At 34.4% G+C, this 72,089-nt stretch overlaps 5 protein-coding genes across 7 annotated transcripts; 1 reads left to right on the plus strand and 4 right to left on the minus strand.

Annotated features, from left to right (window-relative positions):
* The first annotated feature begins 14,405 nt into the window (after positions 1-14,405).
* On the plus strand, positions 14,406-16,527 carry LOC145004549 (4-hydroxy-tetrahydrodipicolinate synthase, chloroplastic-like). 2 transcript variants are annotated; one of them, XM_078963487.1, is made up of 4 exons: positions 14,406-14,923; positions 15,196-15,273; positions 15,369-15,603; positions 15,694-16,527. In XM_078963487.1, exons 1-4 carry the CDS (start codon positions 14,817-14,819, stop codon positions 16,384-16,386), a joined length of 1,113 nt encoding a protein of 370 aa, XP_078819613.1. In that variant the 5' UTR covers positions 14,406-14,816; the 3' UTR covers positions 16,387-16,527. The 2 variants fall into 2 exon arrangements, with proteins under 2 accessions (XP_078819613.1, XP_078819612.1); XM_078963486.1 differs by having other exon boundaries at positions 14,407-14,923; positions 15,193-15,273.
* LOC145004550 (uncharacterized) lies at positions 16,392-19,772 on the minus strand. The gene is made up of 16 exons (XM_078963488.1): positions 19,591-19,772; positions 19,273-19,346; positions 18,989-19,079; positions 18,787-18,888; positions 18,559-18,660; positions 18,380-18,463; positions 18,182-18,300; positions 18,017-18,118; positions 17,811-17,927; positions 17,620-17,685; positions 17,482-17,548; positions 17,364-17,417; positions 17,196-17,279; positions 17,086-17,112; positions 16,962-16,991; positions 16,392-16,857 (listed from the first exon to the last, which is right to left on the minus strand). The coding sequence occupies exons 3-16, from the start codon at positions 19,040-19,042 to the stop codon at positions 16,717-16,719; spliced, it is 1,149 nt and encodes a 382-aa protein (XP_078819614.1). The 5' UTR covers positions 19,043-19,079; positions 19,273-19,346; positions 19,591-19,772; the 3' UTR covers positions 16,392-16,716.
* Positions 19,773-25,162: 5,390 nt separating this feature from the next.
* On the minus strand, positions 25,163-31,131 carry LOC145007611 (katanin p80 WD40 repeat-containing subunit B1 homolog KTN80.1-like). Of its 2 annotated transcripts, none has more exons than XM_078966519.1 (17): positions 30,781-31,131; positions 30,043-30,173; positions 29,798-29,915; positions 29,493-29,719; positions 29,235-29,408; positions 29,009-29,083; positions 28,775-28,918; positions 28,516-28,678; positions 27,973-28,335; positions 27,825-27,881; positions 26,807-27,741; positions 26,576-26,707; positions 26,352-26,426; positions 26,138-26,250; positions 25,862-25,978; positions 25,706-25,774; positions 25,163-25,572 (listed from the first exon to the last, which is right to left on the minus strand). In XM_078966519.1, exons 1-17 carry the CDS (start codon positions 30,803-30,805, stop codon positions 25,512-25,514), a joined length of 2,979 nt encoding a protein of 992 aa, XP_078822645.1. In that variant the 5' UTR covers positions 30,806-31,131; the 3' UTR covers positions 25,163-25,511. The 2 variants fall into 2 exon arrangements, with proteins under 2 accessions (XP_078822645.1, XP_078822646.1); XM_078966520.1 differs by having other exon boundaries at positions 27,973-28,329; positions 30,781-31,130.
* Positions 31,132-55,698: 24,567 nt separating this feature from the next.
* LOC145004715 (JmjC domain protein JMJ24) lies at positions 55,699-60,874 on the minus strand. Its single transcript, XM_078963693.1, has 13 exons — positions 60,689-60,874; positions 59,691-60,254; positions 59,341-59,483; positions 59,152-59,251; positions 58,873-59,005; positions 58,712-58,766; positions 58,027-58,630; positions 57,258-57,848; positions 56,867-56,939; positions 56,695-56,780; positions 56,470-56,589; positions 56,305-56,375; positions 55,699-55,996 (listed from the first exon to the last, which is right to left on the minus strand). The coding sequence occupies exons 2-13, from the start codon at positions 60,189-60,191 to the stop codon at positions 55,897-55,899; spliced, it is 2,577 nt and encodes an 858-aa protein (XP_078819819.1). The 5' UTR covers positions 60,192-60,254; positions 60,689-60,874; the 3' UTR covers positions 55,699-55,896.
* A 3,710-nt stretch (positions 60,875-64,584) lies between these two features.
* Positions 64,585-69,927, minus strand: LOC145004875 (protein STRUBBELIG-RECEPTOR FAMILY 1-like). The gene is made up of 16 exons (XM_078963894.1): positions 69,260-69,927; positions 68,907-69,036; positions 68,743-68,814; positions 68,564-68,629; positions 68,408-68,479; positions 68,259-68,330; positions 68,077-68,148; positions 67,779-67,844; positions 67,621-67,686; positions 67,012-67,361; positions 66,549-66,883; positions 65,953-66,224; positions 65,602-65,740; positions 65,381-65,502; positions 65,085-65,241; positions 64,585-64,966 (listed from the first exon to the last, which is right to left on the minus strand). Exons 1-16 carry the CDS (start codon positions 69,357-69,359, stop codon positions 64,892-64,894), a joined length of 2,166 nt encoding a protein of 721 aa, XP_078820020.1. The 5' UTR covers positions 69,360-69,927; the 3' UTR covers positions 64,585-64,891.
* Positions 69,928-72,089: the final 2,162 nt, after the last annotated feature.

The raw sequence follows: 72,089 nt of genomic DNA on the forward strand, positions 1-72,089 counted from the left end.
AGGAGAATCATATAGATTACTGGGAATATTTACAAGTAAGAAAAAATGTGGAATTTCATATTCTAGGGCAAGTGGAGAGCCAGTTATGGTTGTGGCATGAGTCGGGGTTTATGTATGGAGTAATGTTCATTGTTCGGTTGTAATCAGGGAAGAAAATGCTGAAGGTTCAGGTTATCGTATCCGAGAACGTGAAGCATTGGTAGTGGCACATTATAGGCTTATGATCAGGTCCAGGTGGAGGGTTGTGTTAGATCCTATCTGTTTTTTTCTTTTCTGGTGAAGGCTTTAAGATTCAAAGCACAATCCCAACACCTGATTGGGGTTTAGCAAGATGGGGTTTTTTATTAGGTTTTCTAAGCATCAAATACATTCTAAACTAGGTAGCGGAAAAATCAAAACAACAATGATATACCTAAGTGTAGATGTAACCTATGGATCTATGGTTTCATAGTATTACATCTACCCTAAAAAACCGAAAACACAAAGAAGAATCACATACCTCTTTAGCAGCCAAAGATCTTTGCGCTTGACTCCTTGTGTGTGCCACATTTTTTGGGAGATAAGGACCCAAACCGCAATCCCTCTATTGGTTCACACCCAATAAACTCAAAAGATAGAATCAAAAATAACTAGGAGGGGATGAACTATAAGGAAAGTTCTTCCACGAGGAGGGAGAAAGAAGATAGCGAAAAATCAAGCCAATAATGAGCAAGGAGGAATGAATCCCCAAGTACCTATTTGTAGCCTTGGATACCTCCTAGGGTTTTATCCTCGGGAATCCCCTGGCACGAGGCGGAAGCCCCGAAGCACCCGACGGCTCCGATAATAAAAGCCTTAGGCTCAGAAACTCTGCTTTGGCGGAGCCCAGTTTTGAGAAAAATCTGTTGTAAGTAAGATACGCCTAACCTATCTTTAGTATAGCTTATGTTTTGATATAGTAACATTATTAGGAACTTAAAATAATTATTTAGGCTATTATTATGAGTTATATAAGAGTGTTGCTTAACGCTTATATAATAGTACTAATATCTAGACTATTAATTAGTCGCTTTTAACGTTAGACTAAACCCTAGTGGTATTGATACTATACTAGGTTTTGTCAAGGGAAAATTGTTTTGAGATAATGAAGTGTTGTCCAAGTACCGAGTCTCCACCTTTTCAAGTAAGTGCATAGTTACTTTCATCTTACACATAGATATGAAGTATTTTATATAAACTATGTGTTATGTGTGCATATTACTTGAATACTTGTTGTTTATGTTGGATGAATGAATTTATATATCTTTTAAATAATTTAAACTATATATGTATTTTATATCTACAAAATGTGTTGGATAGAACATGGGTCGATTAAAGATGAGATAAATGATGAGCAATGAGAGATGAGATGAATGATGAGCGATGATATATAAGTGGTAAAATATGGTGAGAAGCGATGAGCCAAAGAGATGAGCTAAAACGATGAGCCAAACGATGACCCAAGTGATGGCCCCGTCATCTAGCAGAGTATGGATGACAACCATGAACTATTCTAGACTGTCCAGTGGAACACTAGCAGGCTCGCAACCTATAGGTGTTTTGAACGATGTGTTCACCGATGTACTCTAAAAACCTATTGACATGTATTGCGAGTGGACTCTTGAATACGATACTGTCAATAAACGAGATAACCCTAGCAGCTGTGCTCAAAGGACAATACTGGCAGTTGCACATCATATAGAATGTCACAATTCTGGCAGTTGCGCCTAAGTGATAGAACTAGCAGCTGTGCTTAACAACTGTGTCATTGAAAACGATGGACTTCGTACCTATTCCTTAGGATAATCCTTAGGAATGAATGAATGAGAAATAGCTGGTTCTTAGGGTAGATCCTTAAGAGTAAAGAAGATAATGGGGATGTGTAATTGGGTTAACTGTTTGATGATTAAACATAATAATATTATTGTGGGTTGAAAACCCTATGTATTCACTAGGTTTCCCAACCTGACCCACTCAGTTTATTTATATCACAGGTGCTGATATGAAGTCACATTACACTGAGAGATTAAGGAGATATAAATCACTAGTGATAATGAATGTAAGTTCTATTTATGTTTATGTTTCTATATCGATGATGACATCCCAAATATTTTTAAATGAATAAAAAACTTTTCTTCGGAAATGCCTTGATAACGTATTTATCATGTTTTACTGTGAACAAATTTCACAACATTTTTATTAAAAGAGGTACTCTGATTTTTTTTTATAAAGCATAAACAAAATCGGTCTTTTCTGGCCGTGAAACGAGGGATGTCACAGTTGGTATCAGAGCATTAGTTTAAGCGAACTAGGAATATGGATTTATTTCTACACTTAAACTTATAACGCTAAGCGATGATCTTGAGGAGTGTGTCCAATATATTTTAGGTGGTACACCTGAATAGACACAAGCACTAGCTAATTTAGGGAAAATTCCTATCATGCTTTTATGTGTTAAATGATTTATGATATGCATTGTATGATCGGATCTATGGTCTGTTGCCAACCGGATAGGAATGGCAACGGGGCGGGTTCGGGGCGGGGCGGCATATCCCATACCCGAACCCGATATTTATATTTGTCCCCGAACCCGACCCGAAACCCAACGGGTTTCTTATCGGGGCGCCCCGTCGGGGCTAAAAATATCCCCGAAACCCGATATAGACTCGAAACCCGACCCGAAAATGGTGGCAGAAAAAATTAGGAAAACTACAATGAAACAATTGAGAAATTAAAACCTTACAAATGCTTAAAATACAAATAAGTTCTTAACATAAGTGAACCAAATAGAAATTACTAAAGTCTAATATCGTAACTAAATTCATCACAATAGTGAGAAACTGGGAATACGTGATGGGATTGAAGGTTAGAGTCTTCGGGTGGCTGAAATGGGTTAGAGGGATGAAATCTCATTTTATATATATATATATATATATATATATATAATTTTTCGGGTCGGGGCGGGTCGGGGCATGCATACCCCACTCCCTGACCCGAACCCGAACTAAAAACCCGATAATGACCCGAAACCCGACCCGAAACCCTATAAGAGTGACCCGACCCGCCCCAAAATCTTCGGGGTTCGGGTTTTCTTGTCGGGTTCGGGTTTTTTTGCCATCCCTACAACCGGATCTAGAAACTTTATGTGTTCACATTTCTAAACATTTAAATACGGTGTTAGAACTGGCATGTAAGTTTTCAGAGTAATAAGGAGGAATATGCATCTAAATCTTCCTTTATCTATATTCTCGTCTCGATACACCGAACGTCTGCTTTGGTGTGCAGAACATCATGGTGAAGACTCATAGTGAATTAAGTGAATGGAGGAAATGAGAAGGCTTACGATATTGAATGATACATATCGAAAGATATCGTAAGAGTGATATCTTGCCTTCAGAATGTGGCAAATAAATAATATGTCTAGTACGGGAGAAGTACATGTTCGATTAGTAGAAAGAAAGATTTTTGGCATAATCCATGAAGCTATCCCATCGTCTGACATTCCCATCACCAACCGAGTTGAAGCAGAATTGATGATTGAAGATATGCATCGAAAAAGTCCTAGTAGAGTCTAGGAAAAGTTATATGATTGTTTGGACACATTCGTATGTGTTAAAATTGTTTTTGTGATAATGACTTGGAGAACTACGAGACAATACTTGGGACGACTATGAGTAGGTGTGAATGCTAGTAGAGGCCTATACTACCGGAAGCCCATGAATCACACTTCGATCAGGGAAAGTCACAAGGTTACCAAGAAGCGAGTAATTGATATAGTTTTATTCAAATATGTTGTTACCATCGTTTCGGTAATGACTAAGAAGATGATTGTTATTTTGACCCTAGTGGTCATATCATATTGAGTCCGACTACGATGAGTATGTTACGTGGTTCAGAGAACCAAGTTTGATGTAACATCTGACTTAAGCTGGAAGATTGAATAAAAAGATCATCAAAGCGATCGGTAGAGGTATCGCGATAGTTACTTGTAGCTAGAAATACTACCTTTTAAGATGAGATTAGAACATGATAGGAAAGTATAGTCTGTTCTGGAAGACTCTAAGAGACCTGAGTCTAAGCATTGCAACATACGATGATAGGTCATTAGAATATGACACATCGTTCCATTGTAGTAATAAAAGAACTTATCTTAAGTTCGTATCCAGTGAGGATCGAGATTGTGACTTGAAGGTCATAATTTGGAGTCTAACATGAGATAGGGAACAAGTGCAAGATCGAGCACCGCCTGCAGTCATGGATTCCAAGAGTTAGATACTCGTTCGAAGAAACATCAAAGTTACAGTTATTACTTAGGATGAATAGATAACGTATGGAGTCATCATGTGAGCCCTGTTTTGTTGATGATTCTGGGACGTAATCATCCTAATGGGGAGATAATTGTAACGCCCGTAGATCCGGGCTAGTCAATTTAGAGATAATAGGGGTCGAAAATAACTTTTCGACAAAAGATTATTTAGAATAACTAATCTTAACCAAGTTGTCAAATATATCTCAAGGGTTCTGTACATATAAACAGCGCCAAAATCCAAGTTATAACGAAGAAGTTATGACCTATCGAAGTTTCGCAACGGAACCGGCACGACACTGGGAAGACGTAAATAGTGAATTTACGATAGAGCGACTTTTAGCCTTAGTGATCTAAATGAAAGTCATAGAATATGTTAACCTGAGAGCATCCATAAAAAGAACGCCCAAATCTGACTTCGTATGAGGAAGTTATGATTTTTCTAAGATTTGGCTTAGCAATGCACGGACCGAAACTTGAATTCTAGTTCGCGTGGTTTTTGGCCTACGCGACCTAAATGAGAGCTTAAAATCTCATTAATAGGAACTCAACGATAAAAGGACAGACGAAAACGGAGTCCATATGAAGGAGTTACGAATTCTTTGCGGTCATTTAACAGTCTAATCTCCTCCTACTGTTAAATTTAAAATCGGTTGAGAAGTAGCCGACGGAGTCTAAATGAAAGTTTTAGATCTTTTTTTTACCTACGCGTGGATATAAAGAACGGTGAAAATGAAGTTCGTATGCGAAAGTTATGAATTTATGAAAATCGGGTGATTTCCACCCTATGTGCGATGCCACGTGTCAGCACCAGGCGAAACTTTGGAGCCTACGCAACCCCACGACGTGGTGATGCCCTAGGTAGCCTATAAATAAAGGTGTCGGGTGAAGCTCATTCCTCACTCCTTCAATCCCTTCTTTCTCTCTCTAAAACCTCTCTAACCCCCCAAACCCCCAAAAAGCCTAGGGAATCCCCTAGCACGAGGCGGAAGCCCCGGAGTGCCCGACGGCTCCGAAAAGAAGAGCCTTCGGCTCAGAAACTCTACTTCGATGGAGCCCGGTTTTGAGAAAAATCCATTGTAAGTGAGCTACGCCTAACCTATCTTTAGTATAGCTTATGTTTTGATATAGTAACATTATTAGGACCTTAAATAATTATTTGGGTTATTATTATGAGTTATATAAGAGTGTTGCTTAACGCTTATATAATAGTAATAATAGCTAGATTATTAATTAGTTGCGTTTAACGTTAGACTAAACCCTAGTGGTATTGATACTAGGTTTTGTCAAGGTAAAATTGTTTTGAGATAACGAAGTGCTATCCGAGTACCGAGTCTCCACCTTTTCAAGTGAGTGCATAGTTACTTTCATCTTACAGATAGCTATGAAGTATTTTATATAAACTACGTGTTATGTGTGCATATTACTTGAGTACTTGTTGTTTATGCTGGATGAACGAATATATATATATATATATATATATATATATATATATATATTAAATGATTTAAATTATATATGTATTTTATATTTACAAAATGTGTTGGGTAGAACATGGGTCGATTAAAGATGAGATAAATGATGAGCGATGAGAGATGAGATGAATGATGAGCGATGATATATAAGTGGTAAAATATGGTGAGAAGCGATGAGCCAAAACGATGAGCCAAACGATGACCTAAGCGATGACTCAAGTGATGGCCCTGTCATCTAGCAGAGTATGGATGACAACCCTGGACTATTCTAGATAGTCCAGTGAAACACTAGCAGGCTCGCAACCTGTAGGTGTTGTGAACGATGTGTTCGCCAGTGTACTCTAAAAACCTATTGACATGTATTGTGAGTGGACTCTCAAAAATGATACTGTCAATAAACGAGATAACCCTAGCAGCTGTGCTCGAAGGACAATACTGGCAGTTGCACCTCATATAGAATGTCATAATTCTGGCAGTTGTGCCTAAGTGATAGAACTAGCAGTTGTGTCATTGACAACGATGGACTTCGTACCTATTCCTTAGGATAATCCTTAGGAATGAATGAATGAGAAATAATTGATTCTTAGGGTAGATCCTTAATAGTAAAGAAGATAATGGGGATGGGTAATTGAGTTAACTGTTTGATGATTAAACATAATAATATTATTGTGGGTTGAAAACTCTATGTACTCACCAGGTTTCCCAACCTGACCCACTCAGTTTATTTATATCATAGGTGCTGATATGAAGTCACATTACATTGAGAGATTAAGAAGATATATATCACTAGTGATAATGAATGTAAGTTCTGTTAATGCTTATGTTTCTGTATTGACGATGACATCCCAAATGTTTTAAAATGAATAAAAATATTTTTCTTCTGAAATTTCTTGATAACGTATTTATCATGTTTACTAGGAAAAAATTCCGCAATATTTTTATTAAAAGAGGTACTCTGATTTTTTTTATAAAGCATAAATAAAATCGGTCTTTTATGGTCGTGAAACGGGGGATGTCACATGGGTTGTCACAGAAAGCCACAGGGGTGGGGGCTGATCCATGAATGGATATAAGGACAGCTTCATGTCCCTCGGCTTGGGCAAACAAGTCATGAAAATTATAAGGAGCACACGCGGCACACATAGCCATAGAGAATGTTTCAACCGAAGAACCAAGGCCACATAGAAACCAATGAGTCTTGTCAGACTCATCAACTGCATGACCGATGGCTGCTACTTAGTCACAAATGTTCTTAAACTGTCAACCAAAAACTGCAATGGTTGAAGTGCCTTTGGTGAGATGACGAAGTTGATCACGTAAATTCTGAACACGCTCCAAAGAAGAATTTCCATAAGCGGCTTTGAGAGCAAGCCAAATACCACGGGCGGTGACAAGACCGATGACCTCCGAGAATGCCTCCTTTGTGAGTGATGCTTGGAGAAGGATAACCACACACTGATCGACAATAAACCACTTTACAAGAGTCGGATTCACAGTTATCAACCAAAATTTGGGATCTAAAGCGGAGCCATCGACATGATCAAGAAGTTGTTGATAATTAATTAAGGGAGAAATTTGATTCTTCCATAATAAATATTTTGAAGAGGAGAGACGCATAGTGATGATATGAAGTATGGTGTTCATGGGGAGGGTGGAGTTATGGGAAGAAGAGAGCCTGACAGTGTAGAAGATGAAGAAAGGAGAAGAAAAAGAAATGCGAGGCAGAGGAAGAGGAATAAAAGGGAGGGGAAGATGAAGGAGTTAGGTTCTTGATACCATGAGATAAATGATATTCATGCCAATGGTCATCGGAGTAATGAATTATAGAGAGAAAAATATTACAAGTACACCCCTTATAAAGAATAAAGAATACAAACATTTACATGTGTCTAATACTCATCCCAAAAATAAGAAAAATAAAATTACCAATTTTATTCTTACACTGAGTAAGAAGATGAACACATTAGTCACGTAAATAGACTACTCGAGAAAATGATGGATAAGTGTGTTTGTGTAGGATCTAGTGGTAGTTTATTCGGTGGTGAATCTAGGATTAAAATTCACAGGTGTCCCAACCCAAATAGAGTACACAAAAAACGAGTTAAAATTTATTTTTTATCGGGTCGAACTTTCAATAATACAATCTAAACCAAAATACTATTAAATTAATACCAAAGATCCACCGCAGTTCTAAAAATACTAGTTAATATCTTACAATTGTTCACGACGAGGTTTCATATTTCTTAAATAATCTATAATTGCATTGTTGCTAAAACTATCTAACACATGACACTAGACAATCATTCATAAATTGATCACTCATCTTATTGCGCAAATCGTTCTTTAGCAACTTCATTGCTGAAAATGCTCGTTCCCCGGTGGATGTTGCAACCGGTAAAATCAATGCTAATTTTAGTAGAAGATATATCATTGGATATATTGTATGCTTGTTTGTTTCAACCATCATCTTTGCCAAATTTCTAATTCCTTTCAAGTTATTGAACCTTGGATCTCCACGTACATCTATAATGTAATTTTGCAGGTTCGCTTTAAGTGCTCCAAGCTCATGTTCCGGGAACTCGCTAGGATAAAATTTAGCCATTTTGAGCAATTATTCCACGTTAAATGCTTTAAAAGACTTACTTTGACACAAAGAAGCCATAGAAACAAGTAATGTCGTGTTTACTTCATTAAACCGATTGTTGAACTCCTGAGATTGCATATCTATGACCGCAACAAATACGTCAACCTTGTAGTGGTGCAAGCAGATAATCTGTGAGTTAAATAGACAAAACATGTTAATAGCTAATTAGAAAGTTGTGGAAAATAAATAATGTTTGCAATTTCTTACTTTTGACTCTTTACGGCAACTTACTCCATCATAATATGGATCTTCCATATTCAAAGTTTCAACATCATGTTTTTTGCAGAACAAAGTAACATTGTTTAAAATGGTCCCCATCCTTCATTCCTCATTTCTTTGAGTCTATTCTTACATTACCTCACTTGATGCATTGCATTTACAATATCTTGGTCTTTCTTTTGTAATGTGGTGTTCAAATCATTTGTGACCCCTAAGATATCAACCATCAAGTTTAGGCAAAAAATAAAATCAAAAGTTTGTAACGACTTCAGTAGACGACGAGCTTCTGCTTTATGATCTTGAAAATTACTATCTTTCATGATGTATTTGAGTACTTCACAAATCGAAGTATATATTCTCTTTATATTGGAAAGTGAACCAAAATGAGAACCCCAACGCAGGTCGTTTAATACCAATTTCTTGATTCAAACCTATACCACTTGAAATGTCACCTGAAATTAACATTAAAAACTTTAGCTATAAAAAAACAATGTAAATTAAAGCAAAACAAAAAGAAAAAAAAAATAGAAGAACCGTGCAGCAAGTGCTTCCACCAATTTTGTTGCTTGAGTCACTCTTAACTTGTCTCGACCTTTATAAGAAGATTCAATCACGTTTAACAAACGAGAAATCAAATAAAAAAATCATTATTTTTCACAATAAACATAAGCGCTAATTGTAACTGGTGAGCAAAACAGTGAATATAATGTGTCGATTGCACTTCTTTCATAATCAAGGTCTTCAATCCGTTAAATGCATCTCTCATGTTACTAGCTCCATCATAGCCTTGTCATCGGATCCTATGTGGACTCAATCCATATTTTGACAAAAATGAATAAATGGTCTCCTTAAGTGACAAAGTTGATGTATCATTTACATGTTTTATGCCAACATATCTTTCTGTAACAACTCCTTGACTATTTACAAACATCAAAACCAATGTCATTTTCTCCTTACAAGACACGTTGCTTGACTCGTCTACTAAAATTGCAAAAAAATCATCTCTCATATCTTTCATAATAACTTTAATAGTCTCCTTCGTTGTAGCATGTACTATGTCTTTTTGAATAGAACTATTTTTCATTTGTGAATTCCGTGGAGCATTCTTTAAAGCAATACTTCCCACTTTATCATTTCGATCAGCATAAAATTGAAGAAGTTCAAGAAAGTTACATCTGTTACTCGAGTCTTCACTTTCATCGTGACTCCGAAAAGGTAATCCTTGTCGCAATAAAAATCTAACACGATCAATGGAAGCATTTAATCTAATATGATGCTCGTTTTCCATCAATTCGGTTTGCTTATCAAAAGCATTGGCTGTGGATTGTCTTTGATTCATCAAATTTTGACATTTTTGGACTGTCGTATTGTGTGGACTTCCATTATTATGAAGTTCTAGAGATGTTCTCTTGTTCCAAGTCTTAAATCAACTTTTACAAAATGATCTAAACCACCTTGATTTTTTATCTCATATTTGAACAAATAACAACATAAACAAAATGTCAGCTTCTAGTTTTACACTATATTCCAACCAATATTTATAATCATCAAACTAAGAGGGATTAAATCTACGAAGTTTACCTCCAATCTCTCTTTGTTCGAACGAATGTTTTCGAGGTTGATAATGTCCTTTTTGTAAATACGCTCTTCTAATTTCATCTCGTTGATTGACATGATAAACTTCCATACTTTGTCTTTCTCCTAGATCCGTGGGGAGTGTATTTAAATCAATTTATACATGCTTTGAGGTAAAGGTGCGTTCCTTGCTGTCTTTATGTAATGTTTCATGTTCATCAGATAAAGAACTTGAACTTGGATTATCAATCTTTTTAAAAAACTTTAACATTATCTCTAAAACAAAAAAAAATGTTAGTCCTTACTCCTTTGGCCAAAATAAATAAACTATATAAAAATAAACATATGATCTTTACATTAATTTAAAATTAATGAAGTAACATTACATCTAAAATAATCTATATTATAAAGGCTAGTAAATTGTTGGTTAAAATCAATAGTAAAATTAAACTAATAAGAGCAAATTATCAAACTGTTAATTACAATCAATGCAAAAAATAAATTAATAAAATCAAAACATTTTCAATTTAAAAGTACTTATGTACTACCAAATGAAAGGAGGAGCTATTGTATCTAAGCATCTATTCTTTTCCTGTATGTCATGTATGTTGACAAACTTTATTGACCATACTCTTTTACGTTAAAGGCTTTCTCTTCCAACTCCATTAATGAATTTATCTCTTTTTCCATTTACACGATTAAAATACTTGTTTTGTCTCATTTTTTTTTTCTTCAATCAAATATCACCAGGTTATCTAGAGAAAGAAACTAACCTGTTTTCCAGCTTTCAGCTTTGAAGATAAAGGCTACAAGTTGACAATATTGTTGTAGATGTGTGATAATCGGAGGATAATGATAATGAAAAAATGAGGCCAAAATAAGTAATAAAACTGGAGAAGAGGGTGGTAGGTGGCGGAATGTAGCAGCGACGATGGAAACCGGAGTGGAGTCGTGACGGTGATGGTCGCTAGTACGTGAGAATTCGAGAAACCCTAAGATATATCGAAAATCAAAGGTGTAATTCTCAGAAATCAGTATTTTGGTAAAAAAAAAATTATTACTTTTAGGTTTGCCCTTATGTTTGTCTTACTTTTTCTCACTTTCTATATTGTAATTTTTAGAATACGCTTTGTATTTTAGAATTATGTATGAATTCTTCTTTTTATTCATATACTAGGTGTGAGACCTCGTGTATTACACGGGTTAATTTAAAAAAAAAAGATTAAATATTAAATTAAAATGTAAACACAAAATATTTTTTAATGTACAACTTTAAAATAAGAAAGGAAGAAACGTATTTATTGCAATTTAATATCATATATATGATATTTAATCATCCCTAATAAATCAAAATAATTTTGTCACACGTTGCTTTCTCATTAACTTGGACACATGTCATTTTTTGGTATTTTCGAATAAATGTTTTTTCCATTTGTCATTTTCTCATTTTTTTTAAAATCTTTTCTTATTAACACATCATATTTACACCTCAATTAATAATCGACTTAATTAAAAATAACCAATAAATTACAATATTACTAATCATATAATATCTAATATGTTTTCATTTAAATTTAAATTTTAAATTTTAAATTTCAAATATGAAATTTCAAATTTAAATGAATTTTTGTTTAACCCTTCATATTTTTTTTTGTTTTATCAAATATGTATAAGATACGAGTCTTACAACTAGTACTTTAGATATACAAATATAACTTTAATTTTAAAAATTGAAACAAATCAAAATTGACAAGTGGATAATATTTATTTCAAAAATACCACAAAATGACAAGTATCAAAACTCATAAGAGATTGACATATGGCAAAAACAAACCTTCATTTATTAAGGAGGATTTGAAGGTATCCTCATAAAATTTTCAAGGGTGTCCTGTTACAAAAATTTATATACTCTCTAAAAAAATCAAAGTAAGGGGTGTCCATGGACACCCTTTATATTAAGGTAGTGTCGTCCCTCGTATTATTATGGTGTCCGTAGTGGCACCGACAAGCATGGTTTTTTGTACGCAGTGCTAAAAAATTTGAAATTTTTTTCTAGTATTGTGCATCTATTGAAAATTTACGTGTCATCCCTACTATGAAATCTTGTGTCCGCCCTGGTAGGATCACACATATACCTTTTAAAAAAACATAAAGATGATGAACAAATATTTGCTATGATGTTCTTAAATCGATTAGCAGCAAGGAAATTATGAACAAAAGTTCTCTCACATACAAAAATATACATATAATCCTCTGTTGATTGTCTTTATGTTTGCGAAAGATCTCCACATGTGTGTGACATCATAGTCATCCAAAAACATGTCAATATGTCTTCCAACAATATAGTGGTTACTAACTGTAAGATGTATTCCCTAACAAATCAAATTTAATTTAAAAAAAAAAAAAAAAAAAAAAACCAGAATGGAGAGCCCAAACTTTCAAAACAAAACATCAAAATCTTAAACTAATGTTTTAAAAATCAGTTTTTTAATTTAACCGGTCTGGTGACATGTTCAACCGGTTCGACCACCGATTCAACCAAGATTTTTCCTACATCAAGCGGTGGTGTGTGTCGGCATTCGAGTTGTATACACTCAGAAAATGTTTAATTTGATTTGGAAATTGATTGTTTTTTAACCGGCTAAGGGGATGTTTGACAAGATCCAAATTTTTAAGAGGTCTGAATTTCTAAGAGGGTCTGAAACTTTAAGATCTGAATTTTTAACATGTTGTTTGGTTGAAACATCTGAATTGTTATCTGAATGATAAAAATGTTCATTTTACCCTTGTATTGTTTTGTTTTATGCTAAATGATAACTTATAAAAGTTACTAATAATCATACAATAACCAAATTAAACATAAATTCTTCCAAATTCAATTCTTTCAATCAATGGAAACATAAACATCATACAATATAACCAAATTAAACATAAATTCTTTTTAAATTCATTTCTTTCAATCCATGGAAACATAAACATCGTACAATATAACCAAATTTAACATAAATTCTTCCAAATCCACTTCTTTCAATTTATGGGAGAAAAAAAACACCACCACCAATCTTATATGTATTTTACCCAATTTCTGAACCAAAGACCTACTTCCTGCACACCAAAACTACACATGTGCATTTATGATTTGATTAAAAAGCCTATGCGAAAAAGTATATCCATTGAAGCTCATAGAACTTTTCACAAACAGTTGGTGTGCATAAGAGCTTCAATGAGTGAACTGATGTACCTTCATATTTTCAAATTATACCTATAAAGATAAACTTGCACTAAAGAGTAGAAAACATATAAATCGGCTCTCCTAAGAAGTTGACTGTCTAGTATACAATTGATCAAATGGAAGGCGACACAGGCAAACCGGTGGTAGCAGACGGGACAAAAACTTACCACCATTGTACAGAATTGATGATTGAAAGTTCGTCTTCTTCAGGAACCAACACAAGCACTAGTACATCAGGATCCATAGGAACATCGTAATTTGGGGGGTAAAGAAGCAAGAAATAGAAGAGGAGCAACGAACACATTCTGATTTCGATTTTTGATTTTCAGAAGAAGAGAAACGAACCTGCTTTAGGGCACAATCCGAAAAAACGAGTTGGAGACGGAGCAGGTGCGTCGGCGTCGACGTTGCAGGGGTGCAGCGGCGTCGAAGTTGGGGTGGGCGGCGTCAGTTCAGACGACGTCGTCAGAGATTTGGTGATGAAGTGGAGCAAACGCGAAGGGAAGCAAACGCACGAACGAGAAGACGCACATAAGAGGAGAAGAGGAGGGCAGGAGGCGTGTTTTGATCTATCATGGTTTTGGGCAAAATTGGAAACGTGTTCTTTTTAAAATATTCAGACTATGTTCAATATCTAAAAAATTAAGAGACATTTATAATATTAAAAGACAAAAAATAATATGCAAACAAACAATCTGAATCTGAATTGTTAAGACATTGCCTTTTAATTTTGTAATTAAAAGGTAAACAAACAAGATATAAGTGAAATATAACAATACAATTCCAATAAACTGATTTTTTATCGATTCTGTCTATTAGTTCAACCCGATTTTTAAAAAAACAGTCTGCTCAATCTAATCTGAAAATTGACTTAAAGCAATCAATTGACATAAAAATAGTCTTTATTAAACCGCTTCTCATCGTGTATTCTCAATCCAACCACTTCGAACCCAAGATTTCCTTGAACACAACTTGCAATAGAAAACAGCAAAAGACCTGTTGTTTTGCAGCCATACAAAAAACGGAAAAACCCTTATTCAAATCCTAATTTTTACGCAGCCGTATAAAAACTCCTTATTCAAATCCTCTGTTTGTAAGCTTTTAGCCTTTACTTGTTAGGGTTTTACTCATTGTCTGTAAAGCGCCGCCATGCTCCACCACCTCACCGGGCAATTTCTCCGCAGCTACAACACCACCACAGCCAAAACAACGATCATTACAATTAACATTATTGCTACACCCAATCCAATTCGACGACAATAAAGTATCCAAATTACCATCATTCATCAACGTAAACGCCATTTCTGTTTCCGATTCTGTCCGTTTGTGTTTTGGATTTTTGGAAAGATGTCGGTTTCATTTCAGCAAATTTCTGCGTTTAAGAGCTATAGTTCATGGGCAAAGGACTCTGTATTCCAATTTGTACGCCCCAATTCTACAAATACTAACAATAGGTACGGCTCGAAACCCTTATTCGTTCATTTCTTGCTACCATTACAATCTATACCAACTAAAAGTTCCACAAATTGCTACTCATTCATCGATCCGTTAAAATCGATCAACTAAAGCAAGTAATTACAAGATACACAATCAGCTTATTCATTGATTGGTAAAAAATCGTCAATCAGACTTTCATCTGTAACTATTGTTCTAATATGATCTCTAATTGACAAATTCGAAATTTGGTTATTACTGATAAATTGATTTGTTGAATGTTGTTAAGAAGCGCAAGATGGACAACCCCATCCGCAGCTATAATTCCCAATTTTCACCTTCCAATGCGCAGTTATGAAGTTAAGAACAGGTATCTATCATTCTATCCTTTTGCACCTGTTGTTAAATCCTTGTAGAACATCTTGAATGTTTAGGACATTGATTTTATTGTTATGATGTTATCAGGACATCTACAGATGACATAAGGTCACTTCGGTTGATAACAGCCATTAAAACTCCATACTTACCTGATGGAAGGTTTGATTTGGAGGCTTATGATGCATTGGTCAACATGCAAATAGAAGATGGAGCTGATGGTGTGATTGTTGGTGGAACCACCGGTGAAGGCCAATTAATGAGTTGGGATGAACACATCATGCTTATTGGCCACACCATCAATTGCTTTGGCACATCAATTAAGGTACTTTTTTTTTTGTCTTGTTGCCATCAGTCTTAGTCCAATACATGTCAAATACAGTACAACTGTCTCATCTGAGGGCCTACGCATTAGGTAATTGGAAACACGGGAAGCAATTCAACACGAGAAGCAGTGCACGCGACAGAGCAAGGATTCGCGGTCGGAATGCACGCGGCTCTCCACATCAACCCATACTACGGTAAAACCTCGCTCGAAGGAATGGTGGCCCACTTCCAATCCGTCCTCCCAATGGGACCCACGATCATCTACAACGTCCCATCCCGCACCGGGCAAGACATTCCACCGCCAGTCATCCACACCATCGCCGCCAATGCCAACTTCGCCGGAATCAAAGAGTGCGTGGGACACGACCGAGTGAAAACATACACCGGAACCGGAATCACAGTGTGGAGTGGAAACGACGATGAATGCCATGATTCCAAATGGGATTATGGAGCCACCGGAGTTATATCGGTTACAAGCAATTTGGTTCCGGGGTTGATGCGGGAATTGCTTTTGAGAGGTAAGAATCCTTTGCTTAATGAGAAGCTTTTACCTTTGATTGAATGGTTGTTTTGTGAGCCGAACCCTATTGGGGTTAACACGGCTTTGGCTCAGTTGGGGGTGGTGAGACCTATCTTTCGGTTGCCATATGTCCCCCTTCCATTGGCTAAAAGGGTGGAGTTTGTCAACATAGTGAATGGGATTGGGAGGGAGAATTTTGTTGGGGAGAAAGATGTTAAGGTTCTTGAGGATGATGATTTTATGTTGGTGGGTCGTTATTAGTTATATAAGTTAATAAAACTTGTTTTTACCTCAAATCAATATTTTGTGTGTTACATTGTGTTATTAGGCGGAGAATAGAACCGAGTTATTGTTATTGTTATTATCTAAATCCAAAGCATCGATTGATGCGTCTTTCTCCCATTCTTTCTTATATGTCATGAACTTCTAATATAATTTGAAGTGAGTTACATTTTTGGTCCCCAATAGTTATATTTTGCAATGTTGGTCCTTGCTTTTTGTATTTGGGGACGTAAAAGGTAATTTTTTCTGTCTTATGAAAATTGCAATCTTTTGACATTTGTTTGAATGAAATTACATTATGATAAAAAATCATGAGTGAATGGTTGGGGGTGGTGCTTGTTGTTTTTGTTTGTGTTTGAAAAAAGTATCAACCCAATCCTTGTCCTCTTTGGTTGCCTTTTCCCATCGTTGTTTGAATACATCCAGCTCTAATGTCGATTGCCTCCTTATCTGCACCCATCCATCCATAATATATAATTAATTTACTTTTCATAAAACAAATTTCACAATATTCATAACTTAACGAAAAAGAATGAATGATATAATTGGCTTACCTCAGTACGCATATCAAAACCATGGTGCTTCTGAAGGATACAAAACAGATGCAAACATATAACTACATAAGCATAAAAACAAAGTTCCATAAATATATTTAAAATAAAGAGTTAGGAAGAATACCTTTGCCAAATTAACATCATTGGACCCCTGCCACAAGAATTTTATCTTTTAAGATTAACCAGTTTTAAATTATTTTAACCAGTAAATTTGAATGATGAATTTATAGAAACCTTTTTAGCAGCAGGCCCGCCTAATGTGGGTATTCCCTGATGCAAAATATATTCACTATCAACAATTCCAACATTTTTCAACCCCTGAAATATGCAAAATCATAAAAATATATACTATTAAAATATCTAATTATAAAACATTTGCCTTTATTTTTAATCAAAACTTACTTGTGCACAATACCCAAGTTTCATATCCATTCCCCATCCATGAACCAGGTCATTCTGAAGATACATTAATTTATTTATTTTTTTCAGAAAAAAAAATATATATGAAACATATTTTTACCTGAATAAGATGCCAAGCACAATGCCATGCAGTTCTGGAAAACACTGGAGCCATTCCTTCAACAAATCTGTAAATTATATTTTCACGACACGCATTTTATGAATTGCTTGTAATTTTGTATGTTCACTTACTACTTACCCAGTACATGGTGGGCCCTCACTATCACTTGTACATTTCACACTACCTTTAGGATCTATAACCCTTCTGTATGTATGTAAACAAATATACATATGGACATTAGCAATAAATAAAAAATAACAAATGAATTGAAGAAATTACCATAGGTTGTGGAAAAGACATGAATGCCCTTCTCAGTTCTATTCATTCACCTGTGGAATATATGTCTTCTTTTCCGTAATGTGATCCTGTGATGTATGTCTGATGATTTTGGATCTAAAGCTGGTTGAGATATCTCCAGTCCTGCTGCTTTAACAATATCCAAGTATCTGCACATATAATATAAATAATTGAAAATTAATACAAAGTATTGTAAAAAAAAGTGACAGATATATATATATAAAGATGTAAAAGGTGCCTTCTGGGGTTAAAATGTTGCACTCCAAGATCTTCATCCCATAGAAATACATAATCATAAACAGAAACAGCAGCTGGATGCAGAAACCTTTTTGCAAACCACCTGAAATTGTAAGAAACATTAAATTAACCTCAAAACATGTCATGTTGTAGAATTGAAGCTTACCATTTTGTTTGGTTCACAGCTACAATATGAACAGCTTTCTTACTCCATTTGAGATCCCACCATCCATCCATATGCCCATCATAATGGAACAAAATAATTGTAAAGTTCTCATGAAGAAACTGAAAACATTAATACTAATTCAATATTGTTTATATCAAAGATTGAGTTGTGAATATGGAGATACTATTTATTTTATACCTTTCGAACAATTGTATTAACATTATGCTTCATTTTCAATCCCACTGGCATTGCCAGCAAGTTATGAGGAATGGAAACATTAGCCTGACACGCGTAACAAAAAAGAAAAAGGTTAAATCAATTAAGAGCAAATAAAATGAGTTTAGAATGTTGTGATAAAATTAATTAATCACAATTACCTTTAATTTAGAACTACTTGATGCCCATATGCGCTTTAATTCCAAGTCAGATTTAGGTTCAATAATGCCATATGGTAGACCCTTTAATCCCGTGAAAGCTAACTAATAAAAAAAAAACAAGGAAGCATATTAGTTTCATGTTATATATGATAATATGAACACTGAACTTTAACAAACAGATAGATATGTATATGTGTATGTATACACATACATAGAGCAATTCCATACCTTTGTCTGTGAAAGCTGAAACTTTGTAGTTCTGTATGCAATATACAACAATATTGTACAAACAAATACCATGAATGTTTTGTTTTTGGATCGACAAAGTCCCTGAATTTATATGATTAGAATCCATTTAATAATCTCAATAATGTAGATGAACAAAATATGTGGAAGGAAAAAAATTACAGACACATAAACTTAAACTTACCCATTCATTTTGTTTTTTCCTTAAAAGATTCCTCCATGATCTAAATTTCCTCATAGACGACTCTTTTTCATGTATCCCTATTCATGCCAAACTGCAGCAATCAAAATTAAAGCAGCTACTAATCTCATATGAAGCTGATAAATGCCATCAACCATATCTTCTTAGTATTATCTTGATATATGTTTAAATAAAAAACAGGAAGATGCAAACTTGCCAAACAAATATAGTGATAATCAATGAAATTGGTATGAGAAAATTGAAGCAGAAGTAGTTGCAATGCTCACGTTGTTTGCCCTATATATCAATAAAAGGTATCCAAGTAATCTCCTGCCAATTTCTCTACTAGCTTCTCTTAAATCTGTTTAAATGTGGAAAAAAATCATTGAACACACACCAAAACAGGCAAACGTAAACTTGCCAAACAAGTGTAGTAGTAACTGATAATCAATGAAATTCGTATGAGAATTTAAAGCAAAATAAGCGACAATGTTCACGTTGTTTATCGTGTAATCAATAGATCTTAATTACGCTACAATTCGACACAAATAAACGATCGCACACTATTAATCATAAACTGAAAGGAAACCGGAAGAAACACCGACCTCTGAGATTTGCAGACGAATCTGTATGTAAAATTTCAGAAGCTGCGTTAAAGCAATCAGCCGAGAAACAACTCACCGGTGATTAGAATGCGAGTTTCCGGCCAGTGACTGTGAATGTTACGCGAAATTAGCTGCGTTTATTACACTTTCAGAGCGATCGAAATCGCCAAGAAATTTATTTGCATGTGTTATTCTCTTTTCCCTTTTTGCATTTGCATTTGTGTTTTTAAGGCTAAAAATGAGTGTTAGTAATATTATTATTATTATTATATCGTACATTTATTAGAATATTGGTTTGGGTATCTAACATTTAGAAGTTGTCGATATATAAAAAGTACACCAGTAAAAAGTCCAATAAATGTGAGATAAACACAAGTCGATTTTTTGTTAGGTTGGTGGGTGTGGCTTCGTCAAGGGATTCTGCATAGACTGCATGCTTGGTGAACACCGGGCCGAGCCTGCTGCCGAGCTCAAGCTCCCTCGGCTCCGCAACTTGGCATATACTTTTGAATTGAAAGTTTCAATATTGGTCTCTGAAAATTCTTTTTTGCTACATCTTTTATCCAAAACTTTAAAAAATATTATATTTACTCTTTTAACTTTGACATTTAGATTTATTCGTTTTCATATAATGTTTAATACCTTCTATTTAAGCTAATTATGTTTATATCCTAAAAGTATAAGTTAATTATTATAATACTCTTTAGTTTTAAAATAACTTTTTAAATTAATTATTTTTAATATAATTAATTTACAAAAAATTAAGAAAAAAAAATGACAAGCGTGACAACCCACACATTCTAAATGACAAATGTGGTAAATATGATGTGGCACGGATGTGGACCATGACAAGTGTGACACTACATCCACCAACCTTAAAAGATTTTTTTGACCGTTGAATACATAATATAGCTTCGTTTACAAAATTTAAAAATGTTACACATTTAGCGAAATAATGATACCTTTAAGTGTATTATCTAAATTTATGTTTAATAATATCACTGTTTATACAAAATTCGAAAATATTTTTATTTAACCATGTTTGTTTTTTCTAAAGACTGCAACCTTATTTTATTTAGAGAAAATGCTAAATTTTACTTGTTATAAAAAAACACATATTTCATAGGGCTACTGTGTAAAATACAAAGTTCAAAAACTGCTTCATATTTAGTTAAGCCAAAAAAGTTCGATGGCATCCCTCATGTGTAAATGCTTTCATTCCTTCCATTTCGTATAGAAGAACTTGAGAATGGCTCAAAAAAAAATGTGCCTAGTAAAGTTTTCTTCTTCCAACATGTCATCAAAAAGTTTCTTTTTTACTGAAAACAAGGAATCATGTTTTTTATAACGAAATAACAAATACACAAACTTTCTCTCTACTCTATGTCTAAACTGCACCTTTCATCCGATGCTAGACTAGAACTCCAAACCTATGTTTGAGAGTACCATTTTCATTAAATAAATGATACATATACCATTAGGCTACAAGTATTTTAATGGTGTTAAAGAATAATTTATGTGTATTAATATATATAGTTTACGGTCCTTTTTGTAATATGTTGGACTACATATATCGTGAGCAATGCACTATAACCTCCGCGGGGATTTCCATATTCCAACATGGTATCAAGCAATTAAGATAGCATATGTTTTTTGTTTTGTTTTGTTTTTTTTTTCCTAACAACCCTAGTGTAACATCCTAAAATCAAGATAAAATTTTCATTTTTCAGTTAAAGTAAAATCATTCTTTCAACCAAAATAAAAGTATCATAAAATCTCAAAACATGACACTGAAGGGTGTATACGATCATGCATTCGTTTTGTTCCGATCATCTAAAGTACTTGAAACATAACACTAAATTGTAAGTTAAAAGCTTAGTGTGTTCCCCCAAAGTATCATACACAACCAAACAGATAACAAAATGCATATATGAGCCTTCAGCATGACTGGACCGCCTCATAGGGCCTACAACCTATCTGGACCGCTCTCCAAGCCTTCGGTCTGACTGGACTGTCTTGCAGGGCCTACAGTTTATCCAAACCGCACTGGGTGTTTTTTCCTTCAACACAAAGCATGTTGCTTGCTTACCCGCTACGTCTATATAAAACTTTCTTCTTTATTTAAAATAAAAAATACATATAAAGTAACATTTAATAGCCAACAAATATAGGTAATTATACATCTCTACCAGTCTATCATATATCCAGTAAACACATGTAATCATACAGATCTACCATTCTAACATATAACCAACATTAGATCATCCAATATACTAGGATACATAATCCAGTGGTCCAGCATTGGTGCCTTCGACCCACAAGTATAGTGAGGAAAACTCACCTGACTGTCTGAATATAGTTGAACAGATCACTACTCTAAAAGTTGTCTTTACTGGTCACCCATAAAATAAATAGTGATCTTAACTCAAACTACTACTCAAATTACCCAAAATGCCCCTAGGTCAAACCACTAGTTAAAGGTTAAAAGTCAAAAAGTCAAAGGGGGTCAACACAAACTGAGTACACCTTGCGTACTCAGTTACTATGCTCAGCGTAGTAGATCCTTTCCTGGTTACGGGGCTGCAGCTAGATACACCGAACGTACTTGACTAGTTCCATTTTCCTCTTAACATCTCACATCCAAAGCTCATATCTAGTCCCAAATACCATCCTAAGTCATAAAGTTTCCAACTTTATGACATTCCATGGCTAGAAGGAGTCCAAAAACCAAAACGCTAACTTAATACACAAACCAAAGCATCATAACTATTTCATGGAGGGAAGAAAGGGACCGATATCATATTTTATGGTTCCTAGCACTCACAAACACCTGAAAGGGCAACTCTTATGGTTTAGAGTAAGCCATACTCATAAATACCAAGACTATGGGACCAAAATGCTTTAAAAAATTAAGATCTAGCAAGATCTAAGGAAACATTCATCAAGCTCATAACTTTATACCTTCTGGAGGTTACTTGCAAAGAGAACAACTCATATCTACAAGGCTTGAAGCTTTCTAAAAGCACTCCAAAAACCTTCTCGCTTCAAGGATGGACACCAAACACACAAATGGCGTAAAAACTCACAAATGAACACTAGGGTTTTCAATGGATCGATTTGGGAGGATGGAGGCTAGAGATGGAAAGGGTTTTGAAGGTTAAGGTTGCTTAAATAGTTCTCAAACCCTAAAAATTAGGGTTTGGTCACCTACTAAGTATGCCCAACGTACTCATGAGTACGCCCAACATACTCACATACACCCGTGACCCTTTTTAATGAGCTACCTCATGCGTACGCCCCAACATACCTAATGTTTGGGTGCTACACCTAGTCGTATCTCCGCCTCCACCGATAGAAGCCATCAACAACGACTTCTAGCTCGTCGATGCTATCATCACCAATCACAACTTCTGCCATCACAACCTCGATTCTTGTGTTGCTACTCGACTATTTCTATTGCCATCACAGTTTATTTACTGAGTAATGGCATCTAGTGCTACAATCCTTATACCCGCGATGAGCTCTTTTGATTATATTATGATTTTTTTTCTTAGTTTTTTTTTTTATTTTCTCCATGATGTCTACACTAGCCATTGATACCACAACCATGCCTTCATATCACATTAATTGGTTTAGGCTTTAACCAATGTGTAGTTTTAGTTTAATTTCAAACTTGCTATTTCTAAGTACAAACCATGGCGAAGCATTTTTCTTAACATGTGCAACAGTAAAACGTTACTAGGTCATATTGTTTTGGCAAGTCAAATCCCCATGATGATGATAAGTATTGTGAGCCTATCTACTCTAGAGTGAAATCTTGGTTCCATTCTGCTTGTGATCCAAACTTGGTACAAATGATTTCAAGTGATAATTATATTGCCAAAGACTCATAGGAAAAATCAACAATAAAATGTATCGCACGCCCCAACTTCAATATCAGTTTTGCAACACTAATAAAAGAGCATTATCAACAATTAAATGTTAGGATGACAACAAAACAAGTTAAAACTCCAGAAAAATGTCAAACAAACTTCAGTGAAACTTGCAGAATAAAACTTCTGAAAACTTAAATAAAAAACGAACACAATATTTAATGTGGTTTAGTCAAGGTGACCTACATGAACCTTAGTGGTGCATTATGTTCCGTGATGGTGCATCATCACTTCTTGATCATCAACAACTCCTCAATACTTTCAGAACACATCAATGCATACAAGGGAGGCGTACCTAGCACTAAAGTGGCGCACATAAATCATAGGTGGCACACCTTATGTAATAATGGTGCATCGTGATGCATGACCAAGGTTCTAAATGGCGTAAGGCGTGATGTGGTGGCAAGGCCAAGCCTCAAGCTTAACGAGTCATGACGAGTAATGACGTTTTTCAAGGCGTGATGTAAGGCGGGAATTTTGTATTAATTTAAAATTATATTACCACATAAATATAAATTTATATTAAATATAACTACTTTTAGCAATATTAGTTCAATAACTAATAACAAAAAGTTAACAAAAACCAAAATACTTATATCTCCGATTAGAAAAGACATAACAAATAGAAAAAAAACTATACCTCAAACGAAAAAACATGCACCATAACACGTCATGCATAACATCAATGTTATGAGGCTTTTCGTAACGGCGAATCCACGGGCACGCCTTTTAGAACATTGTGTATGACACATCATCGATGGTCCATTCTTCTACCTAATGCTCCACTCCAACTCAAGTGGTCCATGTTGATTCTTGATGCTCCATGTACCTCCAAGTATTTCATGTTGATTCCTGATGGTATATTCGTCCATGTACCTCAAAGTGCTCCATGTTTGGACACGACTTCATACCCCAACACTAAATTCCATCATGCACTCAAGAACGTTGCATATGATCTTGCAAATGTAGAATCTATAATCAACGTAGTCTAACTTGTTATGAAAATACTTCGTAACTTGCATGTTTACTATCATAATATTATGGACGTAGTTAACAACATCAAGCCTTCGTAACTTGCATGTTTACTATCATAATATTATGGACGTAGTTAGCAACATCAAGCCGTTTCCGTATTTTCTAGAAACAAAGAACATGTTATCACAAAATTCAGCACTTTAATCCACCACGAATCAACCCGGAAAATCAAAATATAGGTAAAATATAAATTAAAATAATGGTCGGGTACCGTACAATCTCGTATATGATTTTGGACGAGTGGACTAGGTATCAAAGTATTCATTATTAGTTTCATCTTCTTTATTTAATTAATTTTGATAAATTCACAATTTTTGCAAAATTAACCCAAACTAAATTTTTTTGTCTCTAATAATTGAGAATGATCATCAATTATCTTTTAGTTGGGGATTTGAATTTTAAATGTTGAGCGGTGCTCACTAAAAAAAATGAAACCATTCTTATAAAGGACATTCTCTTGAAACTTTCAAGAGACTAAAATAGCATCACAAATTTATTACCCCAACACGTGTAAACACAATAATATGTTCTTGTTTTCCCTTCCACATCACATAACAACGTTTTTTCCCATAAAGAAAGAAAATTACACTTTTGGTAAAGATAAATTAACAACAAAATCTTTTGTATAATAAATCAACAATAATTAGCCAATGGCATGATTGTTAAGGGTCCTAGGAAGTAGGAAACATGCTCCATTGTATCCTCATTGCTAAAAGAACCATCTACACATCTTTATTACTATTAATTAATAATTACACAAAAGATTACAAATATATAAATAATATGCCTATTTTTTTGGCAAGAGGTCGATTAGTGATTGATTATAAACGGGCTTCCTTCCTTCCTTCGATTATCTACATGCTGACTTCAAATTTTGCAGCCAAGATCCGAAAGAAGATATTTTAAAACAAGTGAGACAAAATTGTGGGGTGCTTCAAAGTTGAAAGGGGGATATCATGATTTTTGAAGAATAATGTTTAGTTCTTGAGCACATCTTGCTACCAAACCACCTCGCCTAAGAAAATAAAAGTTTTAGATGTCATTTGGTTTGAATGAACTGTCTGAATACAAGTAAATGACTAATTTACCCTTTTAAGCAGTGTTGTAAAATCATAATTTTGTTGTAACCATATAAAAAACATGCTTACTTTATAATAGAGGGGAGACATTTGTGAATCTTCTGGAGCTGTATATGGCATTGATTGCAGGATTCAAGTCTGTCATTGAGTTTTTGCACATTAGAAGTTTGTTATTATAATTCTTATGAAAATATATATATTAAAAAAAAAAAAAAAAAAAGCGACCTTTTTTCTGCATGAAGATCAACACCAACAGCTGGAGGAGCTGAAATTGTTGAGCTGACTACAGGCCCAAAGACAGCCACAAGCTTTAATAAAAGCTGTAATGATACACTTATATGCCTGCATAATAATTTTCAATTCCCACACTTTGTTTAGATAAAACAGCAACACACTTTCATGTTTTTTTTTTTTTTGTTTATTATAGGATCCTACATAACATTGGTAAAATTTAGTAGTTTTTTAAAAGTAGAATGCGATAATATAGATACGAATGATTACCTCTCTGTGTTACTGTCCAGTAAATCCAAAAGCACAGGTAACAAGCAAGAAAAGAGATCCAATGTGAGAGAATCCATTCTTTCCATAAGAACATTCACCACATCTGCTTGAACCTGATACAAAAACAATCATTTTTTTTTTTACAAAATTCAAGGTTAGTGGATTAGACTTTTAGTAATAAAACTAAAACTAAAAACATGCAATAAATACTCACAGCATGATCTGGCAATTTCCTCAAGGCATCTATAGCACCCTTTGTGTCATTGTGCTCCCAAAAGTGACGTACCACCTGTAAATATAAGCAATCCAAACTCTTTAAACATACATTGCTTCACATTATTCATAACTGAAACATCTTTATATGGATTGTTATGAAAAAGTCAACAAAAGAAACATAATATTGCAATTAAGTGATATAATAATAATGTTGATGCTTACCTGGAGCTTTGTGAGGCGGGATCGCAGACTACTCAAAAACACATCATGATTCGTCATCAAATCTTCCGCCACGTCATCGTCATCTTTCTTAGACACCAAACCTCTCCCTGTAGTCTGTGGGCCATTATCATCCTGCCACTTTCCAAAATTAGAAACAGAGTTTGTCTTACATTATTATATATCGTAAAACATTAGTAGAACCAAAGAAGAATCTTATTCTTAGTTTCTTACCATCAATGGAGAAGATTTAGGTTTTTGAGGTATCATTCGATTGATAGTATCATGCCTTGGGGACACCAATACAGATGAGATTCGAGTTCTTTCAGGCATCACACGAGAGGAAGCAGTAGATCTCCTTGCAACCACCATTGGAGATGGAGATGGAGACCTTCTAACTTTTTCAGGCATTAAACGCCGAGAACTTATAGATCTTGGCATGGGTGAGGCTTTACCTTTTTCAGGTAACATACCAGGGGCAGTTCTTGGTCTTTGAACATGTGCATCCTCAGATCTTATGTTTGGGCGTGAATCATGTTTTTCTACCCTTGTCGGTGATTTAGTAGCACTTGAGACCACCTCAGCTTCAGGTGCCTTTAGGGGTATTTTAGTCACATCAGCCATGTTAAAGGTTTCAGCTTCAGGTGCCTTTAGGGGCATTTTAGTCACATCGGGCATGGTAAAGGTTTCAGCTTCAGGTGTCTTTATGGGCATTTTAGTCACATCGGGCATGATAAAGGTTTCAGCTTCAGGTGCCTTTATGGGCATTTTGGTCACGTCAGGCATTGTAAAGGTTTCAGCTTCAGGTGCCTTTATGGGCATTTTGGTCACATGGGGTATCTTTTCAGGCATGGTGAAGGTTACAGCTTCATGTGTCTTTACGGGCATTTTGGTCACATCAGGTCTTTTTTCGGGGATGGTGAAGGTTTCAGATACAGAAGCCTTTATGGGTATTTTAGTCGGATCAGGTGTTTTTTCGGGCATGGTGAATGTTTTAGGTTCAGGTTCAGAGGGTAGGGATGTTTTAGCATCGGTTGTTGGGGCAGGTGTATCTGTGTTGGTTAATACCCGGGCAGATGGATCGGGCAGTTGTGATTCGTCAGTGTTCAACTTCTCTCTCTTTTCAAATCTCTCAACCAGGCTGCGAGTCCTTCCATGGACAACAGCCACTGTATAAACAAAAGAAATGGAGGGTTAAAACGGTAATTTTTCACTTGAGCACTGAACACAGATGATAAGATTTGATGGATACCTCCGTTTACATATTTAACAGATTTCAACTCTTTGTTTGAATCAACAAACTCATTGCCTGAAATGAAAAAAAACGAAGCTAATTAAATATTGTTATGTGAAGCAACAATTTATAAAAATAAAAAACAATGTAAATATAGTAGTAGTACTTGGAGATGAAGCTTTTTGAAACTCTTTTGTTTTCTCCTCAGAAGAATCTTTAGCAGCATCATGTGATAAAACCCTTCTTTGAAAGTTTGAAACTTTAGCAGCAGCATCTGGATCTGATCCAGATTTTAAACCAGATTCAACTGTTATTGATAGCCCTTCAATATCTAATTTGGTAGTTGATGGTTTTCGCCTATGAGATGGCTTAAGTGATGCAGCAGTGTTATCCTGTTCATTGATGAAGGGCTTACTGGTAATTTTGGCTGCTGCAGGAGGTAGTGTAGGGTTAGGGGCAACCAAATTATGAATTTCTTTGGGATTTTGTAAGTTGACAACTTTTGAAGAAACAGGAGTCATGCCTGCAGCTTGACATGAAAGAGCAGATTATAGTAAGTAATCATCAACTGTCTAGTATTTTACCTATTTGCCCCCTATCATCATGACTTCTTCTGTACACAAGATTCCAAAATTTTCACATTGCCAAAGGGCATTCAAGTCATTTAACTAATCAAGGTCATGATGAAAAAAGATAAATAACAACTTACTGTCCACATATATGTTCTTTATATCCTTTGTGTCATCATCAGAGGACATGGTGGATCTTCTGGGACTCCCTACTCTCTCTGTTAAATCTTGCTGGAGTTTAAATTTATGTGGCATACGAGTATTTTCCTCAGCTAAAATACTTGGCTCATTCTGTTCAATAAGCTTCACCCACCAAATCACACATAAATAATCAGGTTTTCCATTTATCCCAAAAAAAAATGTAGAAGCAATATAAAATTTAAATCACAGAATAATTACAGAAGTATCAGCCACCCAAACTGCAACAGAATTTTGATAATATGAGCATCCTACAAGCTTCCCATCATTAATGCAGAGGTCACCCAATGTTGACCATCCCATATCAAGAGAATCATGACAAATAATTGGCTCCCATGAATACACCTGAAATTTAATAACATATATAGATCATAAGGTGAACTGAATCTATTTAGAAAAAGAAAAAGATTTAATTTAATGTAAAAAAGTTAAAACCTTTAAACTGCTGTCTAACCCACAAAAGAGAGTTCTCCCATCTGGGTGAAAGGTTATTGATCTTACACCTGTAGCCTGAACAATTACAAAAGAGAAGTTTCGTGAATAAAATATATATATATATATATATATATATATATATATATATATATATATATATATATATATCCAGAATACTAAGATTAAAAAAAAATGGGATTTTTTTTTTTTTCTAGAAAAATGGTACCTCTGGTCGAGTTGTTCCAATTAATTCAAAGGTCTCCAAGTCCCAAAATTTTACAGTTTTGTCTGAAGAACCTGTTGCTAGAAGAAACTCAAGAGGATGAAAATCCATTGACTTAATGTGCCCTTCATGAAACTTAAACTCATGTAAAAGCTTTCCAGCTGTTAAGTCCCATATCTGTCACACAGGTTAAAACTTAACTTAACCACAATGATGAGTCATTAATTCTTGATGTGCTGACGTGGCAGAAAAAGATTGTACCTTTATAACATTATCAAGTCCCCCAGACACCACCCAACGACCATCAGGACTAAATCTAATAGTACTAACAGCTCGCCTGTGTCCTTTATATGTGTGAATGCACCCTTTCTTTCTAATATCCCATATCTTCAAATTAGTATCCATGGAACCCGATGCAAAAAACTCACCAAATGGATGAAACTCAACAGCAGTGCAATAGGATCTGTGTCCATTAAGTGTTCGAACAACTGCATTTGAGTTAGGAATCGATCAGAGATTCAGATTTTTATATAACTGATTGCAATTAATGATATTAGTTATCTTACCTTTTGTCTCTTCCAGATCCCAAAGTTTTATCACGCCTGAAGAAGCTCCAGCAGCCACTAAGACTTCTGTTGAATCAAAAGCTACAGATTCAATAGGGCTTGTATGACCACTTAGACTCTGCATTACACACCATGAAGGAATTAGGTTGTTTTAGGGAAACCATATGTAAAATTTGTTTGAAAGCCATGGAAATGAAACTAGTAAGGTTGTATATTCGTAATAATTACACAGTTAATTTACTGACCGTTATAGCAGTGGGTTTCCCAATTGACCAAAGATTTACTTTTTCATCGTCACCACCTGTAATGAAGTTTCTACGTGTCTTCTTCCCGATTTTCAAACAGTTCACATTTGCCGAATGAGCCACAAATTCCTCTATATTCAGTTTCGTTAAAGAAATTGCAAAGACTTGAGTATAATGAACAAAGTTTAAGCCATCATTGAACATATCCATTCACATTTAAGCCAATCCTTGATTAGCGAAACAAAATTAGCACACATCAATCAAATTAAACTTGCAGTTCCACCAAAAATAGCAGGTTCAAGTATTTCCCTTGCATCAGGACATAACTCTGTGCAAACAAACCTTACACCTGAAGAAATCAAATACTATTGCAATCAATTTTGAACTTGTATTTAGCCCCAATCTTCTCAAAACTTATTGACTGACAATTCAAACACAGAAACGTATAAAAAAAATTATCTATCTTTAGAATGATATAAAAAACTACTAGAATCCAAAAAAAAAAATTAGGAAAAGAAGAAGATAGCCATTAAACAACCAAATTGAGCTATCAGCTTCAGTTCAGCTGGAGATTTATTTGTTGAACTAAAAGGAAGCAGCAGAAGGAGGAGAGAGAAAAAGGCTAAACCATCCCTACTACTACTTCTCTAGACAAGATTTGACCATAGAACAAACACCCAAAAGAAGCTTCAGCCAAAATATAATCTCAAATTCGCAATAAAAGGCAAAAAAGGATACGTAATTTATATCCTCGTTTCGCCATCTGAAGTTAGACTGGATCGAAAAAGAGCTTTTCCGGTGTCGGTGACCAGCTGATGTTGCTGACGTTTGAAGCAATCAATAAAATAAATACGATTGAAGACGAAGACCATGGAGGTACATACATACACTAAATGTCCGTATATGCATACAGATTTGCAGAATTCTTCGTATAATCTACAATCAATCACTGCGAAATTATGAATCAGAGAACTCGTGTACAAAATTTGACGGGAGAAAAAGATTGAATTGTTGCTGTTTGGAGAGCTGAGCCGCGTTTTGTTTGTTACATGACGTGCTCACTGTGTGTGGTGTGTGAGAGAGAAAGCCTTTAAAGAGTCTTTCACACTATGATTGTCCATCAAGGGTAATTTACTTGTGCTCGGACGAAATTGCCCTTGGAGCTGTTATATCTTGTTTGAATTCTTGAGGTGTGAAATTACGGAAAAGGACAGGGGAACATGTGACCTTGTCTTGCAGGGATTTTTCCTTGGCCAAGAGAATCTTTGTTAAGAAGAATTATAATTTCAACTTATTTTTAAATTATATTTTAGAAAAAAGAATAATAATGATGTACATAAAGCCATTGAATTTTGTATAAAATCATTATAAAATACATATAATGATTAAGTATCTCTTTAATTTCTTAAACCCAAAAAACTAGTCAACCAGCGATAAAAAGCTAACAATGTCATTGTCTTGTAGTGCATGTTTTTTTTTTGTACATGTGAATGTTATCTTCTCACAATATCTATAATATGTGTTGTTGGTGCATGAGACCCTCTTGGATCACATCTAGACCAATAGAAGGAGGTCAACAATCAATGACACCAAATGCATATATATAAGTTCGTATCTTTTCAGATAAACTAGTTATAGCAGATGTTTAGAAATATTTATGGATTCAAGTAAAAGCTCTCCCAATAACCCTAACAGGAAGTATCATTCTCTTTTATTCTCTCACATTGTGTTCACTCCTACCATTGTAAGTTTGTGACACGGACTCCAAAAAGCTTGTCTCCCCCTCGCCCGTTCTATTCCCCTTTTTTGCTCACCGAAGAAACTGTCAGCTACAATCTTATGACTACCAAAGGATCTTTGGCCTAGCGGTAAGGAATGATTCTCTCTAATAAGAGGTCATAGGTTCAAGTCTCACTAGGAGATATAAGTGGTGTTTAGGATTTAATTAGGAGTAGAATAGTTTGCCGTTCATAAAAAACAATCTTATGACTATATCTTTATGTTATTGTAACCATTAAAATTCTTTTTTTTTGTTGACCAAGTAATCACATGAGTAACTTTGTCATTTCTTTTTGCAAGATATGGTATCTGGGATACCAAATTGAAAGTCGAGTGACATCACTTGATGTTTTATAGTTGGATGCCTTTTTTCTTTTTATTTTTCTTTTTTACTTTTTGCTTACTTTTTAGTATATTTTCTATATTATCCCAAGAACATATTGCACTTTATCTTATGTTATTTAGTAAAACAACATTTTTAGTAAGAAGTATAATTAGGTTGTGCATTTTGAAGTGGTTGCTATAAACATTTGTGATAAAAAAAAAGTGACAACCCGCACATACTCTAATCAACTCATAAATTACTCTTAGATGTTGGAAATATATATTTCTTAAAATAGAGATATGATAATAAGAAAATATAAAATGCATGTCGATAAGAACACAAAATAAAACATTGAAGTCAATACCTTAAAAAGGAAACATGAAAAACCAAAAAAACAAAGATAGAATACAGTTTTGGCCTATTTGTTGTAACCACAAAATCTAGTGGCAAATATTTGTTCCACATAATTTACGTTAGTGGCCATGATAAATTATCATGGATATCATTTTCATGATTATATTTGATTACAACATGTTATAATCATATTTGATCGTTACATGATTTATTATAATATTAGTCTGTTTTAATGGATCTTCTGTTTATATAAGTTGCAAGGAAAATTATATATGTTTGTATGTGTGTCGTGTGCATTATAAGGGAGTGTGTTTGTGTTGGGGACATGAGTTAATAATTACACAAGCTACCGAAAAATGTTAGTATAAGATCATAAATTAAATAATTATTGTCTTTCCTTTGGAAAAAAAATTTTAACAATCAGTATTAATTAAAGGGAGAAAGTATATAACAATGAGATAGTTATTAACGGGAGCTGATTTAGATTATGTTTGACTTGCGCAACAGTTCTATTATTTTTTAAGTTTCTTTTTGTCATGTTTGACAAAAAAAAAAACTTATAAACTCGTTTTTTTAAAGCTACTTGGCAAACCAAACAATGTCTAAGGCCATATATGACAAACTAAGCTAGTTTTGTTGTAATTTAGCGTTGATAAAACCATAAAAGTAATTTATCGTAATTTATAACGTAACTTATAAGCTAACTTATTGATAAGCTAACTTAGTTAAAAGTTAGTTTTTCAACTATTTTGTTAAACATGTTACAAAACGTTTCAACAAACTTATTGAATTTTTTTTAAAATTCTCCAAAACACTCTTTATTAATTATAAAAAAGTTCAAACTTTTATATATTTTTATGTTATTTTACATATTTCTACTAGCTTATCAGTTAGTTTTATCTAACGTTATTATTTATCAGCTAACAGTTAATTTTTCAGTTATCAGTTAACTTTTCAACTAGTCAGTAAAACAAAATCCGAAAGATGTTATGTAACTACTTTATCATATTTATCATCCTATCTACTATTTATCATATTTATCATCCTATCAAGTAGATTTAAGTCATGGTACACTTGATTGAATAACTAAATTTTAGTTTATAAATTAATTTATCAATAAATTATTTCATATTGTTAATAAAAAGAAAAATTATCTTCTAAGCTTTGAATGGTCTCGTCAAATAGAAAATCAAAATAAATAAATTTGCTTATACACAACAAATAAAGACTTGGCCTTCTACTTTTAAATGTAACTTCTAAAATGTATACATCATATATATAATTTAGATCCAAAACATTTATAAACAAAGATCCAAACTCTACTCATGGGGGCGACCTTTAAAGGCTAACTAGGAGTGGTGTTAAGATATCTAATATATTTCTTACCTTTTATCATTAATATACGAAAACCCATGTGCAACTGTCTTCCCCATATATCCAAATAAGAGTGTTCAAGATTTTACGATTTTCTTTCCAAATTTGGGTAACCTAATTCAAAAAATTGAAGGGTGTAAACTTTAAACATGACATACTCATATTTTTATTCTACCTAATAAATGAAAATAATTTTACCACTTATCATCTTTTTATATACTGTGTTATATGATATTTTATGGTAAATTTAGATTAAATTATATCTATGTATTATTTTGAGATTTTTTTTTTCCATTTTATTAAATTTTATATAATATTTAAATATAATAATAAATGTATATCCAATTCATTAATACAATTTTCCTTATAATTTTTAAATTTCTAAATTGAATCTATTTATTTTAGTTGTTTATTTATTTAAATTATTAGTTTAAATTTAAAAAATAAATAAGCACTTCAATTTTAATAATTAAATATTTTTCCTTTTTTCCTTATAAATTTAAATTTTCTAAATTGTTATATGTTCATGTTTGTTTATTTTTTTGGATAAACTTATCTAATACTTTAATGTAATAAATATAATAATAAATGTATATTCAATTCATTAATGTAATTTTCTTTATAATTTCTCAATTTCTAAATTGAATCCAATTATTTTAGTTGTTTATTTATTTGAATTATTAGTTTAAATTTAAAAGATAAATAAGCACTTCAATTTTAATAATTAAGTATTTTTCTTTTTTCCTTATAAATTTAAATTTTCTAAATTGTTAGATCTTCATGTTTGTTTTTTTTTTTTTTTTTGGATAAAATCATTTAATACATGAGTCTCACAACTTGATAAAAAACAAAAAACATGAAAATTAATAAGGGTAACTCCGTCCATATACAGTAAGTTGTTTTACAAAATGGTTAAACATGTGAACTTTCTTGTTTATTAGAATCATAGGTCTTTTTCTTACTATAATAATAGTGAAAATACACAAAAGGTCGTGTTGATCCTAAATAAGAAATATAATCATATTTGAAATTTTGATTTTAACTAATCTAATTTTCAGTAGCTAAAATATAAAACTATAAAATTGGTCTTTGTGGTTTGAAAAAAAAAAAAAAAAAAAAAAAAAAAAAAAAAACAAACAAACTTATGAATAGGATCCAAAAGTTTCCGATTCACATGAAAGGTCCAAAATCTGAATTTTTTCATGATTTTGGTCTCTGATAAATTTGAAATGATATTTTTGTTTTTATTTTAATACGTTATTAATCTAAAAATAAAAAGGGCCCACCCACCCTAATGCTCTATATATATATATATATATATATATATATATATATATAATGATGTGTTTAATACTTTGTTTTCTAATTTCCTTTTTAAATTACTATAATATGCTACATGATTCACTAGATTTAATGAATAAATTGTATATTAGGATTGATTCCTCCTCAAGATCATACGTTGCAAAGCAGTAGCAATCAGCCAACGTGAAACATTGTCGACTCCTCTTCCATTGCTATGAACCACCATTGACGAAACCCTAAACGTCGTTTATAATATTGATTCCTTACCATCACTCGACTGAGTGATTTCATCCATTCCAATCGCTATCTCTCGCTACTACCGCCGAAACCTGATATGTACCACCGTCGGAGAATGATAGATATGAAGCTCGAGGTCGACTCCATCTTCAGATATGGAAAGAAGAAGCTTCATTTTTTCAGACCTACAAACACTATAAACTTATCTGCAAGCAATACCCAACAAAGAAAGCAAAACATTCGTCTTCATCTTTTCCATCAAAGTATCAAAGATTTGGTGATGCTTGACAGTTTCTATTTTGATTTTCTAGGTTTTGAGTTTTTTGGGTTTAGAGGTTCTTAAAAGCTTCGATGAACACACAGTCAAAGATTGGAGGTTCTTAAAGCTTCAATTTTTTTCATTTATTGACTGGATTTAGTTCAAAGTTGGGTTTAATTTGAGTTTAGTTCATAGGTTCAAAGCTAGGTAATTGAGTTTAGTTCAAAGGTTGATTTCTGAGATTTTCACCCTCGATTTGCAGGTGTATGTATTAATAATTGTATGTGTGTATATGTTGAAGAATATGAATGTAGAAAGCATTCTTTTTATTGGGAGTTTTACTGATCGATTCAAAAGATGGAAAACTTGATTTCTTTAGGAACAAAAGGATTTCCAGGAACTTGATTTTTAAAAATTGTTTTTCAAATTTCTAGAAACAAAATGAGGTTGAATGGGTGGTGTTGCCCGATGGGAAGGAGAAGTGTAAGAGAGAGGGGGTGTGTGTGTATGTGTAACACCCGTTTTCCAAAACATATGAAAACATATGAGTTAAAGACCTGAAGGGGTCAAAGTTATGATTTTTTGGAGAAATTCATATGCCACGATGTGGTGTATGGATGACCACGACATGGCATGACATGTATTGAATGTGTGTCATGATGGACATCACGACGTGGCAAAAAGGTTGCCACAACGTGGCAAGGGCTGCAGCCCAAGCCCATGATTTTTTGTGGTTTCTCTCATATATATAAGCATTTTTAACTCTTGGATTAGGGCATCTCCTTCAGCCTTCCTCTCCCAATTTCGAAACTCTAGCCTTCTTTCCATGAAAATGATTTTGGTAGCTTGATATTGAGATTGTTTACTTGATTTGGTGATGTTGGTTAAGAATGGGACTTCTTCTTGGTACAAGGAAGCAAAGAACAAGTCTATATCCATCATCTTCTTCAAGTTTCTAAGTCTTTGGAGGTATAAAGCTTGCACCTTAACGTTGTTCTTGTGAGTTCCGTGTTTATGACCTTTGTTAGTTGGTTTTAGTCCCATTATTGGATGTTATTGGAGTTTGAGGAACTCTAGGGCTTGATATGACCTTAATATGGTCATGGATTTATGTTAAGTGAGAAAGGGGGTCTTAGTTTATGTGTTCTTGACCCCATGTGCAAGATTTTGTCATATTAAGTGCTAAATGGACTTAAGGTTATAGATTTTGCTTTGGGATGAGGTCCTAATGGATAAAGTTGGAAATTTTATCCATTAAGTCATTGAGATAAAGTAGATCTAAAGTTTTGGACCTTGATCTGTATGGATTAAGTTCTTAATGGAGTTTTGGGACAAACTGCAAATTCCCAAAACGTGGACAAGGAGGTCCCACGATGTGGAGAGGCCCAAATTCGTGATTGTCTTGGTCATGACATTCCCATGATGTGGCCAATAGGGGCCCACATCGTGGTGATATCCTGCATGTTGACTGTTTTGCTTGTGCATGCCCACGACGTGGCCAAGAGGTCCCCACGTCATGGTGGCCATTGACTCGCTTGACCGTTGACTTTTGTTGACCATTGAGCATTGACTTTTGACCAGTTGGACTTGAGTCAAATTTGGAGGATTTGGATTGTTGATCGAATATTGATATCTTTTGGTGTTAGAAGGTCCACAAAATTAAGCTGTACAAGGTGTAAGAATGTTGCTATGCTTCTCCGGTTCTTCAGTCCAGGTGATTTTCTCGCTATACCATGTATCCCATTGTATATCCTTTGCATGTTAGGATAGTTATACTATTAGAGTGCAAGTATACTAGTTGGCTAGGATAACTCCTTGTTATGTATGTGCGGTTTAAGACTCTTGGTGTCTTGGTATGCTAGACTAGTAGGGTCTTGCCTGTTGAGCGTATGATACTGTTATGGGTTATGTTGACATGGTAACTGGAGAAGGCCAGTTATTAGGATTATGTATGAATGGATAACGAAGGACTTAACTGAGAAGTGGTCAATGACAGGATAACTAGGGGATTCTAGTTGCTAAGGATATGGACATGCTAGTATCTGTTTTGTGTTTATGTTACATGATTATATTGTAATGATATCTTGGGTTCTATGTAGTTTAAGTTGGATAGACTGGAAACTCTTGATTTAATGTTTGATTATGATGTTCTTGTCTGATTGTTCGCTCTTGGGTAGGTCATCTGTTCGACTATATATCTGATCTGTGACTCCGTATTACTTTATGTATTGTATGGAAGACTAGGATATGGCCCTGGGCAATTATATGAAAGACCGGGATATGGCCACTAGCAATTATATGAAAGACCATGATCTGGTCCCTAAAAATTGTATGGAAGACCATGATATAGCCCTATAAATTATATGAAAGGTCGGGATCTTGCAACTGGCAGATGTATGGAAGACCAAGATCTGGCCCTTGGCAATCATATGTAAGACCAAGACTTAGCCACCAGCATTGCAAGGAAAGACCATGATTTGGCCCACAGCAAGATGTGAATGTAAGACTATGATGTGGCATATAGCATTCACCTGTGATTGGAGCAAGCCCATTATTTCATGTATGGTTGTTCCATATGTTTATGTAGATAGGATATTTGGTTGGTCGGTGCTAGGGACGAACATTTTAAGTGAATGCATTGTATGTATGATGAAATATGTGGTATACTGGGGAACCCATTAAGCTTTATGCTTACATTTGTGGATTAAACATTTTGTAGGTCGTTCGTGAGAAGAGCTCGACAAGACTGTATACATGCATCGAGGATATTCGTTTCAGTGGTTTTGTAAATTTAACTTTGATAATATATGGTTTCAATCAAACAAATGTTACTCTATATTTTTTAAAGAAAATGTTTAATTGGTTAATTTATTTAAAAAATGAAAAATCTTTTTGTAATTCTTTGAAACGTTTGCAAAGAGAGTCAAAGAGAAGAAGAAAGTAAAAAAGAGAGAGAGGGGGAGTTGGGGGAGGGAGGTACTAGTGGGGGAGGGGTGGGTAGATTTTTTTTTAATTGGAAAGGTATTAATATAGATTAAAAATGGAAAAAAGATATGAAAATGGTAAAACAGTCTTTTCAAGTTGTTCAGGGACCAAAACCACAAAAAATTTCTAATTTTGGCCTTCCATGCAACTTGAAAACTTTCCATGCAAGTTGAAAACTTTTCGAACAAAGACCAATTTTCAGCTTTGTCCGGCTAGAATAATCAAATTTTCAAAATTAATATACTATATTAATCCATAACATTCTGAATAGTTAACTTTAGACTTTAGGATTTGGCCACAATAGTTTTAAGTGTTGACAATTTTAGTCTAAAGTTTAGACCCTTTAGGTTTTAGCCACATTAATTTATGGGTTTGACAGTTTTAGTCCCTAGATTGGAGTTTGACACTCTAAGCCATAAAGGTCTTTAGGTTTTAGCCACAATAATTTAAGGGTTTGACAGTTTTAGTCCCTAGATTGGAGTTTGACACTCTAAGCCATAAAGGTTTGAAGAATTTGGCACTTTTGGTCCATGACATTTACCAAATGTGGCACTTCAAGTTTTTACCACATTAGTTTGTTGAGTTGACACTTTTCGTCCTCCCTACCGTTGATAATCTACTACACGATCTTACTTTTCTCAAAACATTATATACACAAGATAGAAGCAACAAACGAGAAAAAAAATCAAAGAAACACCGAAACATGTAATGATGAAAAAAAAATGTGAACCGCCGCGAAGCGCGGATCACCTTCTAGTTAAATATAAAATTATGTTTTATATAACAATTATATATATATATATATATATATATATATATATATATATATATATATATATATATATATATATATATATATATATATATATATATATATATGAGATTGAACCCATGACATCATTGTTAGAAACACAATGTTAGACACTTTATTAGGTAAATAGGCTAACTCCAACTTGTAAATATAAAATTATGTTATGAGAAATTAAATATCCTTCTACTTTTCTTCCTAATTGTCTCTTATCTATATAAAATTATGACAAGTGTCCTAAAATATCATTAATTTTATCTAAATATTACATTTATCACCATTTCATGTGGGTAAGTAGGAAAAAAAAGGTAAAGAGGATATTTAATTTCTTTATCTTATTACCTTTAATCGTAGTCAAATAGCTAATCGAATATTAATTATTTGATTAAATCTATTTTTAAATCGTAATAATTAATAAGTGAAAGCACACATCAAAACACTTTTTACATAACATATCAATTAGTATAATCCTTTTAGTAAAGAGTTATTATTATATAAAAATACTTTTAAATAATTAATTTAAATTCTTTAAAAAGGAAATGTAATCCATATAGAATTATAAAATCTAGGAGCATGTTACTTTCTTGTTTTTATTCTTTTCTTGTCTATAGTAGGAACCTCCTTCTTTTCTTATATTATAAGTAAATTTAATAGTATTAATTATTTATTAATATTAAATTTAATTTTAAATTTTAATATAATAATTTTGATTTTGTTGGTTTTTCTAGAAAGGGATCATGGAAACTACAACCTGTTTATTTGTCCTCGTTTGCATCCTCTCTCTCTTTATTCTTTTTTAGCATCAAAATTTTGAAATACAAAAAATGTAAACGATAATATAAATTTGCCCACATTTGACGTAAACATTTTAAAAGACTTGCATTTTTAATGCAGTTTGTATTTTAAGACATCATTTTTGTATGGTAAACACATTTAATATAGCATTGTTGTCTTTGCTTGTAATATTTAATTTAAAAAAAAAAAAAAAAAAAACAAAAACAAAAAAACAAAAATTCTGAAGCGTATTTAAAAATGAGCCAAAAAAATAAAAAGATCTAGATAATCATCAATTTTACTTGCAAACTTGTTAAAAAGATGTGTTTTACCATTTTCGCAAGGGTTTTTTTTTTTTTGCAATGATAGATCCAATGTACAGTCTGAGGTAGCCCGAGATGCCTCTAAATTTTTTTTTCAATAGTGTAATTTTTTTTCCGGAAAATTTGATTTTATGTAATGTGTATGTCTATATATATATATATATATATATATATATATATATATATATATATATATATATATATATATATATATATATATATATATATATATATATATATATATATATATATATATATATATACAGGGACGGACGCAAAAATACATGATAGGTGTTGTCGGGATGATTAGGTGTTGCCGATACATAAAAAGTAGGTAGACAAAATTGAAAAATCGAAAAAAAATTCACTGCGGCCAGAAAAGTTACGGGTTGCTGGTGCCACATCAGGAACCCCTTAGAACCGTCCTTGTATATATATGGGAAAAATGAATATACCTTTAAGGGTATATAAGCTTAGGTACTCAAACTTACAATATTACTTCGTTTTGTATCATATATGCATATTGTAATTGTCCAATGTTCTTTTAATTCAACTTCTAACTTGATTTAATTCCAAGATTTATATAAATTTTATATTTATCTTCCTTTTACATAATTTCAGTTTTTAACTATAATATATAAAGTCTAGTAGGTGTCCGACATAAAGATGTGATGTAAGAGTAAGATAATAGTAAAATTTCGAAAATCTTGAAAGTAAATCAAGTCAGGGTTGAAGTTTAAGAACATTGTAATAAATATATCAAACAAAACAATGTATTATGGTGGGTTAGGGTACCTATCCTTATATACCCTTAAGGGTATATTCATTTTTTCATATATATATATATATATATATATATATATATATATATATATATATATATATATATATATATATATATATATATATATATATATATATATATATATATATAGATTTTGTGAAATAATAACAAAAGATGTAGTCAATTCAGGTGTTTATGACGTTAGGGAATTCTTTTGGATATTGCAAGTTCGAATCTTATTTCTAACATTTATTTTCTTAGTTACATAAAAGGATTTTATATAGCATTATACGAATTTTATACTTATTATATTATAATGTTGTGAAAATTATACACAAGTACTGAATTGTCCAAGTGGTAAGTGTTGAACTTTTAATTTGGATGTCTCTATTTTGAATCTCGGCCTTGAAACGGATGAACTTTATTTTATTTTTATCAGTTTTTATCCTATATCCCTTTAACTTGTTTCTTATTATTCTAAAATTGTCCCACATCGGCCATAACATGAAATGTAACTCATATACATCTGTTATATAAGCAACACAAGCTTCATAAATCTCAGCAAGTTAAACTTTCAAATGGGTTTGGGTTTAAACCCCAAACCGAGTTTGAAAAATCGAGAAACTGTGACACACGGAATCTTGAGGAATAATTGTTGGGAATAAATCCCCTTTATAGGGTTGGACACACCGTGTTGGAGGAACCAACACGGTGTGTCTAGATTTAAAGAAATGCGACTTTCATTAAGGTCAACACAGCGTGTTATGCCTTTACGCGACATATTGGCGGCTAGTGGAGAAAACCCTAACTTTTAGGGTGTTGCACCCTATATAAAGACCTTAAGTCCTCATGGTTGGCCTCCTTACCAGCCTCCGTTGCCACTAAAATACTAAAACGATCTTTAAGTCTCTTGGTGGTGTTCTTGAGCTAGTAAGAAGTTCTTGGTGCTCATTTTTGGTCTTTGTGAAGGAAGAGGAAACCTTAAAGTTGCTTTGCTTGGTGAAAAGGCTTTGGATCCAGAATCATCATCTTACGGGAAAGCTTTCTGAGGTATCAAGTTTGCATCTTGTCTTATAGATGTTTAGACCTCTTCATATTGTGCTTTGTTGTGCTTTTGGTCCCTTTTTAGGTTGATGAGAGAGTGAAGTCGTTTAAGGGCTTGTTATTCCAGATCTGAGTTTATATTGGACTCATTGAGCATAAAGGTGCAAGCTTTATGAGATCATTGGTTACATGCATGCATTAAGTCACTTATTAAGTCTTTTTTAAGCTTAAGAGCTTCATTTAGACATGCATGAACGTAAAATTGGCAACTTTACGTGGTTTTCCAGCTCAAGGAAGTCAGATCTATGTTTTGGGCCTATGTCTTTATGGATTAAGTGTTTATTGGTTAAGCCCTTGCACTATTAAGCTTTATGGATGAGTTTTGAACCTTTTGGGTGGTCCCAATGGATAAAGTTGGAAACTTTATATTTATGGACCACATGAGGGGCTAGATCTGAGCTTTGGAGCTCTTGGTATCGGAGAAAACAACTTAATGTGTCAAGTTGTTGAATCTCGGGAGAACACGACGTGTTCAAGGGGCAACATGGTGTGTGGCCGAGATTTTTCCCAACTATCTGGATGTTGGCAGAACACGGCGTGTCCAAGGGGAAACACAGCGTGTTTGGTCAACATGGGTTGTTGACTTTGACTTTGACTAGAAGTTTGATCAGGGTTGACCATGGGATATTTTGGGTTATGTTTGGGCCTTAGTCTTAAGCCAAGCTAGATAAGGGGTAAATTGGTCTTTTTACCCTAAGTATGGATTGAAGGATATAGTTTCGATTCTAATTGTTAATTAAGTGTTATTTAATATAGATAGTTCGGAGGATTAGCGGTCCAGCTGTCAGGGGTTATCAATGTGATTCAGCAGTGCGAGGTGAGTCTCCTCACAATTCTATGGGTCGAAAGCACCAATGTCAGTCCTATTGGAACACCAGGAGGTGGCACCTAGAACTTGTCAGTTAAGTAAATAAGTAGTTGTAGATTATATGCTAGTTGTAGGTGGCACCTAGAACTTGTCTGTAAGACCTAGAGTTTTGGTCCCCGACTTTGCAAGGAAAGACCATGTTATGGCTCGTGACATAATGACAAGACTATGGTTAGCACATAGCACTTCGTATTGCATGTTTGATATGTATGATTTGTATGTTATGTATGGTATGTGGTATTCAGGGGACTCATTAAGATTTGTGCTTACAGTTGTTGTTTATGGTTTCAGGTACTTCCGGTTCGAAAGGAAAAGGTCTGACTTGATCGTAGCGCATACACCTATATTTTCCGCAACTTTGAGATTTTAGGATTGTACTCTGATAACTGTTTTTATTATAAAATATCTTTAAGGATTTGTTTAAATGATAAATGGATGTTTTCATTAATTTAAAATAAAAATTTTACCCTCGTATTTCGAGATGTTACGACAACCGAATCCATCGATTTGGGATACCCATTTACTTTAACATTGGCTCCACCACTCTTTTATGGAAATTCGTAAATCCCAACTAAATGACCCCAATGAGGCAAACTTTTGGTTTTTTGTTCTCCTTTTGTATACTCTCCGCATCTATGAAATCAATTTCGCATAATGACCTGGGATCATTAATTTTCCGTTGAAAATGTGGTATGGTTTAATCTTGATCTCTTCATTACAAAATCTGACTTTTACACTATAAATATGACATCTATATTGGAGAAATGAGCATATAGACGATTTTTTTCTAATTTTTTTTATAAAGTATTCTTACATGGATTCATAGATAGTAGTGTTAGGCGAGATTTGGTTGAATTTTTTATAAAAGTATGAGGTGGATTATTAAGTAAAAAAAATAGAAATAAATTATCATCATAAATTAAAATTATACATTACAATTTAATTTATGGAATTCCACATTTTACATAAGACAACATCTTTTTATCTAAAAAACACATGAATAGTCAACAAAAACTCATGTAAAAAATTAGTCTACGAGACACGTTTACCTAAGTTATTAGCAAACAAAAATGTAACTACTTATCCTAATATCCATACATTATGGTATTGTAATACCCGTCTCCCATAATGGATCATTATATGGCATAAAGGAATCAAAGGCATGTTTTTTTTGGGAAAAACCATATGTCACAACGTGACCATATGGAGGTCACGATGTGACGTTCCAAAGTATGGACACGTTTCTGTATGGATTTCACGACGTGACAAGGGTATGGTCACTACGTGACATTAGATGCAGTCCAAGCCCACAATCTTTTAGGGTTTTCTCTGTATTTAAACCTCTAATCTCAGATTTAGGGCTTCATTTCCATCCTTCATCACCCTCTAGAACCTTAAAGCAAACCCTAATACCCTCTTCTTGACTTGTGAGCTTACCCTTGGTATTTTGGTGCAATTGAAAGGAAGAAAAATTCCCTTGTGGTATAGAGAACCTCTTAGCTAGTTTAGAGTTTGTGTTTGAGCTATTTATGGACCATTGTAAGTGTTCAAGATCCAAACTTTATGTTGATAGCTTCTAGATCTAGACTTCTTGTCATTTTTTCTTCTTGTTGTGGAAGTTTGGATGAAAGAATTCCATAAATGTGGCAACTTTATGGGTCCTTGAGGTCCCTGAGGGTTGTATATGTTGGATTTGAAGTTTGGTGTAACGATCCAATTTTCACGTCCAAAAATTTCGTTTTTAAAACATTACTTTAGAAAATGTTAATAGATAAAAACATTGTTTGACCAGACTACATCACAACATAACCATGTTCAAAAGTCAAGTCATACAACCAATCGAAACATCAGAGTATAAATCCCAAGGAAATCTAATAAATGCGGAACCCAATGTGTGTGCATGATGTGCCGCTACCGAGCCAGCTTCTTCCCCTTCGATGAAGAGGTACCTGAAACCAAAACTATAAACTGTAAGCACAAAGCTTAGTGAGTTCCCCTATTGTACCACAAACCATACAATCACATAACATACATAAACTGTCAGGCTTATCTGGGTGCCCGGCCTACCCCTTCGGTCCTCTCAACCGGATACTGCCTAACATATATGGGTGCTGGCCTCCCCTTCGGTCCTCTCGACCGGATACCGCCTAGCATATCTGGGTGCTGGCCCCCCTTCGGTCCTTTCGACCGGGTACCGGGGACTATTTCACCCCCCTTACTACTACCACATAGCACATATATCACATATCATACAACCACATAAACATAACACAGGTAGTAGCAACCCTAGATGAATATCACAGAGACAATCATCTAATCATACATCTCCTACTGGTGGGCCGACATTGTGGCCTTAGACCCACCGTTACTGGAAGGTAACTCACCTCGGAGTAGCTACTGATATTCGTGGGAATAGTCTGACTGCGGCTGCTGCTGTTCCGGAAATCCTTCGGCTATATTCCCACCAAACTCTTAGTCAAAAACTGCTAACTGACTGGGTAAAATGACCATTTTACCCCTAATCATGCCCTAAGTCAAAGTCAGAGTCAACTTCCAGTTGACCCGACTCGCCGAGTTGGCTCGCCAACTCCCCGAGTCCATGTCCAAACGACTGACCTGAATTCTGTTTCTACTCGTCGAGTTAGGCGTCTACCTGATGAGTTCTCCTTCTAAACTGATGTTCAAGTCCTTCATCCCACTCGCCGAGTTGTATGAACAACTCGCCGAGTTCATCTTCATCCGATGAACAAGTTATACTGTGACTCGCCGAGTTGTATGAACAACTCGCCGAGTCTGATCTTGATCTAAGGAGATTTCCTTGAACTCGCCGAGTCTGGGCATCGACTCGCCGAGTTCCACTATGGGTGAATTTTGGCTTCCAACTCACCGAGTCCCTCCTGGACTCACCACACGACTCGACATAACAAAAAGTGGACAAACCTGGAGACTCGCGATTGGACTCGCTGAGTCAGATGAGCGACTCGCCGAGTCCGCTCCATGCAAGAGCTAAAAATGCGATTTTGCTCAAATCCAATCCATGTCATTCGTAGATCTGGGCTCCTAGAGCATGAATAACACATAAAGTTTCCAACTTTACGTGTAGATATCCATCTATGGCGTTTTTAGGGTTCAAAATGCACCAAAAGAGTAGATCTAAGGTTTATATGCAATATGGGCTCATAAAGGTAGTGGATCTGAGCTCTTGGAGCTTAACTATGCTTGGATCTAGGGACCAATCAACTGATTTCGAAATATTATGCACATACAAGCTTGGAAATGAGCCATGATGGACTTTAATGGGGCCATAACCATGGAGACAAGGGGGAAAAACGAGCCATACCTTAGATATCACTCAGAAATTGCTCCCAAGTGCTTGACCTCCTCTTCTTCTTCTTGATCTCCTTCCCTACACACTCCAATCTCCAAGAGGACACACCAAAAGGCTTCAAATCCACAAAACAAAGCTTAGAACGAGGTATATGGCTCTTAGGGTGAATGGGGGCTAGCTTGGGGGCGGAAAGGGGGATTAAATAGGGTGCAAACCCCTGAAACTAGGGTTTCATCCAACAGCGGTGACTCGCCGAGTCCAGGATATGGACTCACCGAGTCGCCAACTTAAACGTGTCCCGGGTCCCGTCCCTACTCGGCGAGTCGGACCTATGACTCGCCGAGTCCAAGGCTTAAAAAGGAAAAATACTCAATCAAGATTTACATACCAGGAACCAGGTGCTACATTTGGTTAAGTTTAGAAGATATTCATGTGATTATAGTTCCATTTTTCATCATTTTGACCTAATCTGAGATCAAGACATGTAGTGGACATGCTTGTCTAAAAAGCATCGATTTTTAGAATGATTTTTGGGGTAAGAAGGGCCCCTGGAAAGTTGGGATGGATGGCTTAAAGGGTTAAGGGATGAATGCATTAAGTTGTCCCAAATGGCAGCAGTCACGACGTGACCATATGAATATTATATATATATATATATATATATATATATATATATATATATATATATATATATAATATTCCTTTTTGGTTTGGGTTATTTGAACGCTAATTTGATGTATCTTGTTTTTATTGATTTTTGGAGGTTTGACTTGAGTAAGGTAGATTGTTATCGTTCTTACTCTAAATGAATCAACCTATAGTATTCTAATAGGTAATTGTATTGTCTAACTTAGTGTGACGTGTGCTCATATTGAAGACTTAGGGGCAGGGTAAGAAGTATCATGGGCTTTTGAGAAAGTCATGTCATGTGTGGTTGTTTAACCTATGTTATGATATTATATAGTCACATCCTTGCTATTTAAACTTTTCAACTTGTTTTAAACTCTCAAATCAGATATTTTCAGCAAATTAAAAACTTTGAAATCACATTATTAAAATTGGTGGTATTAAAAAGGTAATTTAAATACGTTTGGGAGGGGGTGTTTAAATTTGGTAGCAGAGCATAAGTTTAAGTGAACTAGGAATTAGGAATCATGCTTAAAATGAAATTATAGGCTATTGGTGTAACATCCCAAAAATACAATCCAAAAGTTTCATTTTTATATAATAAAACCATAGTAATCCAATCATCTCATAAAAAACTAAGTCGTATATCTCAAAATATCATAAATATCTGTCAAACATATCAGAGTATAAACATCCTGGTCTAAACAAATGGTATGTGCACTGCAGTCATCCCGAGCTCTTCCCTTTGCTACCGGAAGTACCTGAAACCAAAACAGAAAACCGTAAGCACGAAGATTAGTGAGTTTCCCTAAACTACCACATACCATACACATAAGGAGATACGGGCCCCCGCCCACACTCAAGGAGATACGGGCCCCCGCCCACACTCGGCTAACTATGAGATACAGGCCTTGCCCACACTAATCTATCTCAAAGATACGAGCCTCAACCACACTCTACTAACTAGGAGATACGGGCCTCACCCACACTCAGCTGGCTAGGAGGTACGGGCCTCGCCCACGCTCCGCTATCTGGGAGATAAGACCCCGCCCACACTCTGCTAATTAAACATACATATAAGTATCACGCAGACAATAAGTATAACCATAATCTACCAATTCATATTCATACTCAGATAATAATAAGATACGGGCCCTGCCCACACTTAACTACTAATAATAAATAAGGCTTAGATACGGGCCATGACCCCACACTCAGGTACTAATCATCACAAATATCGGGCCTCGCCCACACTCTATGAGATACGGGCCCTACCCACACCTAACTAATGATGAGATACGGGTCTCGCCCACACTCACATTCCTAACAAAACATACAGGTATCACACAGATAACAAGTATAGCAATTCAACAATCTGAAGGATATCTATACTCAGGTAATAATGAGATATCGGCCCCGACCACACTCCGTGTTCCTATCAAGAACATACAAACTACATGGACCAGCATTGGTGCCTTTGACCCGTTCAAACTAGGAGGAAACTCACCTCGCACTGCTGAAGTCTCGCGGATAATTCTCTGGTTGTTGGCTGACAAGTCCCCGAACTATCAATCGTCAAAACAAACCCAATTAACCATTTGGGTTTAAATGCATAACCATAAATACACACTTGGGGTAAAAGGATCATTTACCCCTAACATAGTTTGGTCCAAAACTAAGGCCCAACTCATACTCTGAAGGCCTAAAAGTCAAATAATCAACCAAGGACCAATATATGGCCTAATCTTCCAAATTGAGCCCAATCCTTTCCATTGGGCCTTATCCTAATGCCTAATCCAAATATTCTAGTCCAGATATTTGTTCTTGGATGACCCATCAATAGCCCAATCACCAAAGCCCAACAGAAAGGCCCAACTCAAGGCCCAAACAAAATTAGGGTTTCTTACATAAAATGACAATAAGGGTTAAGTGTTCTTACTTAACCCATTAAGGACTTAATCCATTAATGCCATCATTCCACTATGCCATTCGTACAATGTAGTCGGGCATAATTCAAATTTCGAATCTGACAGTCCAAACGCAGGTCCCGACAAACCAAAACTAACATCTCACAAAATTAGGGTTTTCTAAACCCTAATTAGGGTCTCCAACCCAATCACAAGCCCACTAAGTCCAAGATTATTCTATTGGGCCGATTAGGTTTTCAGTATGTTAAGCACCACCCACTGCCACCTCGATCGGTGGTGGTCGACAGCGGCAGCCACCACCTCACAGTGGTGGTGGGGGACTTTCCTTGATTTTCTAACCAATATTGATCCTACAACCTCACACAAATTACACCAAAACTTTCACACACAGCCACCTCCCACGGTGGCTGGTGGCGGAAAGAAGTGGCAGCCAACATGGTTGGCTGCCATGGTGGTTGTTTGCGATTTTCGGCCACCTACACACACACTCAACTGGATACGCACTCCCTCGCCGCTCTAAGATGAATACACATCATACACATACAGTGACACACACAACACCGTTACCCACTCGGTGACGGACGGTACCGGAGTGAACTGAAATGGCGGCCAAGGTCGGCAGTGGCAGCAATGACATAACCCACGTCACGCACACCGGAATGAACGAAGGAAAAATGAGAAGTTGTGTTGAAGATAACTTACCAAGAGCTTCTGTTTGCTCGTGACCCAGGCATCGACACCCACAGCTCGTTCCACGATCTTTGGCAATTCTCCCGGCATCTCACGATGGTTGCAGCTTCGTTCTCGACTTCGCTGGCGATAGGAGTGACAGTGGTGGTGCTCGGCAGCCATGTGTGACTAAGAGGTGGACGAATGGAGTGTGGGGGCACAAGGGTGGCGGCGGCTGGCCTTAAATTAGGTTTAGGGTTTAGATGAAGGATGTGACGGGTTATGCCCGCTCATATGAAGCCTTTACCCATAATTACATTATTAACCCCTCCTCCACAAGACCTTTTCAACTTAAGTCCAGTATTTACCAAACAACCCCCATCTTTAATAATTCATTACAATTTAAGTCTGACAGTTACCATTTAATCCTCAATAATAAAAATGAAGCTTTTAACACTCCAATGTGTACACCCCGTTAACTAGTACGACTTAGGGCTAAACTACATAAAAATACGTCTCGGGGTTCTAAGGTTTATTATTTATTTATTTACTTTTAAAACAGAATGTTACATCATTAATAATTCATATGAAACCTTTACCCATTATTACATTATCGGACTCTAATGTTTAGTTATTATATTAGAGCTAACATATAAATGTCTCAAAATAGTTAGCATGTGAAGTCGTGTTCCAACACTAGAGACCTGTAACGACCCAAATTTTAAAAATAAAATTTTCCTTTTTAATTAATAAACACACTTGCATAAACCATGAAATTCCAACATATTTGTTTTCAAATCCACATTCATTTTTGTTTAAATCATCAGAGTGTCCCAAAACATATTAGTGAAAAATAGAGATAAAGTGCACGCCGCACCATCACGCCTTGCCCTTACCCTCAGGCTCAGATGTACCTGAAACAAATACACAAATGGTAAGCTTGAAAGCTTAGTGAATTCCCCAGAGCATACCCACACACAAACACGTACAACATATCATGCTAGTTATCAGCTATACAAACAACACATAAGGAAGCCCTGGAAACCCTCCAGGCTCTTACTCTAGGTGCCGTGGGAACCCCCACATGGTCATGGCCCAATGCTTCGGGAACCCCCCGAGGTCTTTGACTTAGGATGCCAAGGAAACCCTCCAAGGTCTTACACCTAAGTGCCTCGGGAACCCCATGAGGTCTTTGACCTAGGATGCCAAGGAAACCCTCCAAGGTCTTACACCTACGTGCCTCGGGAACCCCCCGAGGTCTTCCATACACAATACACAGAAACAACTAGCACATTACATATCAAATAATCCAAGTAGCATATACGTAACAACTAATGGGCCATCCTTGGTGCCTTCGACTCATTGGTATGGTGAGGAGACTTACCTCTGTCTGCTGAATACCAAAGCTGATCTCCTAACAGTCTGAATCTCCCATGCTGAATAATAATATTAATTAATGTTAGGACCTTAGATTAGTCAAAGGAAAAACCCAAACTCCAAACCCATCCATGAGGCCTATTTATCCTTCCCTTGTTGATGGGCCCAGAATCCAGGTCCAAAATTATTAATGGGCCTCTTGTCCCAATAAGGCCCAACCAAAGTATACATGGCCCATAACAGATGATATAGCCCATAAGTCACAGAATGCAATCAATCCAATAACCAAAATGAAGCCCAATAGCTCAAAGGCACAAAACAGATCCGGCCCAATCTGTAGCGCGTACGCTCGGCGTACCATTATGGTAACAATTAATCCAAGTAGCACGTTACATATCAAATAATCCAAGTAGCATATATGTAACAATTAATGGGCCGTCCTTGGTGCGTTCGACTCATTGGTATGGTGAGGAGACTCACCTCTGTCTGCTAAATACCAAAGTTGCTCTCCTAACAGTTCGAATCTCCAGTGTTGAATAATAATATTAATCAATGTTAGGACCTTATATTAGTCAAAGGAAAAACCTAAACTCCAAACCCATCCATGAGGCCTTTTATCCTTCCCTTGTTGACGGGCCCAAAATCCAGGTCCAAAAATTATTAATGGGCCTCTTGGCGCAATAAGGCCCAACCAAAGTATCCATGGCCCATAACATATGACATAGCCCATAAGTCACAGAATGCAATCAATCCAATAACCAAAATGAAGCCCAAAAGCTCAAAGGCCCAAAACAGATCCGACCCAATCTGTAGCGCGTACGCTCGGCGTACCATTATGGTAACAATTAATCCAAGTAGCACATTACATATCAAATAATCCAAGTAACATATACGTAACAATTAATGGGTCGTCCTTGGTGCCTTCGACTCATTGGTATGGTGAGGAGACTCACCTCTGTCTATTGAATACCAAAGCTGCTCTCCTAACAGTCCGAATCTCCTGTGCTGAATAATAATATGAATCAATGTTAGGACCTTAGATTAGTCAAAGGAAAAACCCAAACTCCAAACCAATCCATGAGGCCTATTTATCCTTCCCTTGTTGATGGGCCCAAAATCCAGGTCTAAAAATTATTAATGGGCCTCTTGGCCCAATAAGGCCCAACCAAAGTATCCATGGCCCATAACAAATGACATAGACCATAAGTCATAGAATGCAATCAATCCAATAACCAAAATGAATCCCAAAAGCTCAAAGGCCCAAAACAGATCCGGCCCAATCTGTCGCGCGTATGCTCGGCGTACCATGATGGTACGCGCAGTGTACTTGGGTCTCAAGCACTTTCTCTATGAAGTGCTTAATACCCGATTCCTTTACGTCCAAAAGCCAGATCTGAGTTGTTTAATACATTCTAAGGCATAAAGTTGCCAACTTTACGCCTTTGCATGCCTTACATACACCCAAAACCTTCATTAAGACCTCTCCAAGGTCTTTAACCCATGCATTAGACCAATACTTCCACCAAGGCTCCATTTTTATGCTTCAAAACGACCAAGAGACCTCAGATCTGCCATTCTCCTATCATGGAGTTGCTTAACTCGTCAAAAGAGGTCCAGAATCCAACAAAGGGACAAAACTAGAAACCCTAGCTAGATCAAAAGATTTAAATGGAAAGGTGCAAGCTTTTTACCTCCAGAAGCCTTGCAAGATGACCCCAATGCAGATTCTTGAAGCACCAAACTGATCTAAGCTTTCTTACCAACTCTCCTTCTTGAAAGAACTCCAAAATGGCCACCAAAACCTTCTTCTTAGGCTCCAACTCTCACTGACACACTAACTCAGTTGTAGGAAGACGAAATGGGTATAAAGAGACTGATAGGGTTTGGTCAAAGAGGCTAAGAGATATTTAAATAGGGGACAAGTATAGGATTTAGGGTTTTGGCCCTCTGATGCGTACGCCCGGCGTATTCTCACGTACGCCCAGCGTACGTGAGGCTCCTCCGCGAGTACACTAAGCGTACTAATAGGTACGTCCAGCGTATTTAAGTGACCAATTATGCTAAAACGTAACTCTTGAGGGTTTCAAGACGTACCAAGTTTAGGGTGTTACAAGACCAATGAAATGGAAGAGAATGAGGAAGTTGATTATGAACCAACCATCATAGATAAGATCCAAGCATTCACGATCGACATGATGGCTAAGCAAGAAGATTGAATGATACATAAGGTGCAAGTAGAAATGCTTGAAAGATAAAGAGTCTTAAGTTCGAGATAAAGCGAGGACGGTGTATGGAGAACCTCACAATAACGAAGCAAGTGATGATAACTATGATCGATCATTCAGAAGTATGGGAAATGAACCTCCTACCGAGAGTACATCGAGGGGTAAAGGAGTAGCAAAGGGGAATCATATCTACGAAGACTCCAACATGTGTAGACTACCAAAATATAAGGAACCCTGGACCCGATGGTGTTGCATAATTGGATAATTGAGATGACTTCATATGCTTGTCAGTGCTTGGAAAGTCAGAATGTGAATTTCGCAATAATTGCACTCAAGAAAGATGCTTTAGATTGGTGATTGGAACTCAATGGGAGCATGGAACTTAAAGTTTTAGAAATGATGATATGGGATAAATTATTCGAAAGGATGAATGAGAGTTTTTGTACCAAAGAAGAGATATGTGAGCGTGAAAGGAACTTCATGGATTAATTAAAAGATTGTCGTAACAGAATAATTCAATATTTTCCCAAACCTTCCTTAAGTCTCTCCAAGCTTCCAAAACTTTGAATTAAGAGGGAAGAGATGTTTTGACAGTTTAATTCAATATTCCCCCCTTTGGCTAACCCTAACATAAAATAACTCCATATTTTTGGACCCAAGTCTAGATAAGTCAAAGTCAAACTCAAGTTTCTATATTTGACAAAAAGTCTAACTCAAGTTCCTATATTTGACAAGTTTGGCCTTTTAAACTTCAAAATTGTCTATTTGACCCAAATTAGCCTTCTTCATATTAACTTGAAACTTTGAGATCCATAAATGAACTTAAAACGTGTAATGAGTCGAGTCATATTTTATAAGGTTTTAATCTAATTTTTGATGGAGATTTAGAGATGTATATACATGTTAAAATATTTTTTGGGCGAGTTTAAATCGAATTTATTTAATATTTTTTGGCTGAGTTTAAATCGAACTTACTTTATTTAATACAATTCTTATAGAAAATTCAAATTATTTGAGCATGTGGAGTCAACTTCAAGAAATGAGTTTTCGGATTATCGAATGGATGTTGAATTGTCACTATTTGTTAGTGCTATATAAGTTATAATCGATTTATAGAGGAAGTTTTTAATTATTTTTAACTTTTGTTTTTAAAAAAAGTAATTAGAGAAAAAAATTGTTTGATAATACGATCTTTACTATTTCGAGCTTCTAGATTTTATCAGCTATATTGCTGTTTTTCTTTTTTTTTTTTTCCTTTTTTCTTTGTTTTTTGTATTTTGTTTTTATTTTTATGTTTATTTTTTTGTAAAACATAAACCTAATATAAAAGTGTTTTTTGGCACCATTACTTGTCGTTCATTAAACATAAATTGCTTCGTATGTTTTCTAAGATCATACGGTATGAGCCAAAAACGAAAAGCAACATGCTGATGTGGCAAACTTGTTGAATCTCGTTATGGTGGATATGGTGGATCTTGTGGTAACGAGAACGAAATAAAACAAGAAAAATAATTGGTTATCTCCTTCATCAACCAATCAAATAATCTTCTTTATTTTCTCTCTCTACCACTTATAATGATATAACACCTGAAACATCATTTCCCCATTGGTGTTATGATGGTATTATGGATGAGGTGGCACCAATTTGATGTATATCCTGTTACCCACATCCAATGCTCTAATATAGTTTTTAACTAAATCTCAAGTTATGTGATTTTGTTTGTATGTACGTTGTTTTTTTTTTTTTTTTTTTTTTTTTTTTTTTTTTTTTTTTTTTATCAATGAAACACTAAAACATTCATAATGATTTACTCACCAAACATACATTGAACCTAAATCCACACATGGAATCAAACCCACCGGCACATGTGGTCATCAAAAGCCATCTCATACCCATCGCCCGACCACATTTATTAACTAAAAACCATAAAATATTTTGTAATAAGAAAAAGATAATATATATATATATATATATATATATATATATATATATATATATATATATATATATATATATGTTTGTGTGTGAGAGTGATGTTCTTACCAAACTGTTTATGTACATGGACCGAGCACTTTTATTGTATGATGTGTAAGTATTGAACGAGAATGTGCAATTTTATATCATAACTGATATGTTGTTTTGAATCTAATTAAGAGAAAGTTAAATGTTGGGACTAACTCCAACATTACATTGATAAGTAAATACTAAATTTATTTTTCCTAATATGATGATAAGAGCATTCACGTCTTTTGTCACATTATCTGAGTCTCATGCTCGCCAAAACATAATATATACTATCTAAGCCCATTAAAGTAAATTCAAGTTTACTTAAAAAAAAAAGAAAAAAAAAAAAAAAAACTTGTATTTTATAATCATGTCAAAAGAGGCCATAACACAGTTTTTATATAATCTTAATATATATTTCAAGCACAGGCAACCTGTCGTTGTTTAGTCATCTTCTCAAGATTCATTGAAACCAATTCTGTTAAATTTGGATCTTCAAAAGCCAGCTCAGCACCAAGTCTACACCAGAAAAAAAAACATTATCATATATAAATTGCAACAGTTTGGGAAATGGTGGGGCCCACCAAAATTAAGGAAATTAAAGAATTGTATTAAATTGTATGCATATTCTTATCATCCTTTCCCCTTTATGAAAAAGTGATAAGCCCCACATAGACACTAAATAAACTGTAAAAGCTAATAAAGCCCTGATTTTCTGATTATTAGATAATATGGGAATTCTGCTGTAAAGCATTAAAAAGAGAATAAAAGTAGAAACATTAATTAAAAAATAAAAAATAAAAGAGATTCTCATCTGAGTGTCTTACTTTGGATCCAACACCAGTTTTTGAACTTCCTTAATTGATGAACTTGCTGCATAAAGGGAAATCTTTCCAACCTACAATCAATCAATAAAATTAAAAAAAAAAAAAAAAAAAAAAGGTAAATAGTGAAAACACCAAGGGTATAATGGGAAAAAAAAGAAGTTTGACCTCTAAAATTTGAAGCTTTGCATCATGGTCATTAGGAAGTTCACGAATCTCTGCACCTAATCTTACAGCTTCTGCTAGACTTTCAGGGAAGAGGAAATCAAGCCCTAACTCAACGGTTGACTGCAAAAAGTCAACACAACTCAATTATCAGTTTTTATAATTTCATTTGTTAAACAAAATCTATTTTTATTTTTTATTTTTCTGAGAAAAGGACATTAAACTCACCTGAAGATTCCTCACTTGAAAAGGACATCCAGCTGGGATAAATACAGCAACCCCTAAATGCTGCTCAAATGACCATGCCTCTACACCTGATAAATAAATTTTTAAAAAAAAATCACATAAATTTCTACAATAAAAAAAACTAAAAAGCAACGTAAATATAAAAAAAACTTACCAAATTCTTCTTTTAATTTGTTTTTATGATGACTATTTAGATATATCACTCCTTCATGAAGAGGTCGTGGTACCTAACATAAACCAAGTCATCTATTAAAAAATATAAATACACCCTGTTCACAAGCCACCTAACTTATACAAAAAAGTGAAATCACATTAATGACCATTTTACCCCTACAATCCAAACAACAAATTACATCCTGTATGGGACTATGCGTAAATAAGTGTATTGATTGATGTTTGTGTGGATAAAGTGTTTTTATGCGTAAGGTCTGTTTCTTTTCTAGATTGATAAACCATGTGAACGAGACTAAATGACCATTTTACCCTTACATTCAAATTTCACAAAGTTGGGAGGAAAAAAAAAGAAGAAGGAAACAGCCCCTTACAGAATCATCATCCATGATGTTGTGGTCAGAGACACCGAATTCATTCCAATGAAGTCTCATATACTCAACGAGCTTCGGAACATCCTCACGCCTGTAAATGTCCCAAATTGCCCCTGGACGACTCGTGTCTTCACTAGTTCCATTCAGATCTTCACATTTAAGAGTTTTCTCATCTTCAATTGAATCAATAATCAAGTCCTCATTATTATTTTTCCTATTTACATTTACTTCACATGTATGAACCAACAGGTACACCACATCACGCATATTAAAACGAAGCATGTTGACCGAATCACCTTCACCTTGACTTTTTTCATCATACGTTCCATAAGAAATCAAGATTTTGGGCCCCACATCGTTTTGCAAAGAGTAATGAGGTAATTTTGCAGCAAGATTCAGTAGGCCCCACTTGGAATGAATATACTCCAGCAATGGCAGTTTGGAAATAAACTCGGATCTCTGGTACAATAAAAACTCTTCAGATGCACTAGGCGAAGGCCAGTTTTTCAAAATTAACATTTCTTGTTCACCATTTTTCCCTATTCGCCCCTCCGAGTATCCTCTGATAAATTCTCCAAGCTCAATATCTATCTGGCATCAAATCAAATAATAATATACACAAAAAAATATATGCATGTCACTACTTTATAGAAAGAAACGTATGTAATCCATCTTGGGGAGATGATAAGAAGGGCAATTACGTCTTTTGCACAGACAATATCTCTAGGGCTATTTATGTCTTACTTGGAGTTTAAAATTGAAAAACTACCTCGGATCGGTCTAAACAATGTATAGCTTTCACAGTTCTATTATCATCCTTCATCTTTTCATCATTTGTATCTTGGATTCCTTTCCACATCACCATAGGGTCCCACCCTAACATTGATGACTCATCACAAATGTCCTTGATTATAACAGGTTCACCATTGACCCAATTCCTTCTGAACTCACTAATCCCTTGGCTGTTTATATCTTGACAGAACCCATCTATCTTTGGGAGGGTATTTTCGTACATTTTACACCCACTAACCATTTCATCAACATTTTTCACAAGCTTTGCGACCCAATTCATTTTAAAAATACGTTTCAACATCAAGGGTGAGTTGCCACAACCACCATGTTCTTTAGGTGGACATGGAACACTCCCATCAGTGTTGGCCTTCCAATCACAAAGCTTATTGGATAATCTCATCTTTTGTTTTGATAACTTTTCAAGGGTAGAATCGGAATCTTCATTTCCTCCATTCGTTTGAATATTTCTACTCGCATCTTTTGATGCTTTTCTGACATCTTGGCAGCATCTGAGGCATATATCATATGAGCAATTACCACAGTGGCGATGATAATCGATTATTGGTATTCTGCAGAAGTCACTGCAATTGGAGATTCAAAATGAGATATTTTTAATTTTTTTTATTTATTTGTACACTATACTTTGAAAAATCTAACATTACCAGCACATTTGCTCATCTGCATTTAACTTTGTCCTGGGAAGGTCAATTCTGTTTCCTGAAGCAAATATAAACCAGAATAAATTATCTTTATATAAAAAAAAGATTAAATTAGGTGACTCAGCATATGAACTATGAAGTTTCAATCTTGAAAACTATCAAACCTCGAAGCTTTCTTTCTATTTCTAATTCAGAGCATTGTTCAAAGTGGATCTGCTTAATTACAGGAAGCACTGAAGACAAAAGACAAAAAAGATGTTCCAGCTTTTCTTGAGCAGGTATTTCCCGTATTTTTCCCTACAACACACAAAAAATAGTATAATATAGACAAATCTCAAGATAAATGCAAGATATAACAACAAACAAATCAATGAAACTACACTGATATTTCTTGCATATAACCCTACTTTTTTTTTCTGATCTTGTCTACAGAAATTAATTACCTTTATCATATTATCACCCCGTAAACAAATTTTACAGTTACAGCAACCTCGACATGCAGGACAAATTCTATGAACTTCTTCAACTGAAATGTCAGGATACCTGAAAGAAAGAGGAAAATGTGAGTAAACTGTAACTCAATGTAATGTAAATGTAAATGTAATACCCTTTTAAAATACAGTCAATCTTACCATGCAGTGATACATTCATCACAGTATCCTCTTCTATCACATTTAAGACACCATACAATCCTCTCTGTGTCATCACGCCTGCACTGATGACAAATTTGCCCCCCTGTATCCTCAGATGATTCTGAACTCCCACCAGAAGTTTCCTGAAAATGAGCCTATACTTCAAAATGTATGACAAAAGAAAGTACTTTTTTCATTGTGATTTCAACTTTTCACTTATTAATCAAATCTTAAAAACTTTGAGGATCTATTCAATTATAGCATTAGTATTTAGTATTGATATGATTGGGTGGATTACAAATTACAATGTTGTAATAGAAAGAAAGAAATGGAAGGAGGATACTACTTACTGGCATAGTATGCATCTTCTCAGATCTGCTCTTTGATGAATCAGCAACAGAAGATGGTGTCCTGTAAGCCCTTGGTGTTTCTTCAGACTCTGCCATATCTCTTTGTGGATCATCATTTGATTTTGAAGAGATATGAAGAGATGAATTCTTGAAGGAAGGTGTTTCAGGTGAATAACTGATCAGCTTCTTTGATAATTTTTCCTTGTTTTTACCCGAGGCTAAAAACTGGTATTCAACGAGTGGTGAATCCATGTCATCACTTTTACTCTCTAAATAACTGTCACTCTCACCTACAGATTTCCTCTTTGCTTTCTTGAGACTGGCTCTCATTGCAGAATTTGCAGCTCTTTTCTTTGCTTGAATGTAGTGTTTTTCACATACTGTTTTGTCTGGCATGGACATGGCATGGCATCTCCATTGTTTACCATCTGATCTCTTGCAACGTAAATCATCAGGGATTCCAGTATTATCCTCCGCAGTATGATTCATCATAATTTCCATTATAATTATTGAATAGAATTCAAAGCAAATATAGATTGCACTAAAACATGTGCCTAGATTAACCTGCATAAAAACAATCCAGAGATACCATAAGCTATAAGGTAGAACTCCCCCTTAACTTACTTCCACCTAACCCAATACAAAACTAAGATATTCAAAGATCCAAATCAAGAAAAGCCAACTTAGTATATAAACAAAAATTCATCGCAGGACGAACGCGGAACCACGATTGATGGTATTAAGAGAGAACTGGGATGAAACGACCTTTCTCCAAGCTTAATCAATGAAAAACCCTAGATGACTGATTACCTCAATTCCTCTTATTACTCAACACAAAGGAATCAATTCTGAGACAGTTAAAGTAAAAAAATCCAAACTTAGTGTCTGCAAGAACCGGTATACCAAGAAAAAAAACGAGAAAAAGAATTGGGAAACTACAATTGATCATAATAAGCGCAAACCGGGATGAGAATACCAGCAAAAGATATTAAGATTACCAATGGTAACGAATTGAAAACAGAGCGTACTCCAGGATAGCTCTCGATCAACGTTACGAAGTTAATTTAACGACTTTATCTGCAATTTCGCTGATGTTTGAACCTTTTGAGGGTGCGAACAGGAAGAAGAGAGTATTCCGCTTCTGTGGGGAAGAGAAGGAGGGACACAGAGAGTCCAAATTACTTTCATGCCCCTCCAGTCAATTTTTTAAAGTAAAACCATTTTTAGATTTATAATAAATAAATAAATAAAATCAAGTTTTCAATTTATATCAATTTCGTCCTTGTGATTATCAATTTTTGCACAATCAGCCAATAGCATAGGTTGCAAAAACTAAATCCACATGAATTCGATACGAATAAACATGTTTGGGTATCATTTTAATTAAAAAGGTTAACATGACACGACAAAAAAATTAAATGAGTAATATTATGGTTAAGAATTTCAATTCAAAAATGACGCGTTATTTATATATAAGGTTTTTGGATTCTTTAGATAAACTATAAGGATGTGATACCAAAATCACATGTAAAAGAAAAACATTGGATTAAGTGAGCTTGTAATGTGAAAACTACTTAGTTGTCCAACTCAAGACTTGGTTTTCAATATTTTTCGTTCTCTTTCATACCATACTAGGGTGAGAATTTGACCCGAAAACCCGAACCGAATTAGGCTTGAATAAGCAATTCGATTGGAGTTTCGGGTATTTATATTATGCTTATTCGGTTCTTGGGTTATTCGATTCAAGTTACCCAAATAAGAGTTTGTTTGTTTCTAAATACCCGGCCCGAATAAGCATTCCTCCTCCATTTTCTTTGATCGATATAAATTAAAATCACGATTTACACTTCTGTCTTCGTCGTTCATAAGAGGGAAAAAATCTACGTTCGTTCTCATCGTTTCAAAATCGACCAATCTTCTCATATATTTCCAAACTCAAAATCACTTATGTCGATCATTCCTCTTATTTCAAACTTTCAAAAATCGTTCCTTCCTATTGTCTCTAAGGATTCATAAATTCATACTTTTTGTAGTTATGGAAAATTGGGCTACAACTTAAGAAGTTCAAGTAAGAAATTAATTCTCATTATGTTAATCTAGTATGTAAATGTTATTCTTTCAATATGTTATTGTGTTATGTTAGTCTTTGAATGTTTTATGTTGATGTATAAAACTACATTGTTATTCTATTATTCGAGTTATAGAATCCTAATACAATTTATTCGGTTTTTCTGAGTATATTAGAACATTAATCATCTTGTACATGTTATTTGGGTAATACCCAAACCGAACCGATATTGGTTAATCGGTTCGGTTTTGGTTCATGTAATTACCCTTATTCGGTTTTCGGGTTATTCAAGTTTGGTCTGGTTCTGACACAAATAACATGCATATACCATACGATCCTCTCGACTACTCTTATTCTCATGACCTCGTCCCTTTTCTTCCCCAACTCCTCTTTCCATTTTGCACTCTAAACCCACTATAAATTTTGCCATTCCGCTTGCTAACTACCACTTTTTTTTTCTTTTTTTTAATTTGTTTTAGTTTTTACTTTTCGTCTACCCAACTCTTGCAACATGTTTAGTGTTTCAACCTCACGTGACACGAAACATTTCAAAGGCTAATCCTAACTCGAAACGATATACGAACTCGGCACGAAAATAAACGGGTTGACACGACACGATGCGATAATTAAACGAGTCGAGTTAGGGTCAAACCCTCTTAACCGTTTACTATTTTGAATCTACATGACACCACACATTTTTCAGGTCTATATTGGCACTCAGATCATTTAAACTGGTTCGTCAAAGGAGAACCTATGATGGTATTTTAGTCCGACTTTGTTTCTCTCTCTCCCCTGGGGTTTTATGTTGCCACTATTAAACTTATTAGTTATGTCCTATGTTTGAATTACTTACCGCTAAATGACAGTTAACAAAATCTAAGAAACTCTAACCAGTTTATGCTTCCAGATTGATCATCACATGAAGAAGAAATAAATGAGTTAAAGATTATGAGAATGACACCTACGATGTGGAGCCATTATGGAAGTACAAATTCTATGAACCCCAAAGTTATTTATGGTAAGTCATTGGAGTTGTTCTTTTATGATTTTAAAGCTTGATTTTCACCATTTTCTAATTCATCAGTTTTTATTACAAACTTTCAGAAGGTTACAACAACATTTTTATGGATGTGTAATCATTAGAGAAGTTCACTAAGACTGTGGGGAGTGATCACAACCAAACCACCAGCCAATTCAGGGCCAAGTAAGTATTTTAGCATTTCACAACCAACCCACTAGGTTGTGGAAATGGTGTTTACCGGTAGATTGGTAGTGGAGGGGCAAAAAGGAAGAGAGAGAAAGAGAGAGAGAGAGAGAGAGAGAGAATGAGAATGAGAGAGAAAAATGGAAACCCACGTCTTTCCATTGGATGTCTTCATGTGTCTTCACCACCACTGCAGCTCACTCAACACTCAACTCACCAGCCTCTGGGGCGGTGAACGTTCACTGGTGGATTGGTGTGTCACATAGGAAACACACGCATGAATTGCTTTCTATACCGGATAGCCTAACAGTCCTTGGAGGAGATACATGGATAGTATGAGTAGTTATATTGATTTCATCAGCATAAATGAATTTCAGTACATTAGTTAGATGTCATGGTGCAAGAATTAGGTTATGGCGCAAGTAAGGCTAAATCGATATACTACAACTTTCTAATACATGATGCTGAGTTGGATTATGAACTCATACATGATAATGATCAGGATGTCATTACGTTATCAAGGTACATTCCCATCGAGGAAATATTTGTTTTTACTAAACATCAAGTACCTCTTTGCACGAATATTTTAAATCACCAAATAAAGTCATTCTAAAGGAAATACAAGTTCAAGGGTCATCAAAATATGTTAGGAATAAAAAACATGGTAAGGAAGCAACTTCTTGTTGTAGAAGGTTAAGCATCAATGCTTATTGAACATTATGTAGCTGGCAATAGAACTTCAATCAAGTCATAAGAAGATTATGTACCGGAAGAACCCATTATGGTTGATCCACCACGCAATTCCGTTCTAAAGGACACCATTATAGAACCACCCAATGGAAATAAGCCCATTATAGATCCATCTTCGTAGGAAATGGATTATAAAAAGCCATGATGTATTTCATGTTTTTGATCCATTTGTTGTGTTTCACCATGACATTCGCAAAGAGAACTTTTAAAATGATTATGAAGGCAGCATGGGATCCCTCTATGTTGTTAGTTCAAAAAAACGGATGAACTTCAAGACTGGTATTTAGATTTAGATAGTGATTATAAAGACTTTATTGTGGAAGAAGACTTTGTCGATGATACGAAAGTGGGTATGGGGGAGTTCAATTTTAGATTTAGATAGTGTAATCACGTTTTGTTGATTATAATTGCATTCTAAACATGAACAACATACACATACTTTACTTTTCTTTGTTATATGATTTTCGATTGATGTTGTATAATATACTTTTTCTGTTCTTAGGCAAACCAACAAACAACATATATTCTGATTGTGATTGCATTAACATAAGCACATTCTGAACGATATTTTAAGACACCCAAATACACCTCATATCCTTTCTTAGTCAACTCTTAGTTGAAAAACCCACAACTTGAACGCTGGTCCAGTGCCTTAGCAGTAGGCCACGTAGTTGGTTTCTTGACTACCTTTTATAATTTTCATAATCGTACTTATTTTATTAGCTTTGGAAATAAGTTTTGCAAAACAATAAATGAAAAAAAAGACTCCGTACTTATTTTATAGCTTTGGGAATAAGTTTTGCAAAACAATAAATGAAAAAAGATTCGTTGGACCATATAATACAATAATAAGTTGGAAAAACCAAAGATAGTTCGCAAAATCCAGTAACACTTGGTTATCAAAATTTATCAGTAACATTTACTTTGTTCTTAAAGAACTAAAAATGATTTATTTTGATTCATGATATATAAAGTCAATACCTACATCTATAAACCACCAAAAAAACACAACCTACAAATCAACCAAAAAAACACAACCTACAAATCAACCGATTTCCACACATTTAAACCCTTCTAACATACACGAAAAGTTTGATGTCAAGATTCACAACCTTCGAATTGGTTAAGTTACGTTTTTTCCCCCCGCTCTTTCAATTTTTGCCACATTTCACTTGTCATTTAGGGGCTTCTTTGGATCATATGCAAGAGATTTTGCACGATTTCTGACATGGGTGGCCTAAATTCCGGTTCGGGCTATACAAAAACAATTAAAAAAACATATCAAATATAATAGAAAACAACAATATATCAAAATAGTAAACTCATTCATTATGAAAAAAAAAATCAAAAACAAGTAGAGATTGAAACCAACCTGAACACATAGAGAAATGATATCTGCAAACCTAGATAAAGACTTGAAAGAACATGCAGATTGCAAAGAAGGATCCACCATTCTTGACAAAGCTTCAATATCATGAAGCCTTGAAATCGCCCACCTCACAAGAAATTGCTCCCCACGTGGCCTTGAACTATACAATTTCACATCACCAAAATTCAATACAACAAATACCAACATACTTTCATTCATTTTATTACTTTAATAAAGCTATAATTGGATAGATTTTTTTAAAAAGATTTGCTATTTCTTCATTTAGATAGAAAGGTAACCTGTCGAAAGCTTTTCTGCCAGTTAAAAGTTCTAGCATAATGACTCCAAAGCTATAAACATCACTTTGGTAAGTATAACTTCCCAATTCGAGTTCGGGAGCACCATATCCCAACCCTTGCAACTGATAAAATAAAAGTTGTGGTGTCAAGACTCAATAATACTAAATGAAATAATCCACATACACTAATCATGTGGCTTAATGGATTAACAACTTTTTTACCTCGCTGACATGGCTTGATGGTAGTAGTGGGGCCAAACCACAATCCGATACACGTGCATTGAGCTCATTGTCAAAAAGAATGTTTGTGGACTTCAAGTTTTGGTGTACAACGGGTGGTTGACATAACTCATGCAAGTACCTTAATAGAATCAAAACACAAAAGTTTGATTTTAAAAGTTTACCCACTAATGTGAAATGTTGTTTAAAAGACATTTGAGAAAATGAAAGTCTAATTTCCCTGACTTTCTCTATTAAGTCGTTCTTTTTGCATTAAGTGAAAAAGAAACAACGATAAATAGCTTATGAACCCTTTAAGTCAATGAAGATGATGAGTTAAAAATATGTACTCACTCGAGAGCTTTTGCGATTTGAAGCGCCACATTAACTCGAGAATTCCATGAAAGCTTCTCATGGATTTCATCATTTAGATGTAAAGATTCATGTAAAGTCCCATTTTCACAATACTCATAGACAAAAAGTCTTTGTCCATGTTCAACACAATAACCCTCAACTCCAACTATGTTTTCATTTCGAAGCTTTGATACATTTGTCACCAACTGCATAAACCTTTCATCACTCCATTTCCGAGAAGTTGCATCATCAAGTTTCTTGATTGCTAATAGCTAAAGATAACAAACCACAACACATCAAAAACGCATGCTAACAACGCCATTCATATGCAAGAAATAGCAACATACTTCCATTTATTTGTTTATTAAAAGCATCTTACTTTCATTAATCTTCCAATTTCTTTATTAGGAGTTTAGGATGGGTAGATTTTTTAAAGTGCAATATTGTAATAGGAAGAAATGAAACTAAGGTAATATGATAAAAAACAAAATGCAAGAAACAACACTATTATAATAGAAAAGAATTAAAGCAATATGCTTTAATAAACAAATTTATGAAAGTACTTTCTTGCATAAACCCTTTCATAAAAGCCTCACCTTTCCACTAGGAAGCTCGGCTCGATATACAGTAGCAATCATACCATTTCCAACAAGATTCTCTTGAGAAAAGCTATTTGTGTACTCTTGAAGAGATGCTATAGAGAAAAACTTTGCAGAATTTACACTTCTCAAAGTACGACTAGGGGCAGTTTTTGGAACACCAGTTGGCTTCAAAACAGCCCGAGAAGGTTGAGGAAGTAGGGGCGGAGTTGTAAAAGTGCGTGCATTGACTTTTGTCATGTCTATCACATGATCATTCTTGCTCTTAGGTTTTGTTTCAATTTTCTCACCTTTAACCGATGACATTGCCAATGAATCCTTATTTTTGGTATCTGTGAAATCGATAGGAGCATAAATGGCATGTTCAACAAAAATATGTTGCAATATTTTGATTTGAGTTGTTTATTATACCATAGTTTTTTTTTTTTAAATAACCAAAAGAAAACACATGCAAGCTTACCATTTTCTCTTTGTTCAGATGGTTTTAAGTCGTTAAGCACAGAGTTCTTTTCTCTCTCACTCTTTGAAACTTTGACCGTTGACTTTTTTTTGCAGCATTTTGAAACACAAAAGCAAAGTCCCAATGCAAGAATGATAAGAATCAAGAATCCACCAATACCAATCCAAACATATTTATTACTGAATAAAGATTTGAACTTTCCGGAAGAATGTGGTGGCTCAGGTGGTGGTTCTTGAAATACTTGAAGTCCAGGGCCAATTTCCGGTGGTTTTGGGGCAAATGATGATGGTGAAGGGGATATGACTGGAGGAGAAGGGATAACTGTTGTATTGAAGGGGTTTCCCATGCTTCTGCATTGCATAAACTATGTATTTTAAAAAACGATTCAATTATATTAGACTTTTCAAAGTATATGATGTTCCTAAATCCTAACAAGAGAAAAACTGAAATTTCAGAAAAGTTGATTTGATCTTTCTTGAATAAAGTGATTTCAAATAATGTAAACAATTGAGCCCTTTTTTAGCTAAACTTTTTATTTAATCTTTTGGAAACACTTTTTACATAATCAAGAGTTAGTGACCAATAATCAAGAGTTCTTTTTTACTTCACCTGAAATTTGGAATGGTCATCAACTTGGGAGGTATTGGTCCAGAAAAAAGATTATTTTCCACATCCCTACATCACAAGAAACTAATTATTTTTAAATACATAAAAAAGCATAATTCAAGAAAAAAAAAAATCATAATGAAATAAGGTAAGAAGATTACAAATATATAAGTGGAAGATCTTGCAACACATCAAGAACTCCAGTAAGATGATTGTCCTTTAAGTATCTGCAAATCAAAAACACACAAAGAGTTACTTTCTGAATTCAAATTCAACATGCGTTTTTTTCAATTAATTTACCTACAAACTATTGTCATCGAAACACTAAATGTATAACTAAAAATAGGTACCGATATCTTCTAGAAAAAGATATTTGATTCTTGTTGATTTTGAATATTAAAACTTGGTTAATTGACTCCCCAAAGTCAAATGTGGACTTTTTTTCGGTCAAATACTCACAATGTTGTTATTGATGACAAGTTAGCCATGGAAGGAGGCAGTGGTCCACTTAAATTGTTTCCAGACAAGTCCCTGCAGCAAAGCATATAACCTTTTTAAAATTAAAAAAATAATAATAATAACATAAACACACACACACACACACTCTCAAACATGTGAGGATAATGGAAGGGTTGGCATACAAAGTTGTTAAGGGTGTAAGGTCTTGAAAAGAATCTGGAATCTCTCCTATCAAATGGTTGTTGCGTAATGATCTAAAGAGAAATAGAAGCTTCATTATAAAATATCAAACATAAACTAAATGAATATTATATTTAAATGGGATACTTACAAGTCTGTCATTTGGCCTAACATGGAAAGAGAATCCGGAATGTTCCCTGTAAGCTGGTTTCCCGAAAGCATCCTAGAAAGATATGGTTTTATAAATAATATAAGGGTAAATTCGTAAAAAGCCTCCTTTCATTGAATTTCTTGCTGATAAACTTACAAGCTCTTAATGGTAACTGGAAGGATTGATGGTATATGACCTCCAATGTGATTATTGCTCAAATCTCTGCATCAAAAAATCATCATAAAAAAAGAAATTATAGTAGATTTTTACAAAATAAAAAAAATTTAAATGACTTGGAATATGGTATTCTTGAAGTTTTTAAAGTAAGAACTTACATTTGTATGATGGAAACAAAAGCTCCCAGATTCTCACCCAATTCACCTCCCAAATTGGCACCATTGAGAATTCTATATACATTCATCAAAATTAAAGTAAACCTTGATTGAAATAAGAAAATATTTGAAAATCAAGATTTTTTTAAAAGAATTATTAATCTTACATCCCAGTTATGTTTGAGTTGACACATTGAACACCTTGCCAACCTTCTGCACAAGGGTCTCCCCCTGAGACTAACCACCCAGGAAGAGAGGGGTACCCAAGAGCAGCATATAGACTATTTATTGCCAAAACTGAAATATAATAAGAATATAAAATAATAATAATAAGAAGAAGAAGCTTTATGGTTTGAATGACTATCATCCATCAACACGATTTTTAGGTTTTATGTTATAGTCAGCATATATTACCGATTACAATAAGTGGTATGGTCAAATAGATATCTAAACTTAAAGTCAACAATCAAACAGATTGATATGAAATAAGTCAAAAGAAATTAGGAAAATGAAGGCTTACTATCACGTGGATCAGTGTCTCCAAAGCAAACATGAGCAGTGAAAATTGACATCAAACAAACGGTAGCGAGCATACAAGATTTCCATCTTGAACGCTCCATCACGAAACTTTCGCAATTAATTGAACCCTAAGTTCGAGAGCTAAAACCCCACCAAGAATCTGAAAAGGGTTTTCGGAAAAGATAAAAACCCACAAATACTAATTGGGTTTCTTGATAGAATTAGCAAATGCCCACAACACGCATTGACCGGAATGAAACCCTAAAACCAACCCACAAGAACAAGCATTCAAATTCGAAAGAACAGAGAAAAGAATCGAGCTTCTGAACAGAAAAAAGAAGACTCTGAAAAGTAAAGTTCTAAACAAAATCGACACAAAAGCAGAAGCACCGCACTCAAAAAGCAAATTTGAAACGGATGGACTGAAAATTGTACGTTCCGTCAATATCGAGTAAAAGTACGAAAAATTCTTCAAGAAAAATCAAATCCCATCCCCATGAATTAAATTGGATTCTTAGTTAGTTACTGTAACAGCACGAGATGCACAGAACAGAGGTTTTTTGTTTTTAAAGTTAACAACAAGAGGGACCTAAAAAGGTTAAAGAAGCAAGGAGAGAGCGAAGAAAGAGTGAGAGAAAAGGTGGTGATACTGAAGTGTATTGGAATGCGAAGAAAGGAGGTGGTGCTTATCCTGATTCAAATAATTTTTGTATTATTTTTCTAATAGTAGACCGTTGGGTGCTGGCTCAATTGGTGGAGGGTGGGGAAGAAAGAAATATTATTTCGGCTTTTACACTTTATTCATTCACTTTTCGTTTGTTGGATTAGAAAGAAAAACAAAAAAAAGTATTTTTATGTCTATTTCAACTATTTTTAAGTGTATTTTTAATTACAAGTTGGATCCATCTATCTACCTATGCGTTAAAAACTAGTTATGATAAATTCAATCGTTATATATATATATATATATATATATATATATATATATATATATATATATATATATATATATATATATATATATATATATATATATATATATATATAAACATGGATGGGTTAAAGGAGTGAAATGCTGGGTTGATGATGAGATCACCCAACTCTTCAAGCAAACTCTTCATCATTAAGTCTTGCCCCTAATTCTCATGTATAATCATTCTGGCACACCTTATACAACATGACCATATTAGTACCATGGTATGATCTACTTTTTATTTTAATACAACAAACTACATAACATGTTACGTTGCACGGAGTGGAAGTGGGAAATGGGATGAGGGAAGCTTCCCTCACTCCTGAACACCACTCCTTGGGTGAGGGAAACATCTCGCGGGAAAGAGGTGGGGGAGGGAGTATCGCACTTTCTTTTTTCATGGTTTTTAATTTCATACAAAATGAGTATAATATATGTATGAAATATATTTTTAAGAAAATATAAAAAAAAATAGTAAGGGAAGCTTCTCACCTATTCTTTGGGTTTTAGGTGAAGGAAAAAGTGATGTGACCCACAAAAAGTGAAGGAAACATCTCTCTCACATCCTTCAGTCTTATAATAGATTTTAATCAAAATACATTAAAACCTATATAAATTAATAATGTTGGAACTTAGATATTTTATTAATTTAGCAAGATATTATTATATCGATAAATTAATAAATCAATAATTTAAAAAGTTGCTTTATGAGAATACAACTTTTCAAAACTTTTTGTTGCTATAAGAAAATACAATGTCCCAACTCTTAAGTGCAATTGGGATATTTAAAGATGAACTCAATATAAATTTGAAGTTCACGAAAAAAAAAAATACAATGTCCCAACTCTTAAGTGCAATTGGGATATTTAAAGATGAACTCAATATAAATTTGAAGTTCACGAAAAAAAAAAGTGACTATAAATTCATTTTTTACTAGAAAATTTTAAAATTTTGAAATATTTTAGCAATTATTAATTTTATAATTTCATTGAGACCAACATATTTATTTTGGAATTTCAAAAAAATTATTATTTTAATATTTTATCGATTGGGGTCCAATTTTATACCGGTCTCAAGTTGAAACCGAACAAATTATTAATTTTATCGAGTATTAATTTATAGAAATTCTATTATATATAGTGTTTAGTGAAAATAAGATCATGTTGTGGTCCCCTACGTAATATTGGAGTCACTTCCGTGGAGCCTATTGGTTGAATTCACAATTGACGTTTAATGTTCTTTTATATAATATATATATATATATATATATATATATATATATATATATATATATATATATATATATATATATATATATATATATATATATATATATATATATATATATATATATGCTTGGAGAATGTATGGTTGTTATATGTCTAATATTAGGTATAGAACCATTAAAAACTACATAATTTTAACAAAATTCAATTAAATATCTCTACCATATTTCTTGTATCCTCTATTAAAGCTTATGTTACGCTTTGTATATATTTTTTGTGGAGTTTTATAATTTTAATTTTGCACCACAAACCATGTATAAGAATATAATGTAGTTCGGTATATTGAAATTTATTACAAAAAACTATAGTGAAAGATTGAAATTGTTCATTAAAAATTCGATAAACATCTTCCCATAATCTATCAAAAAAAACAATGTAAATATACATAAGGTAGGTGTCGAAAGAAGTTATGAGGCTTCTACTAGAGGTCTAACAAAAAACGCATTCGAAATACATAGGTGTTGTGAATGAATTACAAAATAAAAAATAATATGTATTCAAAAGGAATAGGAAGAAGCTAACAGTGAAAGAAAAATTTTCTTTTTAATGAAAATGAAGTCAATTTAGATGGT

Source organism: Lactuca saligna, chromosome 7, assembly GCF_052625555.1.
Source record: "Lactuca saligna cultivar CGN05327 chromosome 7, ASM5262555v1, whole genome shotgun sequence".
In the NCBI taxonomy this organism is placed as follows: domain Eukaryota; kingdom Viridiplantae; phylum Streptophyta; class Magnoliopsida; order Asterales; family Asteraceae; genus Lactuca; species Lactuca saligna.

Coding starts and splice junctions, on each gene's coding strand:
- LOC145004549 (XM_078963486.1), top strand. CDS start 14,817: ATGTCGGTTTCATTTCAGCAAATTTCTGCGTTTAAGAGCTATAGTTCA. Junction 15,274..15,368: donor AGTTATGAAGTTAAGAACAG/GTATCTATCATT, acceptor TGATGTTATCAG/GACATCTACAGATGACATAA. Junction 15,604..15,693: donor GCTTTGGCACATCAATTAAG/GTACTTTTTTTT, acceptor CCTACGCATTAG/GTAATTGGAAACACGGGAAG.
- LOC145004550 (XM_078963488.1), bottom strand. CDS start 19,042: ATGAGGAAATTTAGATCATGGAGGAATCTTTTAAGGAAAAAACAAAAT. Junction 18,301..18,379: donor TTAATACAATTGTTCGAAAG/GTATAAAATAAA, acceptor TAATGTTTTCAG/TTTCTTCATGAGAACTTTAC. Junction 17,549..17,619: donor GAGGGCCCACCATGTACTGG/GTAAGTAGTAAG, acceptor TATAATTTACAG/ATTTGTTGAAGGAATGGCTC.
- LOC145007611 (XM_078966519.1), bottom strand. CDS start 30,805: ATGGCGAAACGAGGATATAAATTAC. Junction 29,084..29,234: donor TTGGAACAACTCGACCAGAG/GTACCATTTTTC, acceptor GTAATTGTTCAG/GCTACAGGTGTAAGATCAAT. Junction 27,882..27,972: donor TCAAAAAGCTTCATCTCCAA/GTACTACTACTA, acceptor TTTTCATTTCAG/GCAATGAGTTTGTTGATTCA.
- LOC145004715 (XM_078963693.1), bottom strand. CDS start 60,191: ATGGAAATTATGATGAATCATACTGCGGAGGATAATACTGGAATCCCT. Junction 59,484..59,690: donor AGAAGATGCATACTATGCCA/GTAAGTAGTATC, acceptor GCTCATTTTCAG/GAAACTTCTGGTGGGAGTTC. Junction 58,631..58,711: donor GCAGATGAGCAAATGTGCTG/GTAATGTTAGAT, acceptor CTCCAATTGCAG/TGACTTCTGCAGAATACCAA.
- LOC145004875 (XM_078963894.1), bottom strand. CDS start 69,359: ATGGAGCGTTCAAGATGGAAATCTTGTATGCTCGCTACCGTTTGTTTG. Junction 68,480..68,563: donor CCAGTTACCATTAAGAGCTT/GTAAGTTTATCA, acceptor ATATCTTTCTAG/GATGCTTTCGGGAAACCAGC. Junction 65,242..65,380: donor GGCAGAAAAGCTTTCGACAG/GTTACCTTTCTA, acceptor GAAATTGTATAG/TTCAAGGCCACGTGGGGAGC.